This window comes from Varanus komodoensis, unplaced genomic scaffold (assembly GCF_004798865.1).
Source record: "Varanus komodoensis strain SLA01 unplaced genomic scaffold, ASM479886v1 scaffold25, whole genome shotgun sequence".
Classification (NCBI taxonomy): domain Eukaryota; kingdom Metazoa; phylum Chordata; class Lepidosauria; order Squamata; family Varanidae; genus Varanus; species Varanus komodoensis.
Window position 1 is genome coordinate 2064720 of NW_025335661.1, and position 62151 is coordinate 2126870.

The 62151-nt window shown below is 41.0% G+C and overlaps 3 protein-coding genes across 3 annotated transcripts; 2 read left to right on the plus strand and 1 right to left on the minus strand.

Moving 5' to 3' along the window:
• Positions 1–14995: 14995 nt before the first annotated feature.
• On the plus strand, positions 14996–18118 carry OTOS (otospiralin). Its single transcript, XM_044432734.1, has 4 exons — positions 14996–15073; positions 16439–16535; positions 16821–16847; positions 17934–18118. Exons 1-4 carry the CDS (start codon positions 14996–14998, stop codon positions 18116–18118), a joined length of 387 nt encoding a protein of 128 aa, XP_044288669.1.
• A 2396-nt stretch (positions 18119–20514) lies between these two features.
• Positions 20515–24213, plus strand: COPS9 (COP9 signalosome subunit 9). Its single transcript, XM_044433026.1, has 3 exons — positions 20515–20626; positions 22236–22308; positions 23940–24213. The coding sequence occupies exons 1-3, from the start codon at positions 20564–20566 to the stop codon at positions 23975–23977; spliced, it is 174 nt and encodes a 57-aa protein (XP_044288961.1). The 5' UTR covers positions 20515–20563; the 3' UTR covers positions 23978–24213.
• A 17798-nt stretch (positions 24214–42011) lies between these two features.
• On the minus strand, positions 42012–48462 carry ADIPOQ (adiponectin, C1Q and collagen domain containing). The gene is made up of 3 exons (XM_044432978.1): positions 48440–48462; positions 45726–45952; positions 42012–42631 (listed from the first exon to the last, which is right to left on the minus strand). Exons 2-3 carry the CDS (start codon positions 45943–45945, stop codon positions 42093–42095), a joined length of 759 nt encoding a protein of 252 aa, XP_044288913.1. The 5' UTR covers positions 45946–45952; positions 48440–48462; the 3' UTR covers positions 42012–42092.
• Between the last annotated feature and the right edge of the window lie 13689 nt (positions 48463–62151).

Here is a 62151-nt window from a genome sequence, read left to right on the forward strand (position 1 = left end):
GTATATTAATCATTCATTATGCTGATGCTGGCTTTCAATTGATTATACATTTGTTATAACATTTTTGTTAGTTTAGTTAAATAATTCTGGATTTAATTCCACTGTTTGATCATTCGGTCACCAAGTATTCAATTAATATATAGCTTCTGGCTCCCACATAGTGCCTGGAAGCAGTCAGATGGTAATTCTGTCTTATTTAGTAGAAGCAGGTACATTCATTAGATGCAAGCGAAAGAAAAGTCTTGGAATAATTGGGTACAAAAATGAGATACAGGGCCACATGACTCTTTTCCTTCCACACAAGTACAAATGAGCAAAGTATTGGAGGGGTGTGTGTGTGTTGGACACACAACTTGCTATTATGGTAAATACGTATCATGCTTCTTACAAAAAGCAATACAGTCCCCTTCCATAACATCTTATAGAATATACTCAGGCACTTTCCATGCCTGTCCCACTGCCTCTATCCAGTGCCATAAAAGCAGGAGTGAGCACAAAGTAGATTTCCCCTGGAATTTTTATTGCCTTTTTCCCCTTGCCACAGCTTTCTGATTCAGCTTTACAGCAGAAGGCACACTTGCCTCTGTTTTTATATTTTGCAAAATGCATATTTTTTCCTGACACAAAAAATATGGTCTTTGTACCAGAATAAGTAAACTAGGGGTTGCCTTAAAGTCATTTGAAAACTGCATATATAAGATCACTTAATTTGATTAGCTTTCAATAACACTCTTCAGAACTTTCCCTAGAAGTAAAAATTACAGAACTGAAGCTGTCATACTTTGGGGCACATCATAAAAAGGCGAGACTCCCTGGAGAAGGCAGTAATGCCAGGAAAGGTTGAAGGCAGAAGTAAAGGAAGACCAACTATGAGAGGGACTAACTCCATAAAGGAAGAAACAGCCTTGAGGTTACAAGAGCTGAGCGAGGCTGTCAAAAACATGGCATTCCTGCGAGCTTTCATCCATGGGGTTCCCATACAGAAATTCTTTTCAACTCCCTTGTTACATTCATAATCAGGGAATTAAAGAATGGTACAGAGGTGACCTTGTCCATTGTTTCAGGGCCTGCTGTAGAATGAAGTGAAGGATGTAATCCACATTAGTAAAAATGAGTAAGTTTCCCCAAAGAGTCTTTCCAAAGTGCCTTCTGGGCATGTAATGAGCAAGTAGGATGGAGGAAAGGATGTATGAAAGAATATGCAAATATATGCATCACTTTAAGGTGGTGTGTGATTATGATGACTAAGGACGCAATAGAAACCAGGAAGATGGAAATGAGCATCACATCATGGACAACTGCTTGTAAAACACTGAAGGGCGACATGTGTGCCTTCTTACAGAGCGGAAACAAGAATTATATGTCTGTTACTGGTAAAGCTACCCTGGTGAATCCTTTATTTATTCCTCTATCTTGTTGCTCTTTTGCAGAGGACAGTTCTCTATTTGAAGTTTTGTCAGGGGACAGTTCTTGATATAATTCCATTCTCTATTTTAGGGTGAGAACCCTCAGGCTCTTGAATTGAATCTGTCCCATTTGGAGTCCAGTCCAGCACTCCACAACTCCCCAAATATCTACGTATATCTTTTTCTCTGGTCCCACTCCTCCTCCTCCTCCTCTTGGTGGTTAGCCAGCTTTTGACATTCTAAATGCTTCTTCCTAAACTCAGTTTCTAGCAACTGGTAGTTTTGGCTTTAAGCTGAAATATGCTGGGATTTCTTAGTTTAGCCTCAACTCCTTTTGCTTATGGCCCAGACCAGCAGTGGAATAAGGCCTCCAAAGACTTCGCTGAAATGAAATTCAACCCCCAGCACAGAGGAGGTTCAACATCCTGGGTCTATTTGAAGGGCTGCCTATCTGACTCTGCTTTGAAGGTAAAGACCTTAAAAGATGGGAGAACAGGTTCACAGGTGACTATATGTATTTGTTTAAAATATAAACATTATTTCTCATTTTGTATTAGCATATGCAACTGCATGCTGATTGTCTCTTTTTTCTCCTTTAGGTCATGTGGAAGTATACACAATTTGACTGTGGAATCATATGCTTGTTGATACGTCTTATTCCAAAACAAATATGGGTCGGATCAGGCACAATTAGCAAGGCAGCTAATCTGCTCCTGTAACCGAACAAAATAATGAAAAGTACTGTAAAGCTTTTTCATAATTCTGCTTTTAAGCCATTTATGTCAAAATCAATAGGTCAAGTTGCATTTGTATCTCTTAGTTGGTAGACTTCTTGCATTTTCTCCTTCATTTTACCTAGCTTTAGAATCTTGACCAGTACATTCTGTTTGATTTTTATAGAGGCTTTTGATCATATTTTTTTAGAAGATCATTCTTGTGAGTTGTCATAAAGGCTGAGTTGCTGAGGAGAATTATTGCAGCTGACAAGATGTTCTGCTAGGGACAAATGGTCTTCATTAAGCAGAAGTTCAATTTTCCTGCATATAAAAACAACCTTACTTCAGGCTGTGCTTACATGGAAATAGCCTTATTTTCATATAGAAATCTAGATTTGATGAAGTCCACAGAGTGCTTGGGTGATTTGGCAGTTCTCACCCAAGAAAACTCATTTCTCATTGAGTTTATAACTGTAGTGGCCATTTATAACTGTAGTGAAATCTATGCTTTAAATATTGTCTTGGTTACACAGTTCCTTTACTTGAGGCCAGCCATATGGAGTTGTGACCAGTCATGACTAAATGCACCAGACAAAGAAAGCAGGATTATAGAGATGAGAAACAATATTTAGTCACTTTATTTAAAATATTTGTATACCACTTTGCCTCCCATACAGAATTCCAGAACAGTCTACTACTCACAATATAACAGGGGAAGAGCAATCCTGAGGCCTCTACATAGCATTTAGATGGTCATAGGATTGTTTGTCTTCCCTCTCCAAGGCTAGAAAATCTCTCCAAACTCAGAGCTAGAATTCTGTGCTCACAGAACAGTCCCACACATGCATGAATAGAGCTGGCACAGAAAGAGCCAAGCAGAAGCTTCTCAGATGTCACAGAAGTGTCCTTGGAGAATGTTTGGAAATATTCTTGGGGACTGTGGGGAGACCAGCACTGCCAAGAAACCAAGTATCCTGGAGGCACCTCACCATCCTCATCCCCCAAGTGCCACAGCTGGACAGCAGAAACCAGCTATCCGGCTGTTCTGCAAACTGAGCTGACCTTCACCTCTACTCCCCTCCTGCTATGCATGGGATACTCCTAATCCTCTGATTAAGGCATCCCTGTAGGATTGCTCCCTAAAATATGCAAAAATAAGAGTATTAAAATACTAAAATTATGGATATGTTAAAACGTCTTTAAATGCCCAGCAACAAAAAGGGGTGAGCTGTCACTGAAACGATTGTATTAAAAGCTTCAGGTGAGCCTTTCCACACAGTCAAGGTTCAGAAGGAACCACCTGGTCACAAACTTAATCTGCAAAAACTAGACATGTTTAGAAGCTTCATGTCTCCAGCATCTCTAAACATGTCCTTCAATCATCAGAGATCAGCAGTGCGACAGAATGCAAACATGACATTTGCCACAGAGTCCTCTGCCAAGAATCTATGCAAAAATCTATTTGAAGCTACTGTGCCAGGAAAGCAAAACCTCCAGAAACAGTTTCTCCACAGTAGATTCTGGAGATGACCTATGGATGAGCTTTTGGAATCAAACATGGCTGCAACCTGGCACAGGCTGGCTAAGGAAGGAATCTAGCACCTTTTCTTTCCATCTTGGGAGTAGTCAATGTTCATTAAAGAGTTAAACATGAAAATGAAGCAAACCTGGTACCTTCCAGGTGTTTTGGACTGTAATGCCTACCCTAAGCAGGACAAATGGCAAGCCTATTTCTTGGGAAAATAAAAGTTCAACTATGTTTCTAAAGTAACCAACCATATATAACCTTGGAAGCTCACATTAAGGAGATGGTCACCTATTGAGCTTTGTCCCCATGCCTGGGGCCAAACTCTTTCCATCTTGGGAGTAGTCAATGTTCATTAAAGAGTTAAACATGAAAATGAAGCAAACCTGGTACCTTCCAGGTGTTTTGGACTGTAATGCCTACCCTAAGCAGGACAAATGGCAAGCCTATTTCTTGGGAAAATAAAAGTTCAACTATGTTTCTAAAGTAACCAACCATATATAACCTTGGAAGCTCACATTAAGGAGATGGTCACCTATTGAGCTTTGTCCCCATGCCTGGGGCCAAACTACACGCAGCGTTACATTGCACGTGCATATATTTTAAAATGAAAATAGCATCCATTGGGTCTCTGTGAAAATCAGTGGCCTTACAGCAAGTGTAATAGGGGAGTTTAATTTTATCTTCCCTGCTGCAGTCCTATGAAACATTCAGAACATACTATCTGTAGGTGCCAAACCATCAGATCTAAAAAAACCCCAGAGGTTTATCAAGAGATGGCATACATATGAATTTCCGAAACCAGTTCTAAGTCTTGGCAAATATTAGCATGAAACCAAGGCAGTTACTGACAATCGCCCTTTTCAAACCTTCACTTTCACCCATAATGTGTTACAGTTGCCTGTTCTTCATCCACAGCATGTCCCCATTGCCCAGTTCTGCCAGTGTCCACACCTGGAAGGTCCTTAGTGGGGGAGATGTGTGTACAGTGTAGTTTCTTCCTTGTGATTCTGAATCCTGGCCTTACAGTGCTCTGAATCACATGGGAACCCTATGAGCATTCAAGTGCTCCAGTGTGCAGTCTGAGTAGGATTGGCCCATGGGGACCGGGCAGCATGAGTGACATTGGGGACCACAGCCCAACTCTCCCCTTCATGTGATTCCACTTATGTGAGGTACTAAAAGTGTGGCTATGGTAATAATTCCACCTTCAGGTATGAAAGAGAAATCCACTAAGGCTGCTTACATAGTATTATTGCTTCATGGACTAGGAGGATGTGCCTCTTAATTCTAAATGTACATTCACACTGGCTGCTTAGAAAAGGATGTAAATCTAACAGCTGTGATCTCTTGTGACTACAAGAAAAGAAAAAAAATTTCAGGAAGTATCCTTGCCGACCTTATATAAATAGTAGCAATTGCAATTGTCCATCTGATTTTCTCATAGCTGTAATGTAGACTGCAATCAGATGAGTGATGAACCAAGGAACAGAAAGTGGGGGATTTCCTCCATTAAGATTGGGTTATCTAATGGTGTCATTCTCCTACTGCAAATAACATTGCACTACTGGAACACAAGTTCCACACTCTGAGCAAAAAGACCAAGCACATGCAGAAGCAAAGCTCTGTTTGCACAACCACCTGTAGACCTTGGCTTATAATGTATCAAGTACTCCCATTTGTGCAGTGGAAAAAGGCACAAGAGCATAGAAATTTGCTCCACTAATAAGCTGGATTTAAGCCCTTGTAGCTAAACTACAGAGATAGGAATTGTTTGCTAAGAAAGATTTCTATTATAATTGAGCAGTGAGAAATGGCAGTTTAGAATGAGGTAGAAACAATCAATCACATTTACAGTGCTTTGATTAGACATGCCATTGATTAGCCAAGTCACATTTATGCTTCTTTATCATGTTCAAAAAGATGAGAGCTACAAAATATGGAATGTCTTTTCTGTTTGTACCTGGACCTAGGTACAAAGAAGGAAAGAAATGACTGAGCATTAATGGCATGCTGCACCCCAATCCACAGTTGCTGTGTCTCCTGCCCAACACTGGACAAGCACTGAAAATATGGTATGGATTATTTTCAGCATCAGATGCCACCAACATCAGCCAGGCAACTGATTCCCTGCAATAGTCAAGGTCATGAAGCAGTGACTTCCAATGAATCAGCACAGATCCATTGCATCTTTGATGCTGAAAGGAATACACAGTCATAATTACTATATATAGCCACAAGTCGCCACACAATAGGTAGGCAAGGTGTGGTAGGAAAGGCCCCTACTGGAAACTCCAACAAACTGTTTCCACCAGTGAGAGTAATAATCATGAGGTAGATCAGGGATTCCCAACCTTCTATTTGTTTATTATGTTTATTTTGCCCTTTTTTCCTTCAAGGAACAAGGGGTTGGTTTGCAATTCTAGAGTTTGAGAATTTTTGACCATATCACAAAATGGCTGCCATGGCAGAGGTCCTTTCCTAGTCACACAGTGGTAAGGTCATTCACAAAAAGCAAACTGGTGAAGCTAAAAGCAAAACAACTTGTCCAAACCCCTAAATACAAGGCAGAGTTGGAGTCTGAGCTCCAGAACACCTTAATGCACTTTGAATCATCAATAAAGAAGCCACTGGAGGGCAGCACTTCATTTTGTAGCATGCCAACCTCCCTTTAACCCAACAATTTAAAATAACTTCAATAAAATTTAGGCAGGGCAGGAGTTATGGTGGGTACCAAGAGAGGTTCCTCAAGGCACACTGGTGCCCATGGTCACCATCCTGGAGACGACAGGGCTCTATGGATATTATGTGAATCCATGTAAGGCAGCTTTGTGTGAGAGCAAAAGTCAGGATGGATTACCTTGGAGTGCTTGATCTGTTCTGCATAATCAGCAGGAAGGTCTGCCCAGCTCCCTGTGTCAGTTTTCTCATCCTGTTGGGAAGCTCCCTTGGCTTCTGCTGCATGGACCAAACCAGAAGCCCCATGACCTACATATTTTACCAGTTTTACTCACTAGAAAGTGATCTGATGAAACACAAATATTTGTAAATGGTTAAGTTCGGGGCTTGTACTGGTGGAAATTTCAGTTAGGAATACTACAATGGGAGAACAGCAACTGGGGTGCTGCCATCCTGTACAATGCTGACTATTGTCTTGATACTACTGGGCAATTTAGGGAAGAGACGAAAGTCAAACAGTTCCACTTCCTTCAGCATTTTTGGAAAGACTGCAATGGAACTTGCTTGCTGCAGACCAGAGCTGCCTGCTTCACAGATGACCTGCTAGGACAAGTCACTGGACAAGCAAGCAGGCAATCATGTAGCCACCTCAAGCCAGGCATGCCATCAGGTGGCACCCCAGCATTGCTTCACCAACATTCCTCACATTAATGCAGGGACTTCTGTACTGTTCCCCTTGTCCATCCCATTTTATGTGCAGAAACCAGCCAGACTGAGAGCAGCAGCTCACTCAACCCTAGTGATGAGTTGGCATTGTCTGCCAAGTCTGAAGCTGGCTAATGTAGAGGGCTCAGCCTTCCAGTACAGTGTCACTGGAATACCACCAATTTCAGAGAGGTATGATACCAAAATATAACTGTGTTGTGTGTTTTAGTTCAGGATGTGCTAAGAGGTAAATTTGCATTAAATGCAAAGCAAATACCCCCCAATCCCTAGTGTGCATTTGTGGGAAAAGGTAACGTTGAATAAAAAAAGAAAGATTTGTCCAGACTACATACATCTAAGTGTTATTGGAGCAGCATGGCACTCAGCCACATAGAAGGCTAGTGCTCCAGTAACATCAATCAGGTCTCAATCGCTATTGCCAACCCTTCTCATAAAACCTAAATGTTGTGCTGCTTTGTTTACCAACATCATCCCCTTTAATTCACTGGAGGAAAATGGTGCAGTATCATATTTTGCTTCTTAATATGACTGACTAAAGAATAGAGCAAAATGTTAAACCACAGCAGAACACTGTCTCTGCAGATGAGGTATTTCTTCTATTAAGCATTCTTTCTAAGTAGTTATTAAGATTTAAGCAGCTGTGTTCTGGTTTCATGATAAATAGATTTGCACTAATGAAATAATGATTTGAAGTCACTCTTTACAAGAAAATTAAATCTTGATTTACAAAAAGGATGATCACAATTTGCTTAGCAGGCCCAGAAACATGTAGACCAGAGTGGGCAAAAGAACTATTTATTCCCCAGTAAGAATACATTGCTCACATGTTAACTACCTGTAAGCATTTTGAGGCCTGCTGAATGTTAAGTAGAGAGACACTGCTCCTAGGAAATGCAACAGGATATGGCTCACTCTTTACCAAGCACACAGTCTGCTATGTAGCCCTAAGCAAGAACAGCATCGAGGCTTCAGCACTGCTCTCCAAATTTATCAAGTCAGGGTTTTCTTAGGTTGTACAGAAGGTGGCGCTTGCAACCAGCACAAAATAGCTGGAATACAGCAATCACTTGCTCTACAAATGTGGAAGTTCATATGCTTCAGTCATTATCTAAAGACCTCTCCAGGCACAACCATTCTAGAGGGGAAATACGTAGCAAAAAGACAAAAAACCCAGAAAATAATTGCCACAAGATGTGTTTTTCCCCACATCTAAAGCACTTGCACAACACCAGAAGCAGCACTGAGGGCTTTCCCAGATAGATGGTAAGCCTCACTTTTATCCAAAGGTTTAGACTCATTCATACTTCCAGATTGAGTCACCAGCTAACAATGATATCAGCAGCTCGTAAGGGCTACCAGTGGATGTAAATAAGAGCTGCTCATAGTCTCTGAAGCAAGCATGGAGGTCTATAACTAGAAGGGCATGCTTTGATCCCACCAGGGACAATTTACACTTAGAGCTGCATCTTGTCTTTTGGATTGCGCATAGATAGGTACTTTTCCAAAGCAATCAGGCATTTACCCCCAGAAAATACAATGCATCCAATTTAGCTAATCCTGACAGTTACATTGTTGGATTTAATAAGGTATCAATATAGTTTGCTGCCTGACACTTTAAAACAATGTTGCAAAGCTGATTCTCAGCCTACCAACTTGCTAAACAATAATTCGATCAGACTAGCTTCCTAGTATTTCAAAGCAGCTTTTCTGCTGCAAACCCCTTCTACTGTAAACCCATTCTCTCCTTTGTGGGTTCTGTGTAACAAGATGCTTTAGGGTATCTGATTTTCCCTAATGCTTCCCCGCTTACTGCCAAGTCACTGTGATATTCTAAAAGTATCTCATACACAGTCCATCTCCTTGCAGCCACATTGACTACCTACATGCTGTATTTTCTGTCTGCCTAAATAAATTGCAACTTCGTTTGATTGTACACCCACAATATACCTGTTTCTCTGGGATCTTGACAACTGCCTTAATAGAATACTGGACAAGATCTGTTCACATGCTATATAGGTTTCCTGGGGAGGTGAGGATTATACTGAAATAGTTTTTTCCCGTGTGTGTGTGTGTGTGTGTGTGTGTAGGGGAGTGGGGGCTGGCTTTTACACAAGCTGAAACAAGTAGCAGGGAATGCTGCTCCAGCAGCACTTGTCCAAGAAGCTCAATAAACCAGGGATTAGTTTGGCAAGTGGGGCAGTGACACTGTTCAATTAACAGCTCAACATCCATCCAACAAGGGATTTAAACAATACTGTATCTATTTCTTTAAATACTCTTTTCTGCTGCTCTTCAGTTGAAACACTGCCAAAACAGCTTGCAAAGATTCCCCCCCCCCCCCCAAAGGCAGTCTATATCCCCAGGCTTGCAAACTAAGACATAACTCATATGGAAAAGAGAATGGGAAGGAGGAGAGAAAACAGAAATTCAGGCACTAGATTCTTGGCTACAACATCTTTCAGTGGGCAGTACTTCAACTGGTCATGGAGCTGGATCAACCACAATGGAAGGACAATGTTAACTCTTTTCTGGGAATGCTTTTAGACCAGGCCACAATGTTAACTCTTAGAAGACAGGAGAGCTCTCAACAAATAAGCTCTCAGTCCAGGCTGAATGGCAGAGGGCATCTCAGCTTCCTCCACACTACCCACCCTCCCTTGCCCAGACAACACAGCTAAGAAAATGACAAGTTCTTGAGGTCATCCAATGATTCCTTGGGCTTTCTGAAGAATACTCTAGGCACAATGTTAGGTACACTTCGGATTAGATTCCACAACTTAAAAAAATGTGCTTATTGCATGTAATTATCAGAGTCACTGGCAATGAATGCTTATAGTCCTGATGCAACTTCATCGTTGTTTGTAATTGGGCTAGCAACAGCAGAATTCAATGGTGGTGCTGCACTTTTACCAAAACAAAAACCAAAAACCATCTGGTGCAACAGCAAATTACTCCAATTCTGCTTCTGCTTTAATGATCATAAATCTTTAGGGATGGAAGAACTCATCTTGAAGGTTAGGAAAGATCAATACATTTCTAAACTGTAAAATGGAAATTTCAATGTAATTAACAAAGAGGGAAGTTTTAAACTAGCACCCTGATGCTGTAATGAAATGGATGTAAGCAAATAATCAGGTTTCATCCAGACCAGGCAAAGCTGAACTCAACTGGGTTATGCTCTATTCTGGGAACGCTTTTAGACCAGGCCTTGCTCTTGGATGCTAAGGTGGCAGACAAGCCCAGGAGAGCTTTTGCATGGCTTTGGCTATGATAGCCAGGCTGGTTTTTCAGTGGCATGTTACCTGCTCTAACACATGAGGAAAGCTGAACTTGGAAAATAATACCCAGTACAAGAAACAGGTGGACACATGCAAAAGGCCAAAAGAGAGGGAATGCACTGTCATGAAAGGGGTTGCTGTTTGCATATGCTGATTTTAAGTATAGAAATTACTATTTTAAATAGAAATAAAATACAGCTTACCATAGCGAGAAAAAGGCCTTGTGTGCCTGCTTAACCTGAGACACCGACTCTAGTTGCTGATGTGTACCATCAAAACCCCTGTTGCTCCCCCATTCTGAGTTTCTTTCTGTTTAAAATGGACTAGATTTGGACTAGACAGACATTCAAACAGAGAATGCCTTCAAAGAGAGGACTGTCCCCGCAGTTTCACTGGGGGAATTCCATGCAGCTCCCATGAGTTAGTGGCTCCTTTTTTATATATTGCTTTTATGAACTTGGCTCTGCTAAACTGACCCAGTAGTTTACATCATGCAGATTCATGTGCTTCTTAGCTTCAGAACTAAGTTGAAATATTTATAAGTTACTTTGAACAAAGACACTGCTTTGTAGATGGCACCACAAGGGAAAATACTGAATTCTTTGAGCTGATGCAGTGCTAGGCATGGAATGCTGCCATGTCTGCATGGGATTATGATCACTGCATAGTCGGGCTTGTGTTTCTCAGAACTCCCTATTTCTGGGTCATTTGACTATAAATATTGAGTACTGGGGACATTGTCTGCTGTTTGCCTCGCAAGCAGGACATCACACAACTGGTGAACCATGGGAGACAGGGAGGTGTTTGTAATTCTGGCTTATTAAAATGCTGTATGGTACAGGAGAGTACAGAAGGTATCTTTGGACAAGCTCCAGCCAGTGTGGAATTTGATTTTGCATGCTGAGCAAGGAATTTACATATATTCTTGCCAAGCAAATAAAAAGCTGAAGCCAAGAAGAAAAATAAAATTGATCAGTTATCCTATAAGAGCCATTTTTGCTCAGCCCCACCATAATAGAGAAGTTCTAAATTTCTCTTTCTCTCCAAGTCTGTTTGTTTTAACATTGATCTATATCACCCACTAGACTCCATTTAAGTATCAACCCTGTAACCCTTATATAAGTGATCAAGCAACTGTACAAACTAAGCAGTGTAGGGAAGCTTTCTGTACAGCCTTCCAGGGGTGCTGCTTGATTACACAGGCTCTGGTTTTGGTCCTGTAGGCACTTGCAGTGACTTGTGCTGCTCTTCAGCATCACACCCCCAGGAAGTCACTAGATGTGATCTGATGACATGGTGCTTCATCAGCAGTGATCTGGATCATTGACTGACCCTTCAGGTGGGATAAGAATAAAGAAAGGGAGAGAAGAATAAAGTGCTGTTTTCAGAGGCAACCCTATGTCTGGTGTCTTGTCTAGTTCCAACTGCAGACATTGCAAAGGAGTCATTCATATATGACAAAAACTTGGTGGACAGATTCAGACACATTTCCCTCCAATTCATGTGGGTTATTTGACATTTCCATGAGTTTGGGAACTGAGCAGAACAAGATTGAAGCAACTGAGCCTATCGTAGGTAATGTATTTTAAGCAAGTGAGATTTACCTGTCCAAGTTCATACACTGGGCAAACTTGGGTTCATAGAACAGTGGTATAATTGAGCAAGTGGTAAACTTGACCCCAGAGTAGCATGTGATGCCCCCAGCTTTCCCTGAAAAGTGGGGAAGGTGGAAAAACCAGTGGGCACCTTATTAAACAAGAATTAGGATTTATTTATGGAAGGAAAGGAGACAAATTATTCTACAACACACAAAGGCAGATTTCTTCAATGTTGTCTTAAGCTGTGCATTCTGGGACTCAGAGGTAACGGTATTAGACTACAATTATTAGGGGTTGTGGTAACTATGGAAAATACAGGATGCTGCTGCTCTCTTTCCCAGTCTTTTTTCAGCCTCCCCAGGGCTGTTGCTTCTGTTGCCTCTTTTCACTGCCCAGTTTATTATGAGGCCTCTTTTGCCAGTTCTGCCTTCTCCTACTTCCACTCTCTTCAGAATCCCCCCTCACAAGTTCCGCAGAACCTTCCTACAGTGCAGTATCGCATAACCTCATTTCCCCCAAAGCTATTTGGATACGCAGAAGCAAGAACATGATCTTCCACCGCTTTAGCCAGTGGGCGCCCTCTCAGTGAGTCTACCCTCTCACCACCATGGTCACCAGCAGCTATTGTTCCCCATCCTCTCTTTGTACTTGCTTCACCTACGTGCTTAACCGGTGCTCAACCATGGGGCGAGTGGGTGGTGGCAAAAAAGGTACAAACCATTAATGAGAGTTATAAGGGTTTTTTTAATGACTTCTGGGCCTTTAGTGCATTGCACAGCAACTGCGCCAAGTGCGTAGGAATTTCGGAGGCCTTGATTTTTCCATGTTTTGAAATTAAGTTTGCTTACCTGAATGAGGATCAAAAGTATGGTTTCAGATACATTTGTTTCCACTCATTGTCAGGCTTGGGACAAATGTGATTGCTACCGAGAATTTCTCTTTGGAATCTTGAACAATGATGTACTTGTGTAGATTAGTCCAATATACAACCATCACAAAAACAACTCTCACATCCTTTATGAATACTGGTTTTAAAAAACCATCTTGTGCAAGATTAACTTGGTTGTATGCTAAGGTTTGGGCAAAGCTGAACAAAACTGCATTTTTCCCAATCTCAAAACCATTGAAATAATCCTAGCCAGTCTCAGGCCAAAACAAGCCTAAAGCTTTTCATGTAGCTATTAGCATCCAGAGTGTGGGTGGCTAAATAACTGACTCAGGCAACAGGGCCCAGACAACTAGGCTAGAATCCAAACCCCCATCCAGACAAATCCAAATCTTATTCAACAGTCCAGTGACAGGAGTAGAAGAGCAAGCTAACTCCAATTCAAGAGGCAAAGGCACAGTCAAGCAAGTCAGGAGTCAAACAACCACGGAAGCAGTGGAAACTGAAGCAGATACCTGAGAACTGGACCAGGTGTAGGAAGCAAGGAAACCAGGTGAAGTCCAGGAAGAGGACAAGGCTGAAAAGTCCCAGTCACAATGAGCAAGGAGCACTGCAGCAAGTTTGTAGATCTTTATTGCCAAGGAAACTTCTAGAGGAAAGAGCCAGTTCTTACATAGCTCTTCCCCCAGGCTTCCCAGGTGTTGCTCATGAGAGCCCTGACAGCTGCAGTAGATTAAGGGTGTGATCCTTAAACTACCAGGGCTGCTATGCTGCTTCCTGGCCAGCAGATGGAGTCCTGAAGCTGCCTTAGATCCTGACAACAGCCTTCCGAAATGCAGTACGGTCTCCAGCAGGGCTGGGCAGAAGGTGGAGCTGAATCTACCAGTTGATCTCTGGGGCAGTTCTCAGTAAATCAGTAAGGATTCCTGATTCCCAAAAACATAACAACAATAATAATAACAACAACCGGATTTCCTGCATTCCTGCCCTGAATAAAGCTACAGAAATAAAGAAGGTTTGGGGTATCGGGGGATGGATTTTTGTGTGGAAGGACTATGAGACCCATGCAGTTCAGGTATGAAAAACTAATCCTTAGGCTCAGAATTCTTTAGTTCTAAGTATATGAATTTTACACCTGGTTGGTGGATTATAAAAAGAACAGTCAATCTTGCAAGCCTGAAGTGCACAGATAGACGTTGTTCTCCCTAGCACATAGGGTTATCCCATGAAGCTGATTGATGGGATATTCAGGACAGATAAAAGTACATCTTCACACTTCACACATAGTTAAACAATGGAATCCACTTCCATGAGATGTAATAATGGCCAGCAACTTGGTTGGATTATGTGGACAAATTCATGGGGGATACATCTGTCTGATGACTATATGCTGTCTCCAGTAAGAGAGGCAGTCTGCTTATCTACACCAATTGCTTGAGAATTTAGGCAGAAGGGTGCTGTGGTGAGTCTTCTGTGAGCCTCCTTGGTCTGATCCAGCATGGGTCTTCTTGGGTTCCTATGTCTGTCATCACCACCAGCAGCAGCCCAGGTCTACAGATGCTGTTTATAACTAAGTTGCAATTTTAGGGCACAATTTTTTGGAGATGAATATAAGCACTCTGAAACACATCCAGTATTACAATTTTGTAGATGGATGTTTTTGTATATCTACCGTTCTCCTGACCACTCTGGTCCCCTCTCCCCCTTCTCCAAAGTTGCATTTCTGATCTCAGAGAGTGACTGGTGTGGTTTTTTCCAAGAATTTTCTGCAGCAGTTTATGCTGGGAGTCCATGACTGGCCCAAAGTCATCCTGTGAGTTCCAGAGTGGAGTACAGAATCTGGATCTCCAGTGTTCAAGACAAGTGCTTTTAATCTCTGTACCACATTGGTTTTCCAATGTTGTAAAGGCTTCCATTTTGCTTTTTTAATCTCAAGTCCTTTTCATTCCAGATATAAAGAACTTTGAAAATGCTAATGAATTCTTATCAAAACTAAAATGAATTCTTACTCATCCTGAAGGGAAACCTCCAATGAATATGGACTGATGGAAATGGTGTTAGACTTGAGTCAATAGACTTTAATGATATTTGGAATGCGACAACAAGCCACTACAGGCAGGGCACCTCCATTGTAATGTCCTCTTAGCAACCTCCACCTTTAGGATGTGGACTATCATCTAAATGGTCCTTGTTCACAGAGATTTAACTAGAGTACTCTACACTTTAGCTAATGAAAGCATGAATGGCGGTCAGCATAAGGTAATATACCTAAAATTATTTTTTTCCTGTGATCACGCCAACAGGAAGAAGAAGAAGATCTAAAAAGGGAAAGAGTAGTAGCAGCAATCTGTTGAGGTATTCTCTTCTTTTCTCAAGTGCAAGCTCCACTTGAAGCAGGATGCAAGTTCTAACACAACTGTTTGCTAGCTTCTATCATAGCTTTTATAACAACTCTCTTCCCATGTGCATGGAGCATCCGCTACTCTGTGTCTTTCAGCTGCACATTTTTGTGCAGGGGCTCAGCAAGTCTGCAGCAGTACCATTTCCTGCTCTAGACTGAAATCCATAGGAGACTTTTACTGCTTAAATAGTACTGCACAGCATGTTCACTTTTTCCTCCATTCCTGAAACAGCAGTAGCGAAATTAACTCAAGTTATGGCCACATCACTCAAAAGCAACCCATGCTGCCAGATGAAAAGAAAAAACAAAAGAAAAGAAGGAAAAAAGAGGAAGCTTCTGGCTGAAAAGATCTGCTCTTGCAGATAATAAATTGAACTTGTCAGGAAACCCAATCCATAACCCCATAAAACCATACTGCTAGGATTTAAGATGATTTATGATCTGCTCTTGCTGGTTTAAAGCAGATATGTTACCACAAAAGTTTAAGATCAGGACACTGGCCTTCTTGAGTTCACGTGTTTCAGTAAAAATCACTTGATTTAAATTTAAGTCATTTGATCTGAACAGTATTATGAGTTGGATGTTATTAAAAACTGTTCGATCTTCTTTCTACTATTCTTTGGTGGTAGTATATTAAAATAGAACTTACTATTTGTATTATTTTCAGGTATGGTGGATTATGGAACAAAATCCTGAGGTCATATTCAGTTGGCTTGTAAATTCCATATATCCAGTGTGGCAAAACGGTGGAATACAGCACGTCTGAACAAGTGCAGCAGCTGCCTCTACCATGTACCTGCAGGTTTCATAAGGAGCTTGTGGGTTACGATAAAAAAAATCAGATTTGTGTGCTAAGTGACGTTCCTTCCCTTGCAAACCCCCTTCTAGTCTTTTTGAAACAGTGCAGCTATTCTGTAGCACTAGAAGTTCATTCAGGATTTCCTGGCTCAGACTGCAGACCTCTGCTACCTTAGCAGGAAGGGGTGAAAGGTAAATTCTGAAGTAAGGCTGCAATCAACCACAAGTTGTAAGTATTTCCAAGTCATTAAATTTCATTTAAGAATAGGTGAAATTTGGAACAAACAAAAGGAAAGATTGCATTTTTCAATTTATATTGCACAAACTATGTATACTCTCTAAAACAACCAAAATAATTTTATATTCCAGATAAATGTGCAGGTTGATTTTCTTGTGATATATTGATTTTTTTTTTCTTTACACAGATGGGTCTTCTGAGTCAAAGTTCATTCTTTGCAGGAAAGATTAAGTACATCTTAGTAGGCATCATGTGTTTCTGCATTTTGGAGAACACAAAAACAGGTATTGTTCTTTATTAGAGGAATATATTTTCTTTGAAATTATTGCCTCACCTCTCAGTATGTGTGATCTATCCACTGCTCAATGTGTTACATCTTATATTGAATTTGGATATAATTAACATTTAATTTTATCATTATGAAAAGTGATCTGTAATGACAGAGAGATAACAGCAATTATTTTATGAGAGTATTTTAAAAACTTGATGTTTAGCTATTATTAAACATTTTTTGTAAACTGCAATTTTATTAGAGATTTATTGATGTTGAATTTCTTATTTGTTCACAGATGCCAGGCCAATTGAGGATGACGAAGGTAATGAGTTGGTTGGTTGGTTGGTTTGATGTTATGTGCCCCAGTCTCTACCAAGAGTACCCCTAAGAAATGGAAAACTTGCAAATATGAAGTCGTTCAAACCTTAAGGAAAGATTTCAGATAGTATGACAAGAAGCAAAATCAGTTTTAGATTTAGTAGAAATAGGGATTGGAACAGTGACTACAAGTGCAAAATTCACATAAAAAGATATCTTTGGTAAGAAAAAAAACATATTGTAAGGTGGACTGTGACTCACAATACAAAATTGTATATAGCGCAGTGCTACTGAACTGAAAATATTTTGGATGACTGCACTGCTACAGTATCAGGAGTTGCTTATACATAGCAGAAGTTCACAGCTACATCTTTGTATCCAGCACTTGGACAATGTCAGAAAGTGTCAGACAGATGGCAACTGATGGCCAGAGTACAAAACACTTGCAGCACAGACAGATGAAACCTAAATCATGCATCACATCCAACTTAAAATTTAAGTATTCTGTCATACATTTCACTTTCCCAGAGTTATTTGGACTTGTACCACATTTTAAAGACCTTTCATGATCTGTGGCTTCTGATTAAAATGTTTCCAGCTCTTTGTCTTCCATCTTTCCAAATCACTCATAATTAGTTGTAGGAGGAATACAATGTTTAGCCAAATCCTAACTTTGTTTAGTCAAATGCATCCCTGAATTCAATTAGACTTACTTTCTAGAAAATTTGCAATGTGTCTAGGATTGTTGCTAGTGTCCTGAAAATATTTGTTACAGTCAAGCAAGCAATCCTAAAGTGTGGGCTTCTAAAAGATTTGTTTTCTTTATGTATAATACCTTCAACTCCTGACTGCATGGGCAAACAGGTCACTGTATTCTCAGCGCAGACGGAGATGCACAAAGAAGCATAATGTTGTATAAAAATAACTGTTCTATGTTTCTAATCTCATGTAAAATAACGAGAGAGAGAGAGAGAGAGAGAGAGAGAGAGAGAGAGAGAGAGAGAGAAGCTGTCTAAAAACCATGACTCCTGGCTTTTAATGCCATTTTTGATTAATCAAATATTATTAAAATAATGTTATTTTCTTTCAGATCCCTATAGACAACCTGCCCACATGCCCTACTGGCCTTTCACAAGCAATGATTTTTGGGCATATGTGGAGTACTTCCGGACCTTGGGAGCATACCACCAAATCCATGAGATGGCCAGAACATTCTTTGCACACTACCCCCTTGGAAATACTCTTGGATATGATGTCCCATATCATGAGCAGTAGCTCACCTGGTAATTTCATGCTTTCACCTACAAACCATCGGAATTGCTTTCCCAATAACTGTGTTGTTCCATGCTTCTTTTCAATCAAATATGTAACCTCTCTGTTTTTAAAATGCAAATGATACTCTCTTAAATTTATTTTAGTAGACAATATTTACACACATACACATATGTATAAAAGGTAAAGGTTTCCCCTTGCCATTAAGTCCAGTCATGCCTGACTCTAGGGGGCGGTGCTCATCTCCGTTTCCTAGCTGAGGGAGCCAGCGTTTGTCCACAGACAGTCTCCGTGGCCATGTGGCCGGCATGACTAAACACCGAGGTGCGTGGAATGCTGTCACCTTCCCACCAAAGTGGTACTTTTTATCTACTTGCATTTGCATGCTTTCGAACTGCAAGGTTGGCAGGAGCTGGGACAGAGCACGGGAGCTCACCCTGTGTGCAAATTCGAACCTGCAACCTTTCGATCAACCAGCCCAGCAGCACAGCGGTTTAAACCACTGCGCCACCTGCAGTCCCTACATATGTATATACACATATCTTTAATGTATACAATGTTTACATATACATATAATGTTTTGCAAAATGAATAATCTTTGAATTCTAATGCTCGTGTTTGTAGAACCCATGTGTGCAATATTTTGAGAAATAATATAACAGTAAAATATCCATATTTTACATGTGCACAATACTTTCAAAATAGCTTAGTCCAAAAAAGGTAAGGTATTAAATAAATCCTTTAAGTCTAATTTGTGCATACTTTTTTCATTTACCTATTATTCATTTCATAAAATGAACAAACTCAAGGGAGATTTAAATGTCTGTTTTTCAGCACCAAGTAGTTTCTTTAATATTAACATATCGACAGTGTGAATTCTTTGTGTAGACCAGAATGGGCAATATGCATGCAGTTCCTGCTGATTCTCAGTCCACCTCAGTTTTTTGCTTTTGTTTCAAAACACAAACAGAATTGTTTACAAGCTAAATTTGTCCACTTTAGCATTCCATAGTAGTCCAACTTGTAAGGGACCAAATTTTAGTTAGCAAAGAAGCTAAATGTAACCATTTTAATGCTACTGAGAACCATGGAACAGTTTGCCATACATTTCAGCAGCAAGTCGGCAGATTATATTATTGGTAGCAGTAGCAGCATTTTACTGTGCAGCCCATGAGGGAGGGCTGGAAGAAAAAAGTGGACTCTGGACCTCCTACTGATGCTCGCTCATGAGGTAGATTCTCCCCTATTAATCAGTTTCATGAAGAATGTTAAAAATCTGCATGTCAAAAATCAGAAAGGGTGAAATCCTTTGAATGTTTTAACAAAAAAAAAAATGCATGACTGCCTTAAGCATGCTGGGAGCCATTTTTCTAAATATGCATAGCATTGCACCCTAAGTCAATCACAAAAGTAGGCTTGGATGGAACCTCCTTCAATGGTTCTAAGAGAGGGAAATCTCAGGACACCCAAGACTCCCATATGCAATACAATCAAAAGTATATCTGTTCAGAAGAATGTCCATTTGTGTTTTATGGGTCTTGCTCCCAGATATGTATTAGCATTAGGATTCCAACCATAGTTCTAGGAGGAGAAGTTGTAGAACACATATCCTGCAGTACCTTCCTTTTAAAGTTTCTAAATATACCCTACATATTTAGTTTACTCTCTGTCAACCATAGGACACTGCCAGCTAAAATTTTCTGGGCCCATTCCTTTAAAATTAGGAACTCATTCAGGCACTCTTCCATTAGTTTGAGGAAAGGTGTTGATAATCTCACAAGGCAAACCTAAGCGTGCTTGCTCAGTCAGAAGTAAACTCCACTAAATTAAAACTGTCTCTAGCAAGTACCCCATTTGCTCCCTTTCATTCCACAGCAGATGCAGAGAGACCTATCCGGATCTTCAAATCCCCCTACTGCCCAAACTAGCGTCTCGATTCGAATCAGACCACGCCAGCACACCTACTATGGCGTAAAAAATAAGCTACAGACGTAACTGCTGCAAGGCGCAGCAGCAAAAAAATAATTATAAAAACCCCTACAACTTCTCCTGTGCCCCAGAGACTATAGCATATGCTGAGATCTGTAAGTCTTTCTTCTGTCTGCTTAGAATTGCACCCTTAAGGTTTTGTTCTGTTCTTTCCTCTCTCTCGGAAACGGGACACATAGAGCTAGGCTGTTGCATTTCCCGTCTCTCATGCAAGCTGAATCGGGATGGGAAAAGAAGGGCTTCCAAAAGCGTATGAACCTGCCCCATTCCAGGTTTAAAAACTCCCCCCTCCCCCGCTGTGCTTCGGTATTGCATTCTGGGAGCGTCCTTTTCCCTCTATGCTGTACATGGAGGAATGCCATAGATGTGGAAGGCCTTCATACGGCTAGAGCAACCGGAAGTCAGCGCGCGCCGGAGCCGGATGTTGGCGCGAGATCGGGAGAGAGGACGGTGGGAGCGATGAAGCCGGCGGTGGACGAGATGTTCCCCGAGGGTGCGGGCCCTTACGTGGACCTCGATGAGGTGAGCCGCTGACCGTGAGAGGCAGCGTAAGGATTCGTCTTTTGAGTCCGCGTCTGCTCGACGAGTTTAAAATGCCATCACTTTAGGAGCTGTGGTGGAGCCGGCTAGTTGTCTCCCAAGGGCTTGTCTCAAGAACTGTTTCAAGGCGCGTGGCACGATAGACGTGGCCGACTGGGGGGGGGCTCCCCCCCTTTCTTCTTTCTTAAGCTCTCCCGCGTTCAACGAGCGTGGTTGGGCGTTCTGCATCAGTGGGATTTTGCCTGCGGGAGGGATGTCAAGAGAAAGGCATCTCTCAGAGTTCTGAGAAACAGTTTCCACTGTTTTTAACCCTGGTATCTTAATTGAAGTGTCTATGAACCCTATGAGTAGGAGGGAATAAAATATACAGTCAAGCAAATGGTTTAAAAACGCTATAGACCATGCATATAGACTGGCCAAAACAGGGGTCTTGGCGTTGTTTTGTGGAAGTTCATCAAAAAGTCGGTGGTGTGCTGTGAAGGAAAATTGCATGTAGGGGATCGTTAGGAAAATAATTCAAAATAACTGCCAATGGCACACGGTCCTTACAAAAATCTGCAATATTGCGAACAGTTCTGTTCACTGCACCTGTGGAGCAGGGAATGGAGTACAAAAAGACAGACCAGATGATGGAGGTGCTGAAGCAAATCCCCTGTGATGAAAGGAAATGGGCTCTTTAGGTTAGAAAAAAAGGCAAGAGGACATGACGGAGGTTTTTGTTGCCTACAATTCATGGTGAGTATGCCTAGGAAGTGTGTCTCTGTCTGCCAGTTGCTGTGCAACATTAGCAGAAGGGTACTGTTCCACTCATGTCCTACTTGTGGCCTTCCCATAGACGTCTGGTTGGCTACTATAAGAACAAAACTCTGGATTAGGTGGACCCATGGTCTGATCAAGCATGGCTCTTCCAGTATGAATGTGTTAGGAGAAAAGCTACTGTAGTGTTAAATCCTAATTGTGTCCAGTATTTATAGGTCATCCTGGAAAAAAAAATTCATTGAATCTTTCAACAAAGTTAAAATGAACTAAGAAAATCCAAGTAAAAATACATCTGAGAAAATAAACAGGTTGTGCCTGATCCCAAAATAACATGAAGTTAGGTACCAAGTAAGCTTACTTACAGGATGTTTTCCATAGTTAGGGGGGAAAAAACATCCAATCATTTGTTTATCAGGCTGGGTTTGAAAATCATGCATCTGACAAATCAGGATCCACTTGGTGCTCTATCTCTTCCATTGTGTTCTGTAGAACAGTGTACCTCCTGATATCTGACATAATTTCTGTAAATTAGTTTTATAACAGGGCATGGATCTTGTGGCTGTCTAGCTGTTTTACTCTAACCAGCTGCAGGCAGCAAAGCAAGTGGTTGGATATTATGTGAGTTCTAATCCAACAGCATATGGAAGGCTGCACGTTCCTCATTCATTTTTAGAAGAACATTTTAGAAAGTGACTGCACATACTGTCTAAGATGAACATACTATCTAAGTGACTGAACATAGTATAAATATATTGTCTGAGATAATGATGTATGAATGTTAAATGGTTGTTGACATATTGTTGCTGCAGTTGATAAAATTACTCTCTTTCAGGCTGGAGGAAGTACAGGTCTATTGATGGACTTAGCAGCCAATGAAAAGGCAGTGCATGCAGACTTCTTTAATAGTAAGCATTAGATTTTTATTCTAAGCTATTCATTTATTTTAGCCACTACCCAGTAGTAATTAATAATTTTTTCATTTCCTACTGATTCTGAAGGAAGTGCTATCAACTTTCAGGTGATATAAGTTAGTAAGTAAAGGCTAAGACAGGGCTGAGAAACAGGGTTTTTATAGTAAGCAAAAAAGAAAAAAAGTGCCAGGGATGCATTTTAGAGAAGAGGCACAAACATAGGAGCTGGGTTAAAGAAGGAACCTACTTCTTGACTTCTGGGAAACAAAATGTGAGTCACCAGACTCAGGTGTGTCATCCCACCCCCAACCCCCACTACTTGGTGTGTAGAATTTAGTATAGTAAAATGTCTATACCTGACTTTTTATTAAAATAGCACACAAGGTAATTTTTAAGTGATTTTTGAACATCTTCTGTTAAATGGATTGCCAGCTAAATGGAAACCATGGGGAAATACCACTTCATCTTAGTAATAATATATAAAGAACAAGAGTAGATCCCTCAGATTGTGTAGTGTGTCAGTAACCAGCAGGAATGTGAGACAATGGTGTAATATCCTAGTTAACCCATTTTTGGGTCCTTGTTCTACTGGCTTTTGTCTAGGTTTTATTTTGGTTTCATTATATTTTAAGCGTATTTTATATTTTTTTTACATTTTGTTTTGTGAATCATACAGAGAACTTCAGGTAATAGACAGTACTGAGATGTAATACATACAGTATTTTAGGATCCATAGAAGTATTTGCATACTTCCCACATGTCACTTCATGAACTCCATATGTTAAGCACATATTTCTCCTGGTTCTTTGTAAAGTTTTTATCATGTAGAAACTTCTTTTGGTGCCTTGCAATAGTGTTTAGGAGGGAATGAAGGAGAAGGTCATGACTTTACAAATGCCTTAGTCTGGAAAGATGCATGTGGCTTTGACTCCCAGCATTCCCTACTCCGTGATTTGCAGGCAACTTAAGGGAGACCATGTGCTGCTCTGAGTTTTGATGTTGCATGCACCTATTTCAGAGCTGAGCATGGTTTGAGACTTTATCCTCTATTTCCTACACGGGGGAGTGTAGAAGATTGCTTTCTCTGTTACATTGGCAAAACAGCATGCAGATGTGGGTGTCTTCCACGTGTTGTGCTACAAACTCCTGTAATATCCATTGGTGCACACACAGTACTCAAGGTAGGTGAAGTGTTCACTGCTGTTGAGTTAAGCAAAACTTATGGGACTATAGTTGTTAAGTTTAAAGAAAGCACAATTATTTAGTCAGAAAGTAGGTGAGTCTGTCGTAAAGTGAGGACAAAAGAGTACAATAAAGAATCCTCTCCTGAACTTTCACAAGTCACTTAACCTGTAAAGTATGCCTGTGTGAGAAAGCTCTTAAGAAAGATTAATAAAAGATCAAATTTGGTTGGATCCAGAAAAATGTGTGTGTGAATTAGGAATTTATTTTTAACACTTTAGCATCATTAGTTCAATTGTTTGTTAACTTAAAGTGGATTCAGTCTCTTTCCTTATCAGGAAAGGAACATTTCTTTAATTCAGAGTAATGAAGATGTCATTAAGTATTCTGTATGATGTTAACTTACTGTGGGTTGCTGTTTTTGTGTTTTTTTTTTTTGTTAGATTTTGAAGATATGTTTGACGATGATGATATCCAGTGAAATTCATCTTCTAGCTATGCCATGCTGAATACTTAAGTTTTTGTTGTAGAGGCAAACTGTGCTCAGAACAGAAGGAAAATGTGAATATTGTCCCTGAGACATGGAAGAACCCTTTGAAAAGGCAAACGATGGATGATGAAGAGAATTGTGGAGCTGTTTCTCATAGAAAATGGGTAGATGTGCAGTTTTTTAGCTTGCTTCAATAAAATCTAAACAATCCTTATTCTGGAAATTTACATCTTGGCTTTCAGTTGAATGATTCCCAAAACAGCTTACAAGCAGCAAATCATAATATTTCATAACACCTGTTTAGATGGACAGTTACAGCTGTATACTCAACCTATGAGCCCTTAGTTGATGGATGGGTCAGAATGTGTTTCCATTTGGTGTTTGTGGAAAATAAGCTGTCGTGATGCTTCTTCATGCAGTTTTTGGAACTTCCAGCATCATCATGTATCCCTGTTACCAGCCACCTTTAGAAATGTAGCTTTTATACAAACTTTGGAAAAATGTTTGAGTACCAGGTTCTCTTTCCTGTTCTTGTACCTGCTGCAGATCAGGTGGGCAAAGGCAAGAGTTGTTTTCTGAGACTGGCCCATTCCTAGTCTCTAGCCTTGTTGTTTATTTTTTGTGGTGCCTTGTAAATGTTAGGCGGTCCCTAGCAGCTGGTGTTAATGACCAGAGAGGGAGAAGGAACAGTTTCAGTGGAGCAGGCAGGCGATAGTCTCTGCCCATGGGTGCAATGGATTGCCAGTTATGGCAACTATTTTTAAATGCAGCTATGAATATAAATCACTATATGCACATTCTATGCAAATTACCATCTTTAGCAGTGATTCGTTTCTTACGCAGCGTTGGCCAGCATCCTGAACAATTTTCTCTGCAGTTCTTTGTGAATCTTCATGGCTGCTGTTAGACACAGAGTCACTGAGTGTTTTTCACTGGCCTGCCTTCTCTGAACTTGCCAGGTATTAATTAACTCTATCCTTTTAGGTAAGTGTCAGTGGCTGATGTGCCTTTTTCAGACATGAATCCAAAAGCTTTACAAATTTTATGTGTCTGAAAAACAAGCAAATAAAATATGAATTCGTAATAAAACTCGGTTAACAAGTTGTTTATGTGCAAACTTGCATCCTCTTGCCTTGCCTACAAGCAACTAAGAGATTCTAAGTAATACAAAAGTCCATGTGTTCATTTCTATTATTTGTTATTTCCTGACTTGCCTGCAATCATGCTGGAGTTAAAGGATCTCATGATTCTCTTACTGCACATCATACTTCTGTAGCATTTGCCAGTCAGAATTGTGCCTCATTCCATATGCAATTCTAATTGAGAACACCCAAGTAATGGTTTGTTTAAATAAGTACAGATTATCATCTGGAACAAGAATCTCATCTAGTTAGGAAGCAAGTAATATGGTAGCTGGGCTGTTACAAATTTCCTGACTGCCAGTTTAGCTGGAGAACCCATTACTTTTGGCCAGTGCAAATATTCTTGGAGAATGGACAAGGCTTACTTGAGAACTTCTTTGGCCTTTTGCCATTGGATGGTTCTTTATCTTGGAATTTATTCTAACTTAGTACTCTATGCTGAATGTTCTTCATGGAACAGTTTGAACACTTCCTCCAAAACAGAACAGAGTTTCAATGAATATCTCAATTGTATTCATATTGTTTCCTTAGTCTGAAAGAAAACTTACTTTTTTCTTAGATGGGGCACTTATTAACAGAAGCTCTGGGACAATGGCATGGTGTGTGCTCTCTCCACATCCTTGCCCTTTATGTGTGCATATATGAATCCTAGCAAAGTGGAATGATGGATTAATTCCAAAATCAGTATAACAGTGACAATTGAAATGGCTGATACAATGAGTGAAATTGTCTGGTTTCATTCTCTGTATTTCAGTAATATTGGCTTCAGGTACTTGAACAGAGAGGTAAGCTCTAATTTCTGTAACACAGGAGCATAAACTATCAAGCCAGGATTGGGCAACTTGTGGTCCTCTAGCTGTTCTGGCTTTCAGTCCTTATCATCCTAGTGGAAAATGCCAGAGGCTGCAACAATAACGGTACTTCATCCTAAAATGAATATCCAACATAGGATTGCTTCTCATGCAAATCATCAAAGACAGAAGCTCATCTGATACCCTCTCATTTAGGTTTCAAGATAAAGCTATAAGCAGTAGGAGTAAATAAGGAAGAACAGCTAGACTGCTGAGGACACACTGCTTCACTTCCTGGATTAGTGGTATCAGTTCAATCATCTCTTTGGCTGTTTTACAAGAATTAGCAAAAAATGAACCACAATAAAATACAGAATGTTTTTTTTTCCAGTATATAACATTTAGAAGCAATTTAACAGTGAAAGCAATTTCAGTACATATTTGACCTGTTAAAAACAGCTGACACAAATGCTTCATTGTGCCATTAAGTCGAAGAAGGCAGAATTAACCCGGCATTGAAAAGATGATAGGAACTGGTGCCAAATAGACCTCACTAAGGGAGGTCATTCCACAATTAGCAGGAAGCCCTCTCTCATATTGCTGTCTTTCAAGCTGCCCGTGAGCTGGTAGATTCAGTTCAGAAGAGGTGTTCTTTCAGGCATTGCTGTTCCAAGCAATGTTAAGAATTTACAAGGCACAACATGTACTTTGAATCAGGCTTAGAAGGATCCAGTCAACCAGTGCAAGTACGTGAAAAATTGATGTTACATGTTCAGAATTCCTGGTCCCAGTCACTATTGCACTGCTGCATTTGTTACAAGCTTCAGCTTCTGAACAATCTTGAAAGGCAGCCCTATGTACAGAGCACTGTTGTAATGTAGCTAGAAGGTTTACAGTGCATAAAAGACTGAAAAAACTTATCTGTGTCCACATAATGGCATAGCTGAACCATGAGCTGAAGCTGATGGAAGGCAATCCACCAGTGAAGCCACCAGAGCCCCAAGTGACAGAGGTCTTCCTTCAGTCTGTCACAGCCAGGGATTGATTTTGTGCATCAACACCTTTTGGAGATGGTCCTTCAAGTAGGCATGGAACCACTGCAATACAGTATCCGCTGTTCCAGCTCAGAAAGTCATGTCAGAAATTTGATGGTATCAAAAACCAGTAAGATATCAAGGAATACCAACAAGATCACACTTCCCTGTCTTCAGGTCATAATATAGAATGATCAAGCTGCTTTAATACCAAAGCCCTGCTTGAACCTCAACAGAAGTGGATCTAGATAAGCAGACTCATCCAAGGACCTTGAAAAAGTAAGGATTGTTTGCCACCAGCCTGAAGTTGTGAAGGTCTTCTGGGTCTTGAAAAGATTTTTTCAGGAGCAGTCTTACTACAACTTCGGTCAGACAGCATGGAACCACTTCCTCTCAAGGTGTAACTGGCCCAAGATTGATCTCTCCCTGCTAGTTTTTGTAATTCAAGAGGGGCAAATTGTCGGTGTGGAAGTACAAGCACCCTACTAGCATCCCAACGTTTTACCAATTGAAACTTGCCCAAGAAAATTAGATCAGGCTACAATCTGACATCTCACCTAATTACCAGGTGGAACAACGGTCCCCTCATGTGCAAGAGAATTTATCATGGTATTTATCCATTGTAAATATGGTGCTCAGAAGCCATCGTAAGAGACAACTGCTTGCTGGATGGTTTCCTGGTACCATAACAGAACTGTTTCTTGTATTGTTTCCTGGTTCCGCCATAGCTTGTTGGGTTGTCTAAACTCAGGATCATCATTTCCATGTTCCTGGCATGCATCTACCATAGAGTCCTGTCAGGTGCATCAGCTGGTCCAGCTGCCCAGCCTCTATGTGTGCACCAATGAGGAAGAGGCAGGTAGCATAGGCAGAGAGCAGTGCATCTTGGGATTAAATTTCAGGCACAATGGCTGATAGGATATGTGTCAACAGTGGGAGGACTTAGTGGGAAAGATAGAAACTATAATGCAGAATCCACCTGATCATCTGTTAAGTAGATCGTGGTAAAAATCATGAACCATGGTAATTACAGTTACTTGTCATGTTGTGTGAATGGAGCCATTGAATCATCTCTAAATAAGTTACTGAGAAAGCACAATTGGCTAAGAAATTTATGTTTAAGATAAATGACACTACCTACCTAGCACCACCTTTGGGGATGCTCCTGGATCCAGAATAGTTACTTGAGTCTCAGGTGGATTCAGAGCCACTGAGCACATTTTATCAGTTTAGGATGATTTACATCCCTACCTGGACAGACAGGTAGCTACAGTAATCCATGCTCTGGTAACCTTTCATTTGGACTAATTTGTAATACACTCTACATGGGACTGCCTTTAAAAACAGTCCAGAGATTAACAGGATAGAGACCTGTTCTCCCCTGCGGTGGAAGGCAGGACACGCTCCAACGGAGCAAAGCTCAGGGAACCCAGGTTCAATTTAGATGCCAGGAAGTACTTCCTGACAGTTAGGATCCCAAGGGTATGGAATTGGCTTCCACAGGAGGTGGTTGAGGCCCCATCAGTGAGGGGCATGTCATGAGCGGAGCCAGCTGGAGCCGGGGGTCAGACTAGATGGCCCAAGATACCCCTTCTGACTTGCTCTGTTTCTATGTTTCTATTATATAACGCCATATAGCTGCACTGGCTTCCAGTTGAAGTCCAGGCCCAATTCAAAGTGTTAGTATTAACATTTAAAGCCCTAAATGTTATCTGAAGGATCACCTCAAACCTGGGTCCTAAGATCACCCTTTGGGGTCAGACAGATTTACAGTGTCCTGAGCTGCAAGCATGTAATAGGTTCTACCCTAAATTTTGCTGGACAACAGTTAGAGGATTGAATAGAGGCAGCAAGATGTTTTTTGCCACCCTCACTGCCCCTATGTATAGTTGACTATATGCACATATCTGAGGGACTGAATTCACTAAGACAGTATTGAAGATGTGTCCTGCTGTCGTGCGCATGATCAGAAGAGTCCGTTATGGGCGCACAAGAGGAAGAAACTTCCCATAAGAACCACAATGTTGATGAAGAACTATGTCTGATGTCAGCAGAACAATCTTCCCAATTTCACAGATGCTGAGAATGAGAATGAGCCAGATAAAAAGGTTCTGGGAGAAGTCAAAACAGAGGCGTGAGAAGAGATCAATTTGGGAGTAGATGGGAAAACAGACTGGCAAGCTGCTGAGATTGAATGATAGAATGAAGGAGATAAGGGGCAAGGGGGTTTTGAGGATGCTCGTTCTCGCAGGCACACATGCAGACTGGGACAGCGAGAATCAAGGCTGACTGAGTAATGCAGGGGGGTCACAGTGCTCCGCCCTTGGAGGGGCGGCCACAAAGGATTCATAAACCAGGTGTGGGTTGAACTTAGAATGACAGGACAACTTTCTAGCCTGTGTGACTGTAATTGCAATACTGTTTAGAATAAAGGCATTTGTAGTATCAACTGGAGTGATTGCTTTCATTGGGAAGGAGCGCAAGCTGCACAACACCTGCTTTATTTCATTGCTCTCAGCTCCAGGATGTACAGTAAGCTGGTTGAAGCTTACTTCAGAGGGGTTGCTCTGGGGCAATCACATCAGATTCTTGGTTCATTGTAGAGTTCAATGTTATCAAGTAGGGTTTTGACAGGAGCATTAGCTGTATCACCCATAAAATCACATAGAACCCTTTGGAAACCATCTGGATTCATTCCAGGGGCAGGCTATCAATACATCCTGTACCTTGCTGAAGGAAAAAACTACCATCAGTCCAAAGCTCAGTAGACAGTGATCTGACAACAGCAATTGGAGTAAGACAAAGCCTGCCACCTTCAGATCACTATCTCCATGCCTACTGAAATACAGCTTTAGATTGTGACCTGCCACATGGGTTGGGTTGCTGACCTGTTGCAACAGTCCCATGTTGTCATGGAAGACATGAAATTCTAAGCAATACCAGACAAGGTGCCCTAAGCATTAATGCTGACATGCCATAAAATCAGCAGACATGGAGATTTCATCGGGTCCAAGAGTCTCTGTCAACTCAGGTACAGAGACTGATGGGCAGAAAGATGGGAAGTGTAGCAGAAGAACTCCCAGTCAGTCCCACTAGCCCAATAAAAGAATCACATATTCCAGACTGATCGACAGACAGGGAGTCAGGAAAGAGAGTTTATATGGCAAACCTTCCTTTATGCTGAACCAAGTACCCCAGTGAGCAGAGCAGGAATAGATTAACTCTTTCATGTTTGCCCATAGCTCAGTTTTGCATGCTGGATCAGCTGCCTCTTCCACTAATAAATCATGAATAATGGAGATCTTATTCTTCACTAAGCTGGCATTTAAAAGCAACACCCAGAGACCTGAGGTTAACGGGGCAACCACCGAAACACTGGGTGTGAGGAAGATCAGAAAACGAAACAGCCGTTAACAGTCTAAGCTGATTTTCCCCTTCCCTGGCTAGCCCTCCTCTAAATGCCATATCCCCCTCTACTTGCTATTACACCCATTGGGTCATCCCAGTTGGCCCCATATCCTCCCTCCTAGGCACAAACTCAGGCTCTAAAAAGGGCCACCAACTACCACACACATACCAAAGCCTTAACTGAATGAATTGAATTAAATAAATGCCCAGGATGCTTGGAAATGGCCCTAGCTCTTCTGTTCCTCCTCTGAAATTGCAACCCATTTCAGCACATTCTCTTCAGGGTCTGACTTGTCAAAAAAAAAGGGGGGGGGGACCTTCCTCCAGCCCAGCCTAGCCAACTTTCATTTCCTATCAAACTAGCAGAATTTTTTTCTTCTTGATGGTTATACTAACTTTGCCCAAATAGCAGGAACAACAGTTCTCTGCCCAGCAGGGTAAGAGTCTGACAGATGGTAAAGAAGCAGCACACCTTGCCTGGATAGTGTCCCCCGTTTGCTTGCCTGCTTGTGCCTTCGTCTCCATTTGAAGGACAGCTAGCACACTTCTCTCTCTTCTGAGGGCTCCCTCCCTTTGAAAGCCTTGTCCCAATTCCAATTTAAGGATAACGAATCATCAGGAGGAAGAGCTGGACCTCGGTTTGCCCATTACATGGTGAGATGTTACTGTTATGTTATAATAATAACTTCTAAATGTATATTTAGTTCAGCATTTGCAAACTTTTGCTAAACTTTTCTGGTGATCCATTTACTCATTTCTTATTTGTGGTGATGGCTAAGCAGCCAGTTAAGTGCCACAGGCTCTCTGCATCTGAGAATCTCTCAGGGTGAACTTCTGAAAGTGTGAAAGGTCCATCTGCTCTGTCACTGCATAAAGCTGACAGAGGCTGTGATAATGTCAGTACTGCAGGAGAAGGATGGAAGGAATGGGAAGACAATGGAGAGAGGCCTGTGGAAGAAAGAAATAGGGAGATAACAGGAAAGAGATGCATGTGCAGAGAAAGGTATGCGAGATGCTGCAAAAACCTTTTCATGAGATAGAAGCTACACAGAACAAGAGTATATTGCTAAGACCCTGACTGTTGGTCAATGGCAATGGCTGAAAGTCAAACTACACACAGGCAAGGATTGATTGATTGATTGATTGATTGATTTTCTATGCCATCCATTACTAAAAAATGCCTCTGGATGGTTTACAAGAAAAGGATGAGCAAACTCCAAAGAGCATAATTTGCTACCAAAAGCAATGCTAGAAATGATATCATTAACACAGAAATGGTAGTTTGAGCCATATGAACAGTAAATACTAAAGTGAGCTAACCAATAGCCTTGCATGGATACCTGTGACTTTTTTTGAAAAGGGAATTGTAACACATTAAATTGTCTAAAACACTAACAATAGAGAGACCTGTGTTTGCAGCTGAGCTTTCCAATAGTCTGAAACTTCTGAGGTATGAGAAGTCAATTTTGAAATGAGAGTAGGAAAAAAAAGGTTAGGAGAGACACAAAGAGATAGAGAAGATTAATAAAGCTGGGAGAGAGATCTGAGAGACCCATGGGGGTGCAGAGAGAGAGGAGCATGGTTTGGGGTGTGAAGCAAAGATGAAAACTAAGTTGTTCTCAGAAATCACACCAGCACAGAATATTTTGATTATTCATTACCATTACTTCCTGTATGAACCCCGATTCATCTGCTGCTGTCCTGTTACACAGAATCACAATCAGTTAAATAAACATTCTTACAACCTCTAGAAGTCCAACTTCTTTTAAAGTCTTCTCACAGGCTCAAATCCTATTGTTAATCTCTGCATGAAGAACATGAAGTATGTGCACGCGTTTATTAAAAGTCAGCAGTTTAGTTTATCTGAGCTGACAAAAGCAGAAATACTGGTAAGGGCAAAGGGGAAAATAAGGGTTCCTTGATTGACCAGAAATCACCAAGGTCAGCAAACTGTGTTCTTGGGTTTTGTGTCTGCATTTGAATGTGAGCAGGAGAGATAAACAAGGATCCTGTGACCAAACAAGGATCCTGTGACCAAACATAGTACAGTTGCAGGGGACAGTGCTAGGTGTTGTGGACAAGTGATTCATCCTACAATATTTCCGTCTTTGTCAAAAGCAAAGTTTTTGCTGGTAATTTAATTGCAAGACCTTTTTTTTTTCATAGTTCCATCAAGCTATCAATTGCCCTGCATAGCGTAAACTACTCTGAGTGGAGAAACCCAGCAGGGCTGGAGGGCACAAAGGTATTGTACAGTCATTAAAAGTGAGATCCCTTCCCACACCACTGCACAGAGGAATTGGGGGCAGCAATTAGAACATTCCTTTCAGGGTCCCTGCAGAGAGATGATTAAAAGCACTGTAGCTGGCATTGCTGAGAGGGGAATGGGTCACAGTTCAGGCCATACAAAGGGAGGCAAATGTGGCATGTTTCCTTTTCATTTTGGCAGGGAAAATGCTAGGAAGGGGAGCATTCACCTCGGTCAGCTAGATCTCCTCTATTTTCATTGGCCAGTGATCCAATTGTGGATGTCACTTGGAACACTGATGGAGACAGGAAAGTGCAAGGTGAGCACTTTGTAGTATGAACTCACCATTGCTATTCTGTGTGATGATACTTTGTTTAATGGTTTAAGCACCTAGCATCAAGCAAATTGTAATAAAATTTCAGGTTCCTAAAAATGCTAAAACCTTATTTTTGACTATAGTTTGCACTGAAACATGGCCAGAGTACTGTAAATGCCGGAAAGCAAATGTGACACATGCATCTCTTCACAGAAGGAAAGCAAAGTGTTTCTAAATTGATGTAAATCCTTAAAATGTTGGTTATGATTCCCCATACAGATTTGTAGCCCTTGTCTTTTGCTTTTAATGGTGGCCTTCTATGCAGAAATAGAATAGGTGATACTTCTTTCTCCAGATCAGGAAACAGAGTGGCCATTTATGAAAGAGGACTGTCGTGCTGCAGCCTTAACTACATAGGAGTGAATTTCAGCATATGTGGCTTACCTGTCAAACTACACCTGCTGAAATTTCCACTTAGGCACAACTATTAAAGATGTGGGCACCCTGTCTTTTCTTCCTGCAGGTCACCATGCCAGGAAAGCCCTTCCTAAAAGTTTGTGCCACAGGCAGCTCATATTAATTTTTATTTATTTAAAATTAGTTTTAGGCCGCCATTAGGAGTGGAACCCTTTCAAGCTGTGAGTTACTGGCTTTGGAACAGAGCTAGTATTAAAGATTGCAATCTGTTCTGAAATCTTCACAGGCAAGGATTCTGATCCCTACTTTAAAAAGAAAAAGAAAAAGAAAGAAAAACTCTGATTATACATCACAGATTAGGTGAGTTCTACCTGGTTTTTTGGGACTGCAGGTGGAGCAGTGGTTTAAACCGCTGTGCTGCTGGGCTGGTAGATCAAAAGGTTGCCAGTTTGAATGTGCACAATGGGGTGAGTTCCTGTTGCTCCGTACCACTTCGGTGGGCAGGTAACAGCATTCCGTGCACCTCAGTGTTTAGTCATGCCAGCCACATGACCACGGAGACTCTCTGCAGACAAACACTGGCTCCCTGGGCTAGGAAACGGAGATGAGCACCGCCCCCCAGAGTCAGACATGACTGGGCTTAACCTCAAGGGGAAACCTTTACCTGGTTTTTTACTTGACTGGGGTCTTCATCCTCAACACATTTTTTCACTCCTACCTGTGATGTGACCTGATTGTCAGAACTGAAGGCAAGTGTCACCAAGCAGCGAAAAAGCAGCTGTGAGGTGTTGTCTGGTGAAGCCATTGCAGACAATTGATGGAAAGTGGTTGAAGTAGCCTGGAATTTCTGCTATAGCTCCAAATTCTGCAGGATAGCAAATATCAAGCTCAGCATAAATTTAATTTTTGTGAGGATAAATGAAAGAGTCAGTGACAATAATACTGAATTAAAAGCTAGGGTATCCAGCACATGTCATAAACAGGTATTTTGCTAAGTATTGGCAATGCAGAAGTATTGTCGGGAGTCTAAGGGCCAGCATGGTATAGCCCACTCAGGGATGACACTGGTGACACTGGGGCTACTACCATTCCAGTTTTTACTCAGAGCTTTATAGAAGCTATCCATGGAGCTCCATGGTGTTGATCTTTTTTTGGAGAAGGAGTTCAGTAGCTTGGATGGCTTGTATTAAGAAGCTCCACTGACACTGGAGACATCAGCCTTCCCTGAGCAAAACCTTCCCCAGCCTGACTAATTCCAAAAGTTTTGGTCCTTGGCTTCCATCATCCATAACCATTGATCATGCTGATACTGGCCGAAGAGCTTGTAGAGTTCAGAACATCTGGCCAGACCCAGGCTATGGAAGGCTGTTGTCGTGAAGACAGGACATCTCGGGGAGCATTCACTCTAAGGGTCCATGTAAGTTAGAGATAACTTGATGGCACATAACAGCAACAGGTTCTAATCACTGTAAATGTAGGGGGCTCATGGCATCTGGGCATGTTACTTTTTCTCAGCCTAATGTACTTTCCAGGATTGACTAAAGAAACAGATCAGTTCAGACGAGGTGGGAGGGGAGTGAAATGAGGTTTCACTGTACATGCATTAAGGCCTAGTTTTAGAAGTTAGCCTACTATGTTATTTTTGTTACAGTGTAAGAGGAAAATTTGCAGCAACTTGATTTGCAGTGATTGATGTGTAGAAAGGTATCATATTATCGCCTGCTAAGGTCTCTAGATTAAGCGGCTGTTAAAGGCACAGCTACAGGAATCATTTGAAAAATTGGCAAACTGAGGAAGACATAATCTGAAGTTTTGCAATTATCATAGTGGCTTATTGTCTGATATTCATAGGAGGAAAATTCCAAAGGAAGCATTGCAAATATTTATAGCCCACTGCCGTACAATCTTGCTCTTTTTCCAAGGATATTTTCTGTGGGGTTTTTTTTTTCTAGCTATACTATTATATCTCTTCCTAAGGGACAGGCAGTAGGTGAAGAAGAAAGAGAACCAGTTCTCTGTGAGAACATATCAAAAGAAAAATGTCCTTGACAAAGAACAGAAAGGTTAAAAAAAGATAGAACAAAAATTGGATTCGTCTATGACAGCTTTGGATATTTTTCTTTTTTTCTCTCCTAGATTGAGGCAACTCACATGTTTCTAGGTCACTGTTTTTCACAGGCTTTTTGTCATTAAAAGTCATAAAATATAAATCACAGATATGCACAAGGATATAATAGAACTAAGCAACAGCTTTAAATGATGTTGCATTTATGCAAAACTGACCTGCATATTCAGTAGCAAACTGGCTTCTACTAATTCCTACAAATTCTGTGGAGTTGCAGACTGATATTTCATTTCTGGGAGGGATTTGCATGAATTTCCTTAACAGAAATTCTCATTTGCACAAGTGGAATGCACATCACTTGAAAAACTAACCTGTCAGTAAATGGATAGTGGAATGCAAGATACCAGACTATCTACAAAACTCAAACCAAATGGATTTAATAAAAGCCACATATCCCTTGGTAAATGTGTGAAATACAGAAATGTTTTCAGTTATCCCATGTCTTAAATTCCCTCTTAACTGAAGGAACTGGGTGCATTTAGCTGTGAGAAGGTAAAAAAAAGATGCCGTTTTTAAACTCCTTAAAGCATTGTTGCACAGAAGAAGGCGACAATTGATCTGCATCATTCATGAGTGGCGGACATAAACTAATGGCCGTCATGGTGGTACAATGCAACCCTGCTGAAACTGGAACCACCTGTCTCCTTTGGCAATCAGACCAACTGCCCCAGGAAGTGAGGGAGGTGTTTGAGCACACCCTGGGCTGTCATCTGGTAGGGATGCTCTAAACTGGGTTCTTGCACTGAGCAGCGGATGGGGCTTGATGGCCTACATGGCCCCTTCCAACTTGGATCAAATGATATCCATATCAAATGGTATCCATGTCATAACTTGGATCAAATGGCATGACTACTCCTGTTACGACTTATTCCTGAGTGTATACTAGAAGGTTATGCTTGACTTTTTATTTTTACCCTTTCTGTTAATTCATGGCAAAAATGGTAATTGTTGATGTTTATTTATTTTATTTATTTATTTTTCAATTTGTATCCTGCCTTTTCCCTGCAAAGGGCTCAAGGCAGCTTACAACATTCTCCTCCTCCATCTTATCCCCACAACAACCACCCTGTGAGGTAGGTTGGGCTGAGAGTCTGTGGCTGGCCCAAAGTCACCCAGTTGGCTCCATGGCTGAGCGGGGACTAGAACCCAGGTCGTCTGGGTCCCAGCCCCATGCTCTTAACCACCACACCACATGTTGCCAGGGAAAATGTTTAAATGTAGATAAATTGCAGTATAGGTGCAAAAATAAAGGTTAAATTAAAATAGCATGTAATTTTGTCTTAGAAAGACCTGTAGATCAGATAAACTTCTCTCCTTTTTGCCTTACTACAAGACTCAGTGAGCAAGCAGGAAGTAGTGTCTGCAGCTGTTGCAGCTGCTGCATCTCACCACCACCATAGTCTGGCTCAAGCAAGAGGCAAATGAGCCAACAGTGAAGTAGCAGTAAGCCCAGTAGCTTCTGGTCAGTGGAGACTTGCTAGGGTGTGGATCCTTGGCAAGTACCCAATTATGCTTGGCAACACCAACTTCTTTTTGTCTATCGGTGAATCTATAGCGATCTGAATTCTCTGAGTGCGGATTCTTGTGTGCCCTAGACTTTTGACTACATAAGTATCTATACTCTAATAATTCAGCTTACTCCAAATGGAACCATCCATATCAAAGATGGGTGGTATCTCCACGCTTGGGGGAATGCTAGTTTTCAGAAGTACATAAAAGCTTTCAGATGAAGCAAAATCTAATGGGATGGGAGAAGTGAGATAACCTACTGAGGAATGAGCATGCCCAGTGATTATGGAAAGCTGACTACTATGGGAGGAGAAAATGGAAAACTCAAGTGATGGTGGTGTGCAAGTAGAATCACTTGGAAGTGGGCCTAGGTGGCTGAAACCCTGAATAATAATGCTTGTACTGCAATGTTTTGTTGGAGATCTCATTTGCTAATCCAGTTGCTACAACTGTCAATGCCACAAATAGCATTTAAAGTGCCAAGAGAGTGCTGAGCCCATCTGTACAGAATAGCCATTGGATAACAAATGCAGAGCTCTGAATTTATAAAGCCTTTGGGTGCTGTATACGTCTCTAAGACCTCGGGGATGCAGATGGTACTTTTATGATCTATTAACATGTTGGGAGGAAACACCTGACTATTGTTTGTTAGGGCAATAGCCTAATATACAGATGTTGACTGTTTGCTTATACTTATTATACAAGATAAAATTCTGAAAATGTGCCCAATAACCTGTCACAGAGGTTCAAATGGTAAAAGCAGGATAGCAAAAGTTGCCTTTTGATTTTACACGCACATGAAATTTTTAGTTTCAGCCACTTCCTTGCATCCCTCCCCATTTGTGGCTTAGCAAAAGTGTTCCGTAACAATGAAGTGATGGTTACTGATAGTGTTGCCCCATCTTGTGGATTCTTGCAGTGACTGCACTCAAGTCACTGTTGTAAAAATATTTTCATCATTAAGGGCAAGATTTTATCACAGCAGTGGCTTTAAGTGAGTCAAAGCCAGGGACTCAATTTAGATTTCAGTAGGCAGAAAAATATGCAGCAGAATGTAAGGGACCACTTATGAGTACAAGATTAAATTACGAAAAAGCAGAGTTCTTGTGGTTGCTTCATTTAAAAAAGCTAATAACATTACAGGTCAGTTACCCCTCAAAAATCTCAAGGGAAAGTTTGCTTTAACATCTGGAACCAGTAGAAGAAACTACAAAGCTGCATGAATCGCACGGGCAAATAAAAGTTTGGTTTTCCCTTCTTACCAGGATTGAGGGTATAAAACCCTGGAAATCATGATTATACTATCATCACTTCCTGGTGCAATGAGATAGATCAAGAGTGAGCAGATGATTTTTTAATGATGGGTAGTTTCCTTTTCTCTAATATTTAGAAACTCCTGCAGCTAAACCAGTGAGGTCCTTGAAATGCAAATGTTTTGACAAAGAAATTCTTCTACTTGCATCTTTCAAAGAGACAAAGATGGGGAAGGTGGGAAAAAGAAGAGATGAATACTGATTCAAAAAAGCTATGGACATGGGAACACCAGTCAGAGATCAGAGGATGGCACTGCATAAGGACAGCATGGTGGCTGCTTATATACATTTACAGGCATCAGATGCCAAGAGCATGAACACTTTATTTCTTCTTACAACTGAATATGTAATGACAATCAATGGCAGCAGTGTCACCTGTGTGACCGTGTCAATTGTTACTGTGGCTGATCTCTCAAGCAGCCAGACAACAGGCACCTGCCATTGCTACAAACAACTGTACAAGCTCCTGTGCTATACATCCGTTGAGCTAGGAAACAGGGAATTGAAACTTTTTTCATCAGTCTTCATCTATAATACATTGGGTGAGCTTTATGGTGCTTTTCTTTGGGGTTATTTACATTTGTGTGTATGTGTGTATTATTAGATACATAGCATTTCTTGACAAAAAGCGGGGGGAGTCTTTTTAAGAGAAAACTAGCATGTCAGAAAGAGGACTAGAACCTGATATTAGCTGTCGATATGACAGCAAATGTTCCTCTATGGTAGAAGAGTTAGGTGAGCTCTCACCTGCACCTGCTTGTAGCCGACACTTTTCCTGAGCCTCTTTGTATTTTGGCCCTAGCAGCAGAGTATAACAGCTCTTTCAATTTACCATGAAATAAACAACATAGCATTACTCTGAGGCATTGTGGGGAAATTAAATGCAGCCTGTAATCACCTGTCCCACTGCTGCCTGCATAGGGTGGCCATTTACCTATCATTCTCTCTCTCTCTCTCTCTCTCTCTCACACACACACACACACACACAGAGAGAGAGAGAGAGAGAGAGAGAGAGAGAGAGAGAGAGAGAGAGAGAGAGAGAACATCAACATGAAAGAAGGGACAGGGTTATGCCAACTTTTCATATACCAATTATATCTATAGCTGAAAATTTAGAAATCTGTGACATTTTAAAGGTGAATATGCTACATTCACCCTAATGGGGAAGACTGTTATTGGGTAATGTGACAGTCACTTGTGCCTGCTCACTCTGCTATCCATTCTTATGATTCTTCATCTTTAAACTGGACTTGGGCTGGATGACACCCCCTCCCTCCCACACCACCCTCATATAGAAGCCAGCTTCAAATCCAAAGACTGATAGCTCTACAAATAGAGGACTATCCTTTGTAAAGTAAGACACATAGCTACCCTGATGTAAAAGATGTAGAGACCATCCAAATGTGGGGTCCTTTTGCTCCTCTAACGTGGAACTGGCTGTGACCTGCAGTCTAAAGTGGTTCAGAACAAGCATAGGCTTAATACCAGTAAAAATTGATTATGACTGTTAGAGCACCTGCTTTGCATGCAAAAGGTCCCAGGTTTGTTCCTCAACATCTGAGGTCTGGGCCACATCTTTACCTGAAGCCTTGGTGAGCTACTGCCAGTCAAGAAGACAAAGGTGGGCTAGATAGACCAGGGATGGACTGACTTAATGTAAGTGTCAGAGGCCTGTTCTCTGTCACACACACCCTTTTCTCCTTCCAAGTAAATCAAGAAAAATGGCTTCTAACTACAGTCTTTACTAGGAGAAGGTGCAGGGAATTCTTATTTGATTTGCAGATGACACAAAAATGGGTGAAATAGCTAATACAATGGAAGATAGAAACAAAATTCAAAATTTGGCATTTGATAGGTTTGAGTGCTCAGCTGAAAACAACAGAATGAAATTTAATAGGGACAAATGCCAAATTCTGCCCCTTGGAAAAATAAGCAAAAATGTATGGTTACAATACAGGGAACACTTGTCTCAACAATACTGCAAGCAAGCAGCATCTTGAAATGGTTGTAGATCACAAGCTGGATATGAATTTTAAAAAGGGATGCAGCTGCAAAAAAGGCAAATGCTTTCACTTCCCAATTATTTGAAGTACAGTGGTACCTTGGCTCACGAACGCCTTGGCTCATGAACAAAAATTTCATGAAAATTTTGACTTGGGTCAAGAACTCCGCTTTGGGTGGCTACCAAGATCGCAGACATCTCCCCACCCCCCCTAATGGGGAGATGGCCACGATCGCAGTTGCGCTTGTGCAGGGAACACATGCGTGATCATGGCTGTGCTGTGCTGCGCCCGTCTTTCCTGCAGGAGCGCACCCGTGATCACGCACGTCTTCCCTGCACGAACGCAGCTGCGATCCTGGCCCTCTTCCCACTCGGGCGGTGGGGGGGTGGGGAGATGGCAGCGATCGTGCTGGTTGTGGGGGGGAAGATGGCCAAGATTACACCCATCTTTCCTGCAGAAGTGCGCCCATGCCAGGGTTTCTTGTATCTTGTATTCTGGCTGAACATCAAGAAACACTTCTTAGAGCAATATGAAAATGGCTTCTAGAGTTGGATGAGTTCAATGTTCTTAAATCTAACATTAAGATGAGTCTTACTAAATTCAGCCCTGACATTTCTCTGTTTTAGGTTTCATGGCCTTTAGGATATTCTCTCTCAGGAATGGAATTTCCAGTGGAATCAAATATATGATGAGTCTGTGGCTAAAAAACAAAATTTCTCACAAGCTTTTCCTGTTATCATAAAGGAAAACTATCAGGCAAGTGGCTGACCAAAGGCCTCTGTAAGGTATGCAAAATGCAGAAAAGATGAGGACAAGCACATAAGTCTTCTCTAAAAGGTATGCAAAGTTTTGCAATGGTCACTTCTGTCACTTAGAAAAGGGCTGGGTGGTGGTGAGGGGGGAGACCAGAAAGGGGCAATATGATGTGTGGGAATATCGTGTAAGCTGATGTGAAAAACCAGCATATAGATTTTGAAGAATCATCAGTAGTTAGGATATATGGTACTCAAATGATTAATAGCAAGCATATAGCAAATATTTCATTATGAATGTTGAATAGCTTGTAGTATTTCATCCAGATTTTAGTAGGACTGTTTTTGTTTTTTGGATCAAACAAATTTAAGCACAAAATAAATACAGAGATAGAACTATGAATGAATGAAAGTTTTTATTCATAATGCATTTAAATATTTGGTGTGCAGATAGTTCTGTTGCAAACCTTGCTCTTTAGTGAAATATATCCCTTGCTTATACTTGGATAGAAACCAAACAACTCACTGAAGAAACAGGAAAGTGTGATACTTTCCAGCCACTGCTAGCATACTTTACTAATATATAATAGATTATTGTACCTCATAACTAAATCTGTGCTACACATAGGTCTTACTTGTTATTTTTGTCAGCATAGCTATAATAAATAACAACCACTATGAAAAACAGAAGTTAAGATAATTATCTTGGATGAATGCTGAATGGGGCCAATATGTATATGTATTTCATTAATACTACCCTCTTGATGGTCAGCTGGAGCTGAGAAATGGATCTACTGAAAGTATTGAGGCTGAGAGATGACATGAGAGTTGTTTCAGTGGGATTATACCTGTGAGGACTCAGACACATGAACAAGTCATCCTGCAAACAATAAAGATCCATGGGTGAACCAATTCTGACTCTATCTACATTCAATTCATCATACTATCTATATTCAATTCATTGTGTTTTCCTGTGTTGACAATGCAAGTGTGGTCTACTAGGAATAACCATGTTTCTTGGCTATCTCTTTTCCTTTGTCTTCATATTCTAGTGTGCATAATCCAAGTCCACATAGAGCAAGAATCCCATGAAAGTAGAATCATTCACATTGTCAGCATAGATACCATTGTTTTCCCCTTCTCCATATACTTGAAGCCAAACTTCATCTCCAATTTCCAAATGGAGCAAAACAGAACCAGATGCCTGATCCACATCATTTGTCTGATATTGGTCATAGGTAATGATGACTGCCTTGTCCTTCTTGTACAAGCTGACTTTCACATCTGAGACATACACAGTGAGATGGTATGAAAAATAGTACACACCAGGAATGCTGCATCGAAACTTCCCTGTTGTTACATCATAGTGATTTTGCTCATTGTAGAAGATCTTTGTAAATTTGATAGGAACATTGGGAAAAGGAACTCTGGTTGTTAGACCAACACTAAACGCAGATCGGTAAATGCTGCCACCTTCACCCTTTTCCCCTTTCAGCCCTGGGATTCCATTCAACCCTGGTGCTCCTTGAGGGCCGTCAGCACCAGCAGCTCCTAAACCTCCAGTGTCCCCTTTGAGACCAGGTGTACCTAAGAAGTAAATAGACTTTTGTAAGAGTGTAACATCATTTTTCATACAAAGAATCTCAGTTGGAAAGAAAATATCTATCTGGCTTCCTTTCACAAGGGGCTTAATTAGTAACCCATTGGGGTGGGCATTTCAGTCTGCCCAAGTCTCACTGCTTTCACTCTTATCATATCTGGAGCTCCTCTGGAACAAGTGATTTGAATGGCAGCTTCAATGACCTGTGAGTTTCCATCTACCTCTTCTTGGCCTTCCATGAATAGATTGGTTAGGCTTATTTATTTATTTTCCATACTGCCCAAGGAGCTGAAGCTGTATGGGTGGTTCATGAAGCACACTAAGAAAAAGTAGTCATGTCTAATTTCTGGGACTAAAGTGAATTTAAAAAATAGTTCTATTTTATGTTATGGACTAATGTGAATGTCACCAGTGACAGGTAAACACTGATCCTAAGCATATTTACTGTATGTAAGTCCCTCTGGATTCTGTGAGCCTTATTCCTGGGTAAGCACATACCCAGAAGGTTTGAAACCTTAGTAATCTTCCACTGAAAGCCAGTGTGATGCTGCTGCTAAAAAGCATTTATTATATGGCTTCCTCTTCATTTCTCTTTGGTATGCGATCACTACTACAATATTTTAGACAACTCTGTAGAGGTATGCAGATGAATCCTTCACACATCAAATACCTTATTAGCACAGAATCTAATGCTGACGCCCCAACTCGCTACACCCCTGTGTTGATAGTGAGAAAGAGTCCTATGCACGGTGTCCTGCATAAACCCTATTGGTTACATGGTCTAGCTAATGATCTCAGCAATCCAGTGTTGGGTGTGACTGGATCATGTGCTTGCTTCTGGACTCTTGGAAAGAGCTAGAGTGGGAGGGAAGCTTCAAACTACTGTTAAATTGGTGGGGAATTGTTCTTTGTTGATTGATGAGGCTCTATACCACTCTTACTTCATTTATTTTGTTTCTGTCCTGCTTAGTATCTGAAGCTCTTTGGATGGTAAACAATAGCTTACCAACAAACAAGAAAATACAATATAAAATAAAGCAACACTAAAAAACATCATTTAATTGCATTTTAAAAAACCAAAGCCACAATTTAATAGCAAGCTAATACCAAGTCTGTTTTTTAAAAAGCTGGCAATACTGACATGCCATATGGAGTCGGTAAATGCCTCAGAAGATGGCAGCCTTAAGCTGATACAAAAAGGAAAAAAGCAAAGTTTGTGCCAGGACATCCTTAGTCAGGTGATCATTCCATAATCTGGGGGCTAGCACAGAAAAAATGCTCATCCTTGTTACCAGCAAATGAGCCTTCCTTTGAGGTGCCATGTGAGCTCTATTACAGGAGGACACTAAGGATCAATCATGTCAAACACCTGGGTCATCTCTGCCTTCCAGATTTCAGCCAGGTCACCCAGAAGATCCCCAGGGCCCTCTGGAAGGCAATGGTATCTATTAGCCATTTTCTGATCATAAGAAAGGCAGTGATTCAGAATCCCTCATCTTCATATCATGATCCACAGGTCCATCTGGAAAAACAACAACAAATGGAGCCTGCTCTGCTACATATGTCAGGCCAATAACATGATGGAACAGCTCCATGGTTGTCTATGAAATCCTGCGCCTACCCAGATAAGGTTCTGTCAGCATGGATGCTAATGTCTCCCCAGGACTAACATTCTGGAGGACCTCAGTACTGCAGTTGAGACCACCTCTGCCAGCTTAGAAAGGGAGCGGGGTGGGTGGTACACCAGCCACATCTGTCCCACTAGCTCAGCACTGGATGCAAACACTTCAGACTGGAAGTCAGATAATTAGGAAGCCTGTGGAGAGATCATTCTTATAGACCATGGCAACGGTCTCTCTCCAGTTCTTGAGTTTTCCTTGATGCTGGATTGAGTACCCCAGTGAGCACAACTGGGAGAGACCAATTCCTCTCTGTTTGTCCACTTAGGTTTCAGTGGTACATGCCAGATCAGCTAAAACAGCCACTATTAAATCAAGGAAGGTCATCTCAACTGATGTGGCATTCGAAAACATTATCTAGAGATCTGAGAGCAGGCTATTAGGGCAACTAATCCATCAGGCCTGTGGATGCAAGGAGGAGTAGGACGCAGCATAGCTGGACCATGTGCCCCTTACCTGGCTAGCTATCCCCACAATGCAATATCTCCCTCTTCTTGTCACTGTGCTGATCAGGGTAACTCCAGATAAAAGCCATTTGAAGCATTCTCCTGCCCTACTCTTTATCACTGCCATTTGCAAGAAAGGTGCTTGGGTGGACACTGGAGTGATTCTGCCATGCTCCGCCCTGGCAACTGGAGAATGGAATATTTAAAACGTGCTATTGTATCTTTCCTCAGCCTTCTCTTCACAAGGATAACCATGTCCAGTTCTTTCAATCTCTCTTCACAGGGCTTTGTTTCCAGTCCCCTGATCATGCTTGTTGAATGCTTGTTTCCAGTCTGTCTGCATCTTTTTTGAAATGTGGTGCCCAGAACTGAACACAGTGCTCAAGATGGGGCCTAATTAATGCCAAATAGAGAAGAAACAGTATCTCATGTGATCAGGAAGCAATACTTCTCTTAATGTAGCCCAAAATAGCATTCCCTCCCCCCCCTTTTTTTTGCTGCCACATCACCTTGTTGATGCATATTCAACCTGTTATCTACAACAGTTCCAAGATGCTTCTTACTTGTAGTGCTGTTGAGCCAAGTATCTCCCATCTGTGCATTTGGCCCCTTTTCCTAAGTGTAGAACTTGGCATTCTGTTGCTTTCAGCTTACTCTCTGGCCTATTAAGATCACTTTGAATTTTGTTTCTGTCTTCCAGGGGATTAGCTATCCCACCCAATTTTGTGTCACTTGCAATTCTGATAGGCATCTCTGGAACCTCTTTGTTCAAATCATTAATGAAAATGTTGAAGAGCACTGGCCTCAGAACTCTTCCAGGATACTGCTTGGAGGACTTTCGATGCAAATTTTCATCTCGATCTTACCAGTTATGTAGGATAGACTTAAACCCATGTCATCTTACTGTTCTGACAGGTATAGCTACCTGAACAGAACCAAGTACTGATGCCTCTCACCTTGTTCTCCCTTTTCTCCTTTCTGGCCATCATTCCCATCTCTCCCATCTCTCCCTGGAACTCCATTGTGGCCTGGGTAACCAGGTGGCCCTCTCATCCAGTTTTCACACTGGTCTTTAAGTGTTTGTTGGTCATCTTCCTCAGGAGTTGCTTCCAGGTGGCAGCAGAGTTTCAGCAGCAGCACCAGTGAACACAAAAAGAGGCTCGATGCTTGTTTCATGTTGAATCTAGAATAAGAATGTTCTGCATAAGGAAAAAAAGTACTGCAGAAAACTCAGAATCAGCATGGGGCACAGCCCCAGGGGACATATGCTCTGCAAACAGATGTTTCTTCAGAGGTTGGGCAGAACCATTGCCTGGTAGGATCTGCCTTGCAAGGTTATTTATTTCCTGCATATTTAGCAGTTTCATGTTTGTCACAGTCAGTTCAGAGTACAGAAACGTGGACTATAGAAACCTGACCCTGAGAATGAAATGCAACTGCATAGTTGTTGTTCTAGATTTTTATTTCCAAGAAGAACTATGTGCATTTATAGTTTACAGCTATGCTATGTGCATCAAGTACAAGATTTGGTTCAGACACTGGTTCAGTGATTTGGAAAATAGCCCAATTTGGAGGCTTCCCATTTTGACTTGGACCAAATCTGAATTTCGCCTCACCATGTTCAATAGTGTTTATTTCCACATCAGTGTGTGCATGTTTGCAGTGTGGACTGAGATGCACGGAGAGCTTCCCAACAGAGGGCCCCCAGCACTATCAGTAAAAAATAAGTGCAGCTTGCTATTCTATCTTTCCCTCTTTCATGGACTTTTTTTTAATCCTTGTGGGGAAAATGTGGGAAAAGCAGTGGGAAAACACAGGAGGGTAGCAAATGAAAAGCAATGATGCCTGGAACTCTGTAAAATTCCATGAATTAGGCAGGACAGTTGTGTAATACAGGTCTCACCTGAAGCACTTGCAGTGTTTCTGAAGACTGCACTTGGAGTAACCACATGTTCATGGCCATTCTATGACCAAAATAGGCTTTTTGCTATCCATGTTAGCTCTGCTTGATCCCTGATAAGCCAATTGTTCTGAACAGGATGGAACACTGAAATGACCTCTAGATTCCAGAAACATTATCTCCACAGTATGCATGGCTGAGAATGTTTGGCAGAGAGGGAGGTACGTATTTGGGCATCACACACTTGTTCGGCTTCACTGTCCACAGTGCTAGTTGTCCCAGGCGGATTCATTTTGGTTCCAACACACAGAACAGACATTTGTGACTCTGCCAGCTATACAGGGAGACTGAACCCTCTATACAATTTAGGTGCAGCTTTTAGTGTACACTTTTATTGCAAAATGTGATACAGTTCAATAACATCTTGCATCTCAAATGGTTGGCTTTAAATTTAGGCGTTGTGCAGAACACCTCAACACAACATCAGTATAAAATGGCATTTTAATGTTACTGAATGGCACTCCAATAGCTTGTTTTTGACCATATTCCCTATACCTTTTTTGTAAAAAAAATGATCAAAATGGAGGGTATACCATGCTGTTGTGATGGATAACAGAATATTAAAAAGCAGCTGAAGGATGAGTAAGCTGATGAATTTGACCACAATTACATGCATGCTTACCCTGGAGATAAGTCCCACTATAGACATACTCTATAGCACCTTAGAGTAGGTCTGCAATCTAATCCCAAACTTATTTGGAAAGTAAATACCCATGAACAAATGGGACTTTCTTGTGAGTAAACAAGCACAGTGTTCAGTGTATTGCCCTCATCATCCCATTTATAGTGTGACATAAGCACGGTTCTGGTACAGCTGTACTTAGGATGCGAGGAGTGTAATAACAAAGAGAAATCCACAAGTCCAAGGAAAGTGATGTCAATGCTCAATGCTCCAGGAACAAGTAAACATTTTTAGTAGCCCCATACCCCTTTTCCTTGGCAATACCAAATTTGCTAATCAGTTAGAATAAGGTCTGTCACCAGATTGCACAATGAATGCTGAAGTCTAACAAGGAAAATAAGGAAAGCGAATAACTAATTTGGCACAATATTTACATAATATGACTCCTCCTCTTGGCAATATCCTTCAGTGTAACATACAGACACACACTTTTAAATTGGAATCCTTATCCTCTAAACTATACATAATTTCTAGTTCAGAATTCCATAGAACCCAATGAAACATGGTTTTGAATAAACACACTTAACTATGTTAACTGTTAACTACATAGGCAGACTATGGTGCTTCCAGATGAAGGGTTCCTTGCACTAATAGTCAAAAGGCATCATTTTGTCATATTCTCTCTCCACCTGTCACCTTGATGGATTTTCCAAAAATAGAAGAAGCACAAGGCAGTTCTGAACTGTTGCTGAACCTCCTGTAAAATTCTGTGAATGAAACAGTGTGTTTGCTAATAAAAGTGTCATCAGGAAGTTTTCTAATTTAGTAACCAAGAGAAGCCAGAAAAAATGAATTTTGTTATATTGATTTACCTATCAAAGTGTCTTCTCTGTTCTGTCTTATTTTAAAATTAACTTTTGACTGCTAATTCTACTACCCCCAAAGTACCACACCGTCAACATTGTTTAGGCAGCGACTTCCTAAATAATTGGTTTCTCAATAAAAATAGACAAGAAATTTCCTTTGAAAATGCCTGATATATTCTAATGGTGTAGTGCGGTGCTCTAACAAACTAGCTAAGTGCTTACCAGTTGTTTGGGTGAAGTCCTCCGTGGTTTGCAGTCATATCAGAAATGCAATGGAAAGAATAGCCCCAGTCTCTTATAACAAAGACACATGTGGAACTGTCAGTTAAGATGCCATCCTTTCCTTCTGCTGGTCAGCATGCTGGCTCAGTTCTGGGGACTAATTTACACAGGAATTTATTGTGAGTCTACTGCACCTCTCACATTAGGGTGCTGCACACACTTTCCCCAGTCTGTTTCAATGCTGGATGTAGTTTCCAAAAAAATGCATTTTAGAAACATTGTTTTGTGACTTCTGTTTATTGCAACTTCCCCACGGACTGGGACTTGACTATGTCCTGTGTTTCCAACACAGATAATGCAGTAGAGTTTGTGGCTCATCTCTTGAAATATTTGTGTATGTGTCCCAGCTTGGTGGAGTTTACTAATTAGTGACCTACAAGTAGGATGGATGGAGGTTTTTCCTTCCCACTTCTGAACTGTGTGTCTATATGTGTGTCTAACTAGAGATCTTTCTGTTCCCCATCTGAACCACTCCTGCACAGCTTTGCAGCTCTGCATAACAACATCAGGAAATTCAGCAGCCAAGGGAATACCTTTAACTTCTAGACCTTCTTGACATCTGTGGAGAACAAAAACACAGAAGCAGCTCAAAGCAAGTAACAGGAACATAGATTCCTATGAAGCATTGCCCGGAAAATGACCAACTGTGTGGACACAAATGAGCTGCAGTCAAGTGCTGTGCAAAGACAAAACACCTGAATTGTTTTCCCATGTTTGGAAATATTGCTGCTATACACCCATGCTGTAATGAGCTAAGTCAACTTGAGGTCCAGTTCTGAGGTACAAGTGGGAATGTGTAGCCTAGTCAGAATTTGCTTCTGCATGCATATGAACCTGTGCAGGAGTCTGCAATGGCAGGAATATGAGAGGATTTTATTTACCTTGAATCTGTGAATCTGCACATGTGAATCTGCACATGTGTGAAGAATCAATAAAAAACAATATAGGAGCAAAAGGGGGGAATTCGCCATAGAGCTGTAAGGTTTATACCAACATTGATCCTGGGGTGTGACATGACAGAGCAGGTCAAATGTCATCACAACAATTGGTGATGTTATATTAATGCTGTGAGGGTCTGCCTACATATATCAAACTTAACGAGTTTCAAAGGAAGTTTGTCCCACAAATTGGGATTAATATCAAGTCTACCTCACAATAACTGGCAATATGTGCCATGAGAAGGAAAAAAATCAAGACAATACATGACTAAACTGCATCAGTGACAGAAGATTCTCCTGTGTATCTTAGATCTGATTGTTTTTCTGCCTTTTTTCCAGTTTCAGTCTTAATCTGCAATCATTTTACTTGTGTTCTATTTATAAAAAAGATGAAAATGAACTCAGTTTCTTCCTTGAGCAGTGCCAAGCCAATGACTGTAAGAAGTTGTGTTAGTGGAACAACATGCAACACCATCACCATCAAACAGGCATTCCAGACCAAAGCTGCAGTCCATCACCCAGTTTTGTGGCAGTGTGTCACAATAAACTAATTGGGGCTTACTTCTGAGTAAACATGCATATAATTCAATTTTAATGATATCTTTCTTTATGGCCATCACTCAAGGTATATATCCCGTACGTATCTGGGAAAGGAAGATAACATTTCTCCCCTCTGGTTATACTCTGATTTAAGAGGTTCTCTTTTTTTCCTCACTTTGTCACTTGCTTTAATTTTTTGAATCACCTTAGGCTATTTTTCCATAGACACATTGAACCGTTTATACAATGCAGCAGCCCATGGTTAGCAAACTCTGGGTTGTTTGTGAACATGCATGTGCAAGCAACGGTGCTGTTTCCCGTGTGTTTATCCATTTTGGTTTTACGTATAAACAACCCAGGAATGCCCTGTTCTTAGGTTGTTAGTATATCCAAATCCAGAAACTTTAGGGTTGTTTAGATTTTAAATAACCTAGAATTAACCATAGTTTGTTCATTAACTCTGAGTTGTTTAACCTCTATATAACCCAGTATATCTTGCTTTGATTCTAATGATAACAACTCAGGAACAGGGCATTCCTGAGTTGTTAGAAAAAAAGGAGGACTGAGTGTATGGGAGACAGCACATTCATTTGTTGCCACACATTCATGATTAACATCCCATAGTTAGCCATTACGTGGCAATTGGATTGCCAGGCTGATCCACACTGGTGAGTATATAGAGAACTTTTGCCTTCAGGGTGGATTGAATTAAATAGCCTTCTAGACTCTATCTAATACTATGAAATGTAATATTTCTCATTCTCATTTGGTATTTTGTTTGTCCACCACCCTTGGGGACTTGGCTAATCCTACAATTAATATCTGATAAAACTGATAAATGAATCCATAATGCTTGTTTAACCATCTTGTTAACTTGTCTAAAACAAATTCACGTGAATATATAAGACAAAAATAGACTAAGGTGGGCAGGTTGTAGCCTTCAACATATTCATATATTGTAGCTCATACTATCTCTCACCATCCTTCACTATTAGCTATGTTCATTAGGACTAATAGGAGTTACAATTCAACAACATCAGGAGGGCCAGAAATGGTCCGCCCCTGAACAAGATCAAAACTAAGCTGCTGTTATTCTGATTTGTGTTCACATTCAATTATTTTCAAATTGAATAAGAAAGGCTTTCAGTTCTATTTCCAGATTCTAGTAGATCAATCTATCCCAACCTGGTGTTTTCCAGATGCCTTGGACTTCAGTTCCCTTCAGCTTCAGCCAGCATAGCAAATACTCAGGAATTCTGGGAGTTTTAATTCAAAACATCTGGAACCTTGACAACATAGGTTGGAGAATGCTGTATTAGATATACTGGCTAAGGACTGCATAATATAGGATATGGAGAGAGAAGCATACTCCTCATTCTGCGCAGAGAACTGGTATCATCCAAGTACTTGTCCACCTTTTGACATTTGTATGCCTTTATATTTTGCGTGTACTCAGCTTACTTGTCAGTCTAGGTCTTGGTGCAGCAAACCCCCTTGGTCTCAGTATCAAAGGGAAAATATTACATCTCTGACGCAATGGGTTATATTTGGCAGCACGGTATGGAAGCACTTGAAACATGCTGCCAGACAGCAAGCAAGAACCCTTTCTGTCAAATTAGAACAGTGGTGTCAAGTATTAAACTACTATTAACAACTGCTCTCAGGTTGTTGCTCCTTCATTGGTAGGAAGCAATGCTGAGTATAGAAATCATCCCTGAAATGCATTTTTGTCCATAAGGTATGAATCTATTGCTCAAAGTCTGTGAGAAAAGATAGGTGGACCCATGAAGAAATCCACAAATACCATTTCCGGACACCCCTCACATCACCTACTGTAGGTTACATGTCATAGACAGCCCTCCAGCATGCATAGGACTGCACCCTAAGAAAGAGGAAAGCGATACTTTTGATTCCTAACACTCCAGACTGAAACCCATAACAAGAGCTCATAATAAGAGCAATTTAGGATATACGTATGTATGCTCTTGAAAGTACAGTTTTCAATCTATTTCCTTATTTATATAAAAAGTAGTGTTTGATCCATTTGACCTTATGCCAGGCAATTGTTATGTGCATCAGCCTACGTGAGTTCATGCACAAGCTTCCCGCTGGTATGTCCCCACTCCTCATCCCAACCCTATTCTCCTGGTCTGGCTGTGCAAAGATTGGATGCTTTAGCTTTTGCTTCTGCTTTAAACAAAACATGGCTCCCCGGTGCATCCAAACTGAGGGGAAGAAAAAAAAGTGTTACTTCAGACCTGTCAGGATCAATGTGGGGTTTCCTGCCCTGGCTTGCTCATTATCCATAATTTAAAGTTTCAGCTAAGAGAGTTCTCTGAGTTCAGATGTAACTAGGAACTCCAAAGCAGTTTTTTTTTCAGTTTATCTTACGATTCTTGCATATAATGCTAAAATGTAGGTGAGATTTGATTAGAACTTCCCAGTTGTGTGTGATAATTGTTACACTTTGAAGAGATAAGTGTAGCTTTAACATGGTTGCATAATTATCAGTACTTAACGATTTTTTAAAAAGGGTTGCAGTTTCTTAAAAATCTAATTTAAAAAATTGCTTACCTTCATGGGTTAAATCCAAACTAGGTTAGTCATACTTTAGTCCCATTGAAAGCTTGCTTATTTATTTATTTATTTATTTATTTATTTATTAAAAGCTTGTGTATGCTGTCCTATTATACAAGATCTCAGGTCAGCTTACAATTTTTAAAAGGACAATTAAAACAACAATTTCAATAATAAAACAGAACAAAACAATAAACCAAACAGAGTGACTAAACTAAAAAACTGTTAGAGTTTAAAATACTGTTTAAATAAAAAGGTTTTGGCCTGGCACCAAAAAGAGTATAAGGTTGGTGCCAGGCGTACCTTTCTGGGGAATACATTCCAGAGCCTGGGCGCCACAGCAGAGAAGGCCCTACTCTGAGTTGATGACCTTTTTACCTCTCCTCGAGAGGGTTCCTGGATTAGGGCTTCTCCCATAGATCTTAAGGGGTGCGAGGGCATATAAGGAAAGAGATGTTCCTTCAGGTATCCTGGTCCCATGTCATGTCTTCAAGTGGCCTGTTGATTTCAGAAGGACTAAAGCATAGTTTAATTTAGATATGAGCTACTGAGTTGCAGATACGTAGATTTTCATCAGTTTTTCAGGGTATGCTAAAGATTGACTGTTGAAATTGTGGGTCTTAGTGAATCTATACTCAGAATACATGTTCAGCATTATGTGGATCAGGACTCCTTTAGTAACATTTTAATTGTAATCAAAGAAGGGTGTTTAAAGAGGAGGAAAAATATGATCTCTGCACCACCCCTATCCTTTTTATGGATGCTTATGGGTGTGTGCACACACACACACACACGTGATTCTAATCAGTCATAGTGATGGTATGAACCAGAAGGTGGCAGTCACTATATGAGTTGACACTGAGTACGAGAGTGTGATAAGGTTGCCACTTCTTTTCTTCTGAGAGAGATGACAACTGCTCCAAGAAGCAGGTTTAGACGACACACTCCGGTGCCTTCGGGGCCATGTTCCATATGTAGCCTTGGACTGGGGTCTCTCATGTCATCTAAACCTGGCAGGGAAATGGCTCTTTAAGGGTTCTTTGTTTTTCTATTGGGCTGCTTTTAACTCCACTAGCTACATTCATGCTGGAAGGAGCAAAATGGGGGAAAAAACCATGACAACAGCCGCCACCCCCACCCCATTCATGCAGAAGGAGAGAGGGTGCTGCTGCTTGCTCCTGAGACCAGCACCCAAGTTCCCTCTACCCAAAACCAAGCATTGGTCCTCTCAGGACAGACTTTCAGAGTCAGCTCCATTTAAGTCAATGGGATTAAGCTGTGTGTAAGGCTACTGAAGCAAATACGATTTACTTCTGAATAGACATGTGCTTCAGCTAGTTGTTGCTATGAGAAAGAAGGCAAGGAAAGGCACCGCCAACTTTTTTTTCCTGAGGTAAAGGTATTTGCGAGGCTGAGAGGAAAGACTGGGCAGGAAAGCAAGAGTCCCTGCCCTGTCTTGCAAAACCTCAACCTGGCTGAGACTGCCCCTTTCAGCTTCACCCCGCAGGAAAGGCAAGGGCAGCACCAGTGAGTGCACACACTCACATGAACCAGAACTTAATCACAAGAAGAAGGAAAGTTGGAATAAACCTGGTTGTGAAAACTCTGGAATAATAGAGGAGGCACTGCATTACAGACACAGGGAATGAACTGTGGGAGTTACTCAGACAATACAGTGCAGGAAATCCTTAGCACAGATCCAGCTCTGGAGCAATAATGAGGAAAGTCACACATTAAAAAGGCTATTCTGCATCCAGATCAAAGGCAGAATTTTTATTTATTGTCATAAGGTGTTTGTTTAAGAAATTCCACAGGTTAATAGGTGCTTTTATTACAACCCACTACTTGCTAGTGTGGTAGGTGAATAAATGCAGGTTAAGAGAATAAAGACTTGGACTTGTAAGAGTATGCCTGTAGTTATATGTGGAAAGTAGGAATGCATCTCTAATTGACTTTCAAAGGTTCAGTGCTGCGGTTTGTCATATAAAATCTTTGTACCAAAGTTAAGCCCTGGAGTAAAATATAATGTATGCAAATAATTTAAGATGTATCAATATCCAGTTAAGGAGCACAGAGGCTGGGTTCACACTACATAAGAACCTACACTCAAGGTTTGGGTTTCGGTTTGGGTTGAATGTGGGTTGTTATTGTTAGTCACAAACAGCCCATGGTTAAGAAACCAGCAACAAACCAAGGCTTTGCTCCATGAGTTGTTCACAGTTAACAAATTATGGATTTTTATTGTGGCTGGGTGCACACTATCCATGTTCCAGCAACAGTCCCATAGTTCAATGACAATCCACTCTCATACTTAACCCTTGATTGAGGTTCATTTTGATGCACAGATGCCATTGCCTAACACACTGAACTAACAGTAATCAACTGGGTAGGATTCAGTAAGGAAAGTGTCATTCATTTATTGACCTCTGTATGATTTATACACTTGCAGGTCTATTTGCTGAAGACCTGCTAAGAAAGAAAGACAAAATAAGAAATCTAAGATTTGGGTTGTTCACCAGCTGGCTATGATCCACCAAAAAGGGCAACTGCAAGAAGGCAAATGTGATTTTGGAGTTATCTTTGGGGAGGCATGTTTGTAGATTGCAATTAATACAATTGTACAAGAAATTAGAAATGCTATTAACTAGGTACAGAAAGGATGAACTCAACCAGGATAAGTGTAATTCATCCATACTAGGAGAGGAAAGAGATAAAAAACTTAAACTATGACATGAGATTAAGAGAGTCGAACAAAGCAACTATGAACTTCAAAGGGGTTTATTTAAGGTGACAACATATGGTGAAATGACTAACTACAGTTTGCTGAAAATAGAATTGAAAGCTTCTAATTTACTTAATGAAACTGTACCAAAAGAAAAATGTAGAAGAGAAATGTTCATGTAACACTGTTACTTCATGTTAATAAACCATAAGCATCTTTCTCAAGGTTTGGGCAGGCAGGGTGAGGGTTGTTCAATGTAGTTGGAAGCTGTCATGCTAACTAGAAAAAACACAGTTTGTCTGAGTTCAGCAGACATTTATTTTAATGTATTTATAGCCTGCCTTTTTTGCTGTAAGGAATTCTAGGCAGTATACATAATTATCCTCTACTTTTACTCACAACAGCCCTGTGAGGTAGGTTAGGCTGTAAATCAGCGACTGGCCCAAAATTGCACTTATTTGAAAATAGAAGTGAGAACTTCCAGTCTCTTCCCTGCAGGTGCATTGGGGGTGATGGTGGTGATGAACTTCTTTACCATCACATCTGAATGCAGCCAGTAGCTCAGTTTGGATGTAACATCCAATCAAAGTTCGTTGCTACAGAAATGTGTCCTGTGCCTGCATTCTCTCTCTCTCTTGTGTCTTCTCATATATGCCGCTTCAGATATTTCATCTTCAGTAGAACCCATAGTTTTCTGTTGCGTCTAAACTGGTAGTGTGTGGTTTGCATGTCTTTCAAAAGAGAAATTGCAAAGAAAACTTTGTAGCTGATCGGAAGGGCATGGAATGGTTTGCATGAAACAGGAAGTCCTTTTGCATGTAGGTCACTTATGTATTGCAGCAGGACCAAACTGCTGTTCACCTGCCTCTGGTTTTCATAAGCAAGAAAGGGATCTTGGGGTAGGCTGGACAGCTTGATGAAAATGTCAGCACAGTGTTCAGCTGCTGTGAAAAAGGCAAACTCCATGCTAGGCATAATTAGGAGTGGAACAGAAAATAGAACTGCCAAGATGGCACTCCCTTTATATACATCCTGGGTACGACTGCACTTAGAATACTGTGTTCCGTTCTGGTCACCTTACCTGAAAAAGGATGTTCTTGAGTTGGAAAAAGTACAGAGAAGGGCAATGAAAACGACTGGGGCTGTAGCAACTCCCCTGTGAGAAGCAGCTACAACTGGGACCGTTGACCGTTGAGAAAAGAGGCAAATAAGTGGAGACATGATAGAGGTGTTTAAAATAATGCATGGTGTGGAGAAAGTGGAGAGGGAAACATTTTCCCTTCTCCCATAACACCTGAATGCAGGGTCAGGGTAGGAGGTTCAGGTCAGACAGAGAGAAGTACTTCTTCACAAAATGTACTGGAATTTGCTGCAGCAGGAACAGAGGATTGGACAGATTCATGGAGGAGGAGGCTGTCAGTGACTACTAGCCTTGCTGGCTACGTGCTTCATCCTCTATCAGAGGTGGCATGCCTGCATACACCAGTCGCTGAAGAGCCTGGGCAGGTGGAGGTCTTGCACCCATCCTGCTTGACTGATCCTGCAGGACCAGTGCTGGACCAGAGGGATCTCTGGCCTGATCCAGCATGGCTTTTCCTATGTACTTATCTTCTATACTGCCCAACAACGAAAGCATTCTTATGTTCTCACCGTTATTGATCTTTAAATATAACAGCCATTCAAACTGAGGACACTTTGAAACAAAGGGTGATCTTCTGGCAGTCCTTCCAATGGAGGATTATCCACTGGAAACTAGGACATGCGGCTACCCTGTGTAAAGGCAGCAAGGCCATCCCTCTCCATCCTGTGATTACCTGTACATGAGTAATGCATGAATACGGCCGATGTAAATAAGTCAGAGCACATTATGAGAGGACAGAAGAAAATGACCAAGTGAGGAGGAAGCTTGTGAGCAAAACGCTCTTTTCTCTCACTCTCGTTCTGGAATTACCTCCGTACTGTCTCAGTTGTACAAGAGGCCCTTAAATACAAGTTAATAATCTACATACTGGTTGAAGCTCATAACATTTTAAATAGGTATAAGGCAGATTTGTACAAAATGTTCTGTGTCCCTTGTTTAAACACACATAAAGGTGTCCTTTTCCTATGATTACTCATCAATGACGTCTTCAGGGACAGGCTTTCATATAGAAAACTCTGGGCATAATCCTACAATAAAGAGTTCTGTGGGAGTAAACTCTACTGGATGCACTGGACTCTACTTCTGGCATGTACGACAGGACTGAATTGTATTCACAGACCAAGATGAAGTGACAATCATTTCCATATGGAAATACTGGGGCTTTATGCTAAAGGAAATGTGTCCTTTTACCATTTTCAAACTTGAACTATAGTGTCTTCAAACCATGGGTTAATGTGTGTCAATCCAGAACAGAGTCTATGGCTCTTTGTTGGACTTTGAAATGTAAATAATTGTGTAAGGATTTGCCAGTTCAGTTTCTTAAGTGCCTCCAAATGGTCATATATTCACCAGTGATAATAGACAAGTTTTGCACTTGCCACTGGAAAAGAGATCACTTTGTTTTTGATGCTGCAAGCTCTATGGACATACAAATCCCATTAATTTTGTTCTAATCTAAAACATTAGCACACTGGAAACATGTTACACACACTTGATTAATAACAGGAGCAAATGAAAGTGTGTTGACACCTTCTCTGGTTTGTTACAAAGCAAAGTCTCTTAAAATATTTACCAATTCCTTAAGACAGCCTTGAGTGAGTCTTAAGTTTTATTTTTAGGATGACTAGTCCTTACCTGGATATTCTGAGGCAAAATCCACCAACAAGCTAAAGACAGAGGCTACCCAGCTCAACTGTTGTTGTCCTGTGCTGTTAAGTCATCTCCAATTTTTGGAGACTCTATGAATGAAAGCCCTTACACTACTTTGCTACCTGGAGCATGTTTTGGCTAACATCCAAATGTTATTTCAATATGGCAAGGTGGGCTTTATCTGGACTTGTGAAGTTTTTAAGATGTGATGTGGTGGATGAGGTGGGCTTTATCTGGACTTGTGAAGTTTTTAAGATGTGATGTGGTGGATGAGGCCTTCTGTGTCTCATTCCAATGGCTAAACAGCACAAGAACCCAAGACATCTATTTTCTCAAAGTGAGAGAGTCACATACTCATAAATTGGGAAAGGTAAGAGCACGAGACCTTCTGCTTCTAACTTTCAACCAATTGCAAGCAGGGCACTTGGTACAATATCCTCACATGCATGGTCAAGAAATAATCATATCTGTAGGGCTTATGACCTTTCTGTTGACATAGACATCTGCTTCGTAACAGAAGTGTCTATATATTTTGAGCTGGTGACCACAAGTTTCAGCTGATGTCTGTAGTTTTGTCCTATAAGAATGCAATGGTCCCCAGGGCAGGGTCACTCTCTGTGAGAGGCCCACTCCAGCTCCACTCTGAATATAGGTTTTGCAAGTGCAGTCTGTGCTTGATGTGTCCTTGCAACCAACCACCGCTGCTGCCAGCACAGTGAGCAGTGGATTTCAGAGAGAAATAGTGTCAGAAGACTTAGCCAAATAGATCACAAAGAACCTGCACAATAATTTCCACTTTCCTCTGCCTTGCACTGTGAACTGGGTATGCCCCATGGAGCCCATGAAGACTGCGACTTAAATAAGAATTGATATAAGTATTTATAAGAAGAAACAAATAACCAACCATTCTTTCCTTCCACAGAAAATTCTTTTCTACTCAAGTTTGCATCAGGGTTTAGTTTAATAGCCAAACACAACATAAATGATTTCATGATGGTTCCTCTTGTGCTAATACCCCATTTCCTATTTAATTTTTTGCCTGCTAAGCAGCGCTCATCTTTGTGGGGAGACTGTTTTGCCACAGCATCTTCCTTTTAATTCTTTACCCTTTCTCTTATAGAACTCAACTGAAAAGATGATAGTTTCTTTTATTGGGAAATGACGACAATGGTCACACACACGCTTTCTTTTTGCTCTGGATGCAGCTCCTATAGTAATTCCACCATCAACAACATCACTTTTGTTGCAGCTGCATGAAGAGAGCCTCAGATTTTTTTTGTCTGATTCGTTTCCTTCCTGCCTGCTTCTTGCTGAGCAAATGCTTGCTGCTATTGTTGGTGATGATTATTTGAAAATAATGCATTACTTTTTGGGAGGTAACAAGCATTTTGTTTTCAGTGCTACATGAACTCAGGCTCTACTAAATGATTCGATCTGACTTCCATAAAATGATTGCTCCAAGCAGTATAGTCCAAAGAGGTACCATTTTTTGTTTCTAGTCTTCATCTCTGGGCAGTGTTGAAACGAACTCCATTGGGAATTGGGGAGAGGGGTATATTTTTCACATTTCATGACCATTGCAAAAATGAGTATGCGTACATCTGAGATTATCAAAACTGCCAGGTGTTCCTAAATTTTATACATACAACACCTTGATATTTTATAAGATGGATGAAAATTATTTTGTTAAGGATCAAAATAGGTTTTTATTTGAATTTGGATTGCTGTTCTCACTTTTTTAAAAAATAGCCTTATGAAAATTATATATGAACATAGGGATAGCAAATCTGTTCCTACAAGCTTGTAAAACTGCATCTATGGTCCTCTAGCAAATGCACTGAGTGAGAAGGTTGCTGTTTGACATAAATAGAATGCCAAAAGCAGGTTATAAAACACAGAAAATAGATTATAAAATACAGCTGAAATACCTTTGGTATAGCATCATAAATAGAGGACAAATTGGTCATATACTATCACAATATTATATTGCTACTGGGCATTAGGGATGGTTAAGTGCTCCCAGGATCCAGGAGATGCTGTATGTGGCACAATAACTCTGCAAGGTGCCCACCTGGCCGATAGTAGATATTCCTCTTTGTATATTTTTAAACTATCTGAGCACAATCTGTTCTTCAGTGGTCTATACTGTTCATAAACAAGTCCATTTTCTTTTCATTTTCTGCACATGAAGTACTTCATCCTGTAACTACCTGCTTTCTCTCGCTCTCTTTCTTTTTGAGCTAGTAAGTATGCTATCTATTCAAAAATACAATAAACATGAATATAAATTGCTCTGCCCAATAATGACCAGCTGATAAAAACAAATAATTCCTTCTGATAAAAGCAACAAACTTACCCACTAAATAAGCACATACTGTCATATTGTGTTATAGTATTACTTCCATCTTATGTGTTACATACCTGCTGTGTGTAGGGAGGGGAGGGGAGGAGGGAGGGAGTCAGCCTGTTCTAACTGGTAGTTTGGAAAATGGTGACTTGTGGCTTCCTTATGTCTTAAGCGAAACTAAAACAGGAAGCCTGTTCTCTTATCACCAGTAGCAGTAATTCTGTGCTTCTCCCAACATTTTTCTTGTCACAAGAATTTCCCTCGTCACTGATCTCATTTATTGATATTCCCATATTCCTGCCATTCCTTGAACTAAGTGGCTTTTTAGAAACACCAACCAGTTTTGTAGTCCTTTTTCACTACTAAAGATGGGGACTTCAGATGTCACTCTATCCTGAACTTGGAGTATGAAAAAAAGAACATGGAGGTTGGGGGAGGGGGGGAATGGTAAAGTAACCAGGAATCAAGACTAGCCACAGAAAAAAGGCCAGTTCTCCTCTGTGACACATATATTACGATTCTGTAAGTATTGTTCATTGAATTGAGTGTCTCAGTCTATTACAGTAGAGATACAGGGGAATATGAGAAAGAAGGGGGCTTAATAGGGCAGAATATATATTTAATTGCACATGCCTAAACTTATTTTAATAGGGTCTGGGGTGAGGATTAAAGGCTCACCTTTTTGATGTGCCAAAATTTCATGAAAAAGGTGAGTTTTGAGGAGGGATTTGAAGGAAAGAGAGAGGAGCCATGTTCTTGCCGGTGTCTCTGGAGTGGGTTCTGTGCACCCACAGAGTGAAATGTGCTTGCTTGCAGCAGAGGTGGCAAACCCGTGGCCCTAGGCCTAGCATGTGGCCCTTGGCCTGATTTCAAATGCCTTCCGCTTGATTTCAAAAGCCTCCTGCATGCAATCAGTTCACACCCCTAGCAGCACAATGCATAGGAAGAAAGACGGAGAAAAAAGCAAGGGCAGAAAAAGGGGAAAGACAATAGGTGGCAGCACGACGAGGGTGACAATGACGATGAAGAAGAAGAGTGGCCAGAAAAGGGTGACCCACCCACTTTTGGTTCTGGTCCTACCCGCTCCTACCTGTAGCCATACTCACTGCCAACATCTGAAAGGCTTCCCATGAGAAAATTAGTCTCATGTAGCCTGAAGTGCTTGATCCTGCTTCGTCTTGGAACCTAAGCAGGGTCAGGCTTGGTTGACATTTGGATGGATTACTTCAATGTGAGCCACCCAGAGAGTTTTGGCTGTGGGCAATGTAGAAATGTAATATAATAATGCGACCCTGATTGGTAAAAAATTACCATCCTTGGCTTACAACATTTTTACCACATATTTAAAATGAAGAAAGGTAACCTTGAAGTGAGTGCAAAGACATGACCCTTACTCTTTATCTTTGCACTAAAAGAAGGGCCCTTGCATGACTGGGTTTAGTGAAATGCTGGGGTGACAGATGTATGCTGACTCAGGTGATGCTCAGAGCTATTTGAGCTGCAATTTTATTTTGTCCGTTCTGCACAGGGAGGGCTATTACAGAGCCTATGTAAGGGCATTCTGGCAATAGCTGAAGTGGTAAAAAATAAAAATCTAGATTTTAAAGAAAAGTCAAAGCTGCTGCCCATTTCTGAGGTCCTGAGATCTCATCATAAATAGCCTGGCTAATGCTGAGTGCAATATGCTACTGGGGAAGAGAAGAGGCCTAGTACTAGTAGTGCCAGAAAGAATGAAGC

Bases quoted from the DNA above. Each gene is read 5' to 3' on its own strand.
- OTOS (XM_044432734.1), top strand. From the start codon at position 14,996: ATGGTCCTTGTTCACAGAGATTTAACTAGAGTACTCTACACTTTAGCT. The intron at 15,074-16,438 runs GTAATATACCTA...TTCTTTACACAG, and splicing joins TGAATGGCGGTCAGCATAAG to ATGGGTCTTCTGAGTCAAAG. The intron at 16,848-17,933 runs GTAATGAGTTGG...ATTTTCTTTCAG, and splicing joins GCCAATTGAGGATGACGAAG to ATCCCTATAGACAACCTGCC.
- COPS9 (XM_044433026.1), top strand. From the start codon at position 20,564: ATGAAGCCGGCGGTGGACGAGATGTTCCCCGAGGGTGCGGGCCCTTAC. The intron at 20,627-22,235 runs GTGAGCCGCTGA...ACTCTCTTTCAG, and splicing joins CTTACGTGGACCTCGATGAG to GCTGGAGGAAGTACAGGTCT. The intron at 22,309-23,939 runs GTAAGCATTAGA...TTTTTTTGTTAG, and splicing joins GCATGCAGACTTCTTTAATA to ATTTTGAAGATATGTTTGAC.
- ADIPOQ (XM_044432978.1), bottom strand. From the start codon at position 45,945: ATGAAACAAGCATCGAGCCTCTTTTTGTGTTCACTGGTGCTGCTGCTG. The intron at 42,632-45,725 runs GTGAGAGGCATC...TTTACTTCTTAG, and splicing joins AGGAGAAAAGGGAGAACAAG to GTACACCTGGTCTCAAAGGG.